At 43.3% G+C, this 72089-nt stretch overlaps 3 protein-coding genes across 5 annotated transcripts; 1 reads left to right on the top strand and 2 right to left on the bottom strand.

The window, feature by feature from the left end:
* Positions 1-11416: 11416 nt before the first annotated feature.
* LOC310873694 (broad substrate specificity ATP-binding cassette transporter ABCG2-like) lies at positions 11417-13318 on the bottom strand (the record flags this gene model as incomplete). The annotated part of the gene is made up of 1 exon (XM_083786243.1): positions 11417-13318. One exon carries the CDS (start codon positions 13316-13318, stop codon positions 11417-11419), a length of 1902 nt encoding a protein of 633 aa, XP_083642369.1.
* Positions 13319-35481: 22163 nt separating this feature from the next.
* On the bottom strand, positions 35482-48422 carry wdr45 (WD repeat domain 45). Of its 2 annotated transcripts, none has more exons than XM_083785715.1 (11): positions 48262-48422; positions 47575-47729; positions 46910-46984; positions 46032-46136; positions 44254-44359; positions 42233-42327; positions 41435-41514; positions 40184-40392; positions 38528-38629; positions 37699-37844; positions 35482-35957 (listed from the first exon to the last, which is right to left on the bottom strand). In XM_083785715.1, the coding sequence occupies exons 2-11, from the start codon at positions 47621-47623 to the stop codon at positions 35848-35850; spliced, it is 1077 nt and encodes a 358-aa protein (XP_083641841.1). In that variant the 5' UTR covers positions 47624-47729; positions 48262-48422; the 3' UTR covers positions 35482-35847. The 2 variants fall into 2 exon arrangements, with proteins under 2 accessions (XP_083641841.1, XP_083641842.1); XM_083785716.1 differs by having other exon boundaries at positions 48368-48422.
* Positions 48423-49570: 1148 nt separating this feature from the next.
* Positions 49571-59087, top strand: zcchc9 (zinc finger, CCHC domain containing 9). Of its 2 annotated transcripts, none has more exons than XM_083785477.1 (9): positions 49571-49602; positions 50212-50316; positions 52065-52193; positions 52815-52967; positions 53851-53966; positions 54767-54917; positions 55993-56085; positions 57211-57279; positions 58648-59082. In XM_083785477.1, exons 2-9 carry the CDS (start codon positions 50232-50234, stop codon positions 58758-58760), a joined length of 909 nt encoding a protein of 302 aa, XP_083641603.1. In that variant the 5' UTR covers positions 49571-49602; positions 50212-50231; the 3' UTR covers positions 58761-59082. The 2 variants fall into 2 exon arrangements, with proteins under 2 accessions (XP_083641603.1, XP_083641604.1); XM_083785478.1 differs by having other exon boundaries at positions 49589-49602; positions 52068-52193; positions 58648-59087.
* Positions 59088-72089: the final 13002 nt, after the last annotated feature.

The following is a 72089-nucleotide window of genomic DNA, read 5'->3' as shown; positions in this document are numbered from 1 at the left end:
CCCCCTGGATTTCGACTACCCTTTTTTACTGATGAAAACTAAATTTCATTTCGGTCGACTAAAAGTATGTCTAAAACTTAATGGAAGTGTCAAAATCGACACTGACCCAGAAAGTAACCGCTCTACCTCCTGAGTCACCACCACCACCACCCTGTTTGTTTACCCAGGAGGAACGCTGCCCTGCTGTTCCTGGGATCTACTGTTGTCCGTGAAGCTCAGTGGGCAGATAGCTCATATATAAATAATTAACATCACTATTCTAATATAAAATCCTTTACATAAGCCATTTCTCTTGCTCAGAGACAGAGAGTGATAATCCACATCGTATTGTTTGTGCTTGCTTATCATGTGGAGATGCCCCATACTAGCCGGTGCCAAGTATTGGTTGATTGAATGATGTTTCTATTGACAAAAATGGCATAATGCTGTACATGAACATATTTTACATTACATACAGTACATTACGGTATCTGTCAAAAACAACACAACAACGCTCAAGGGCATAATGTCCATTGAGTGTGACTTGCACTGATGTGTTTTCTGTGTGAGGAAATCGATGCATATGTATGCGTACTGCATGTGTGCACAAGTGCACATTTGCTGTATTGCGCGTAATCACAATCACATGCGTAAACTGCGCATGAGATTTTTCATGTGTAGCCTAATAATTAATGTTTTCATGAATTCATTTTCCTCGTCGTTTGTTCCCGGCCGGAATGTGTTAGACATAAACAGATGACTCATAAAACATGCTAAACTGAGAGGTGGTGTAGTAGAATAGTATAGGCTATACTGTATAGCGTATTCATTATTCATTATATTTAAATAATATCCAGATCCTATCATCGTAATATCACCCTGTGGCTAGAAGAACATTATTGTCGCAGTTTAATCGCGACGCGCATTGCCCTCCTGTGTAGGCTACACGATGATTAATGTCCTGCTGATGACATGGAGGAGTGTGTGTGTGTGTGTGTGTGTGTGTGTGTGTGTGTGTGTGTGTGTGTGTGTGTGTGTGTGTGTGTGTGTGTGTGTGTCCTTGATTGATTGATTGAAATCTTTATTAACAGTTTGTAGAATTTACAGTACATTTTAAGCACAAACTCAATACAAAGACTGTCAACTGTGAGTGGACGACCCAATTAAGCATTACACTTGTTTACAACAGGGTCCACATTGTTCAATTCATCAAAACATTTAAAGACATACAAACATTTAGAGACATACAAATAGACATTTCTCTGTAGGTAAAGAACAGAACAGGAATTCATCATATGGGAAGCAAAAAAAAGGGAAAAGATACAATATACAGTGAGGGAAAATGGGGGGGGGATTCAGATTTTACAGAGGCCAGTTTCGAAATGCAGCCATCCGTAGGTGCCCTTTGAGAGCGGTTTTGAAGGAGTCAAGGGATTCACATGTCTTAATGACTGTTGGTAGGGCGTTCCACATTTTGGTGGCATAGGAGCGAAAATAATTTAGTCCCTTGTTTGTGCCGAATCTGGGTTGTACATGGTTTGTTGCACTCCCTCTGGTGTTGTGGGTGTGGACTTCGTTTACATTAAGGAAGTATTTAGACAGGTACATGGGTATCTTGGTGGTGTATCGAATCTTGTGGACCAGACCCATTGCAAGATGCTGTACTCTGTCGTCGACCCTAAGCCATCCCAGCCTGTCAAAGTGGGCAGGGGTGAGGTGGGTTCGGGGGGTGAGGCCAAGTAGGAGCCTGACCAGTTTGTTTTGAGAGGTCTGGAGCCTTGTTTTAAGGGCCTTTGAGGTGCTGTGGTACCAAGAGGTGGATGCATAGTCAAAGAAACCTTGTACGAGGGCTCCTGTTAAGGTCTTCAAGGTGTTTTTGCTGACCAGTGAGGAGATCCTGTAAAGGAATCTTGTTCTTTGATTGACTTTTTTGATTACGTTGGTGGCCATTTTATCACCGGAAAGATTGGCCTCCAGGATGGAACCTAGGTAGGTAATTTGATCTTTTCGTGTGATAATATTGTCACCCACTCTAACCAAGAAGCCATCTGCCTTGCTGAGTTTACTAATTGATCCGAAGAGGATGGATTCAGTTTTTCCCAGGTGTAAGGATAGTTTGTTATCAGCGAGCCAGGTGCAGATTCTACCGAGTTCAGAGCTATCATCGTCCCTCTAAACACAGTCCTTTCTAGGACCCTTCATCAGTTTAACTTTTACCATTAGCACCTCCTATCCCACCTGGCGAAGTGTCACCTTTATACCCAGTCCTATAACCATGTGTTTCCCAAACAGTGGTTCAGGGGGTCCACAGAAAAATGAGGAACAGTTTAACCAAGTTATCCCTATTTTATAATTATAGGGCTATTTGAAAATAGCGAAAACATATGCGGTATCGTATTCATTCATTCACTTTTTTTTATTTAGTTGGAACGCGTGTGTCGAATTTGAAGTCGACGGCCGAACGGTTCTCGAGTTACGTGGATTACAGTTAGATAAGAACCACGTGTTAATAATGTTTTTTAGAAAAGATCTGAAGTTCTGAAGTGGGACAAAGAAGTGTCATTATTTTTTGGTATTGTCAGTAAGGGGCAACACTTGTGTGTATCACTCGAGAGAGCCTGTCCGTGTGTGTTGTTATTAATACTTATTATTAAATAATAATAATATAATAATAATAATAATAATAATACTTGTTATGAAATAATCCGTGCAGCACCGTGGGCAGTCAGGCGGGACTCTATACTCTCTGCTGGCATGAAGGGCTGGGATTTGCAGTTATCAGCAGGACAGATCTAACCTGACGCTGCCAGATCCAAGAAGCTTGCTACACAAGTTTGTTTCACAGCTTATTGGGATCTGGGATCTCGGGAGCCAATTCGATGACGGGGCTGTTCCTTTATTTCAAGATACTTGGTAGATGATTGGATGTCTGTCTATCACTGTGTGGGCGTGCAAACACAACCAATCATATTGACGTGTCCAGGGTTGGGAGGGTTACTTTTAAAAAGGAATCCCCTACAGTTACAAGTTACTTGCTAAAAAATGTAGTCAGTAACGTAATCCCGATTACTCCATTTAAAAAGTAACTACAAGTTACTTTCAGTTACTTTTGGATTACTTTGAAGTAAAGTTCAATTTAATTAGATAATACAAGTTTTACCAGGCATTGATAGACAAGAATGTTGAGCCTATTAAATTAAGATAAGGACAACTGAAATATGGTTAAGGTTAGGGATGCACCGAAAATTAGGCCACCGAAAATATTCGTCCGAAAATGGCTAAAAATGTATTTTCGGCCTATTCGGTTTCGGCTCAAATAAGCCGAAAAATATCACCGAATAGTAGTAGTGGTCCTAAAGTTGTGAATCGAACTAAACTGTGGGAAAAACACAGATGTACAAGCCCAACGCGCTGTGCATTGCGACGGGTAGATAGCTTGTAGATCTGCTACTTTCAGCGCAGGAAGGGCGCATGCTTATGACGCTCTTGCATCAGCTCAGCAGGCAGCAGTCACAACACAACACAACACACGAGCAGCAGTCACGGAATGCTTCAATGCACAGGCAGATCCGACACAACTTTATTGCATACATCTGTGCTTTCATCCAAGCTTCCATAGCCTTTTAAATCTTATTTCCCATCCACGGGCACAAGCAACGTGCTATCAGCAGCTCTTCCACCCGATCTGTGGACGGGTGGTGTTCTGTTGACGAGGGAAGCTATAGCTAGCAATAGCATGGGAGCTAACGTTAGTTTTAACAGTACTTTCCATCCGTTCCCCAACACCTCACACAATGATACTGTATCGTTGCGTCTGCCCATGTTTAATGGTCATGAAGGGTTTCACTGTCCACAGCAGGCAGACCTGTCAAAACGATGCACTTCCCAAAACTCAGAGACATGCCACCACCTATAAATTCAAATCCACCTCTGGAATATTGCTATCTCATTCCACTTTAATTTATTTTATTCCATAGTCTTAGTTTTTCTCTAATAAAGTTGTTTTTATTTGTTTTCTCATGTTCTCCTTGAAAAGTGTCTAAGTACTCAGAGAAACTTTATATAAATAATATTATTATCACTATTATTATTACTACTTGTTTTATTGCCTATGCTTATGTAGAAAAAAAAGCTCACTGCTCAGGTCAAATAGGCCTATTGATATGCGATTAAAATGTGATTAATTGAGATTAATTAATCACAAAGCCTCAAATTAATTAATGTTTTTTAATGGACCCATAAGTGTTTATTATTTAAGTTAGGTTTTGCCATAATCATGTCTTTTGCCATAATCAGGTAGCTTTACAACAAATATGTATTCGGCTATTCGGTATTCGGTTTTCGGCCAACTGTCTCCTATATTCGGTATTCGGTTTCGGCCAAGAATTTCCCTTTCGGTGCATCCCTAGTTAAGGTCATTTAATTGTTAAGAATCTGACCTCTCTGAACACTTACATTACTGTAGAGTCATTGTGTCAACTTATAACAGATCATAAGAAAAATCCATCTTGACCTACAGAACCATTTTGATTGTTTGATTGACAACAACCAACAACTTTGACAACCAACAACTTTGACAACCAACAACTCCATCCATGTGTGGTCAAAGTGGCAAATAAAAACTATTTTTGACATTCCTGGCTGACACTCATTTAGATGGACATGGCATGAGTTTAAAACATTGAGTAGACAGTAGACTAATTTATATAGTCTAAATAACTCAGCCCTATACAATTATATTTATACCCCGTAGGCTACTCTTTAAATAAAAAGCCTCATTGTATTTGACCTAAAAGAGAAGACTGCGCTACCCATTATTTATCCCCAATCCAATATATCATATATGCTCTCCTATAGTATCTCTGCAGTGTTGCCTGGTCTGATTATTATAAGCCACATTGGGCTTATTTTTCTGAAGTTGCTTTAAATAATGGTAGAACGGTTGTGAGCTTGTAGATCGTCTATTTTCAAATAGCCAACATATATAAATATGCACATTGTTTAATGGACGATATATATAGCTTTGAAGTGCTCGTGTGGCCTTTTATAGTCACTTCTTTTGGGCTTGTTTTCATAGACCTGGTTGCTTATTTCTCTCGCAAATTGCCAACACCGCCCTGACGCAGCAGCAGCCTCCACTGTGAGGATTTTACACAGAGTCAGAGAGGTGCGCGCTGCGCTCAACTCCAATCCATTCCGTTTGGTGTTATAATAATTTATAACTTGTTCGTAAAATTAATGAGGGGAAGGGGAGAATGTAATCCTCATGTAACCCCCGTTACAACACCCCCGTTACTGTAATCCAGATTACACATTTTAAAATGTACTCTAAGACGTTACAGTTACGTTTTTTTTTAACTCTGATTACAGTAACGGATTACATGTAATCCGTGGATAATAACCGTGGACCCTGGATGTGTCTATATAGCGTCACATTCTAGCCCAGTAGTAGCGGAGTAGCCTGGCCGGCCTGTCTGGGCTGGTTCTTATTTATTTCTGTTGGCTGACCTTCGATCCAGTCAACAGAGCGGAGAGAGGGTTGGCCCGCTGTTCTGCCTGTCTCTCATGCTCAACAACGACCATAAACATTTGATTTGTTGCTCTAGTAAAATGTAGCCTGTTTCATAATGAACTGCCTATCAAAATATATCCACACGCTACGTCCAACCAGGGAAACTCCCCCCCTGTCAGGTGTAAAGGAGCAACTTGGACACTCAGGCATGAAGGAAGCATGAGTTAAGTCCGTTGCTCTCCCCTTGTCCCCCATATATGGGGACTAGGTTGGTGGAGGGTGTGTAGAGCCCAGGATCACATTAGATGATTGACACAGGGGTGAAAATGGGTTACAAAATTGTGGGATAAAAAATATATTAAAAAAGAACTGCCTATCAAATCTGCTTGTATCTGACAGGCACGCTGGGGGCGGGGCGACAGCCTTGGCACACGCACAATGATGCATTAGACCAGGGGTCTTCAACAAGGGGTCCAGGACTCCTAGGGGGTCCTCAGAGTTAGTACAGAGGGCCTGCCAAATCTTTGTGTGATGGGGAACATTAGCCGGGAATACCATAGCCGATCTACAAGCTCACAACAATGCCCCACGCTGCAAGGTGTTGTGAGCTGCGAGAGTTGGTGTACTGTAGAGGGAAAAGGAGCCAAAGGTTCTTCCAGCTTTTGGGGTTTTTTAAAGGTTAAATTCTAATTAATATGAATGCAACATATTAATACAAAAATTATATAATGTCAACCACGTCTATGAAGCTATAAGATCTATGAAAAAGGTCACACAGTCTGTTCACCCTATTAGTGAATGAAATGATGCTGAAATGGAATTCTGAACTGAAATGTGATGAGCACAAGGGAGGATAATAACTTTAGATAATTGAGATCCTTTTAGGCATCAAAAGCCAGGGCTGAACCGAAACATAACAGTTAACAGCATGTACAGCAAACGATATTATATTTAAATTGCCTCAATCTAAATTGCTATCTCTGTAGCTGGTATGGATATATTAAGTATAGGTTTTGTACTTTATTTGATGTTAAACCAACAAGAATGTATTTTTCTTAGTCTTTGTTGATTACTATGAAAACCTGCAAAACCTGTCTTGTCGTTCCGGCAGTCATGCCACCATATATGGCCGTCAGTCCTTCACGCCTCGTGACGTGTCATCTCGTGCCGGCCAGCAACTCTACATCTGACCTCAAACCCTTAGATCTCAGCTGACCTGTTCTGACGTTCCATATGTTGATCCTTCCCCGCCCGTCCTTCCCTCCCTTTTGACTGATACGTCCAATCAAACTCTAGACGGGCCCGCCCCAAAGATTATTAGCCGCGCCCGGCAGCCGGCGAAAACTAGAGTTCTCAACAGGCCAGAAAATTAAGGCCCGGCCCTACCTGGGCCCTCATCAAACCCTGTACACTCAAGACACTTAGATCTCCATATATGGAGCTGACGTGTTCTGACATTCCATATTATGTTGATCTGACCTCATCAAACCCTGTACACTCTAGACACGCTCCATATATGGCCAGTGCAGAATTCATTCCATATGTTGATCTGACCCCCCAAGCCAAAGCGCCAGTGCTCGCAGTCTGCCGTCACCCATGGCGGATGCGTGCATGTGTCCTCGCCCTCAGGGCGTCTTACTGGTACAGTGTATAGAGCGTCGCAGTCCCTCCCCCTTTCAGAACAACGAGTGGCCCAGGAAATGGTTCTCCATTCATTTTCACCATAGGCGATTCCTAAATTATTTATTTAAAGACGGTTACGCCGCGGACAAAGCCAACTCGGATCACCTGTAGTGTATCGCTACGCTCAGACCATTCAGACCAATGTGTATTACAATGCACGTTCAATGGTTCGTAGTGGAAAAACACTGTGAGAGGTGGACTTTCAGCCCGAACCCCAGAATGTGTATTATTCATTGCATTGCATGCACTGACACTATCACTGGTCCCGACCGCAGATCAGAGAAAGGCTTGCTGGCTGCTCTGCTGTCTGCAGATAGACTGTTGTGCTCTGAGGAAAGCTTGAAATGCCAAAGAACTATCTCATCATTGACATGCAGAAAAAGTAGGCTACTGTTTTCTTAGCTTTGTGACTGACTCTGAGGGGGGCAGAGAGGTAGGGAGGGGTTGAGGGGTAGAAAGGGGGAATTACCGACATCTACTGGCTAAAAGAAGGTGTTTTTCCATGCGTTCTCAGGCTGCATATTACAGAGACACAAAAACTCCTGGCAAGAAATACTGGAGTGGAGTTTTTCTGTTCAAACTTTTTAGACACGTTTGAAGGACCATGGCCAAGACTTTTAATGTTGTTAAAATTATGTTATAAATAATTTCATAATACCTTTAATGGGTTAAAGACGTAATAGCATGCACTCACGTTTAGTATTAGCACCTCTGAGGGCCCCTGGGCACTGAACCCCGAAGGGCTCCCCTGCACATGCATGTGTGAACCTGTGCAAACATTGGCCGTTTGAGGCATTTTGGGGTGGTTTAATGCCGTTATATTAGCCTTTTCCCAGCTGCCTACCCCACCCCAGAGTGACAGTCAGGCAGTAACATTATTTTTATTTGACCACATACTGTAGTAAGCATATGGGTGAGAGAACGAGTCAGTGCCACAGTGTATTTCAGTGTTTTTACCTTTTTTTGTCGAGCCACCTGACGCGCTATGCGTGCGGAATGTAAACAAAGCAATGCTGGTTGTCTTTTATTCTACTGGAATCAGAACAACAGCCAATCTAGCACTTTGTTACTGCTTTACACACAATTGCACTTTTCAGCTGCATTCTCACCAACAATAAAACACAATTATTTTAGACACCATTTATTTCATTCGGATTAGTGGGGGAAATTTGTGTCGAGCTAAACATTTTTTCCTTCATTTTTTAGGGTTTTGTATTTGTTACAGAACCCACTGTCTATAGGCGTAAAAGGCAATGCGAGTATTTATTCACAAATAATGTAATAATAAAGATAATCAAGAATATGTACAATAAATGGCTCCTAATTAAAAAGAAAAGACAATAAACAAATATCAGAACTGAACTTAATTATTCCTTTCCGAAGGGCAGTGTTGTTTTTGGCAGCAAATTTCTATTTTAGTCATAGTCTCTTGAATAGTTTTCACTTAGTTTTAGTCACATTTTAGTCACCTGGAACGTTCTAGTGTTTAGTCTAGTTTTAGTCGACTAAATGTCATACGATTTTAGTCGACTAAATCTACAGTTGATTTAGTCGACTAAAATGTGTTTTGACAGGCCTTGATGTCGTTGTAATGACATATTTTACACTTTGGTTGCATGCTGAAAATAGCAGATATACAATCTCACAACACGTCGCGCTGCGACGCGTTGTGAGATTGTATATCTGCTATTTTCAGCATGCAACACAGCATAAAACTGGATCTCTTGTCCACTAGTCCCTTACTAACATTTTAGTCTAGTTTTTATTTGTTGACGAAATTGTCAGTATATTTAGTCTTAGTTTTAGTCATCATAGATTCGTTTTTATTTAGTTTTTATTTAGTTTTAGTCAGTGAAAAAAGGTAGTCGACGAACATTTTTCGTCTTAGTTTTAGTCGACGAAAACAACACTGCCGAAGGGAATAGTCACGCTTATTAACAAATGTCCCAACTTCACAAAATAAGGCAAAACAGTCAGTAGTACGACGTATGGGGGCAAGACCTTGGAAGATGTTTCCCCAGCCACTGTCTGGGGGAGAATAAACTAAGTACGGTCATTAGCTCTCTCACGTGACCGTCAGATAATCCCATATACATACTATATACTATACCTATATATATATATATAACACATATATAACAGAATAACACTCATAACATAATAATACTAATAATTAATCCCGATTGGGAATTATACTGTGATTTGTAAAAACGTTACATCATGCATCTAAGAATATAAGTTCATCTAAGTTCATCCATCGTTAATCGTTATTTTGGGTATTGATTATAAAGAGTTAATTAATATTCAAAACATCACACCCGTGTGAAGTGAGGGGTGCTCTTATCATCATACATCATCATGACGTAACATGTCGCTCAGACGCTTATGACGTAAATTCTCCATTCATTGTCAATGGCATTTAAAGATGGAGTGCCACAATTTTTGCCACAATTTTTTTTATTTTTCCAGTTTTTCATGTGTCTATGAGGTGACAGTACTTCATTAGACACCCTGGAGGAGTTTTTATGTGCAATGGTGTATTAACTTTGTATTTAGGGTTTCTTCTTGGAGGCTGAACCCTTAACAGTCAAACGGGCCAATGAAATAAACAGTAATATAGTGACATCACATTATCAGCCCCTCCCCTAACCCCTCCCACTTTATCATACAACTACAGCTGTGGGTGCGGCTTCAGTTCAGGTGGATCATCACCCATCACCACCCACCAGGCAAACCAGGCATAGCCTACTTAATGAACTGGTGGGCGTGTCCACATAAAAGCATGATTTTAACAAATACTGTACACTTTTTTTATATTATAATAATACCTGATGATCATGTTTTAGGGTGGAAAAAAATCGTGGCACTCCATCTTTAATATTTGTGTTAGGACAAAGCTCTACACTATAGCTGAACATAGGAGGGGCTAAAAAACAACACCTTGGATCTAGGAAGTCTAGGAAATTGACCTGTTGAACAGAGAGCCTACCGGGACGGACGGAATCTCCGATTTAAAACCCACTCGAGAATACATGCACATAGTAAACGACTGAACTAAGGTTGCAATAAAACAAATTAAATGCAATCACATTATCCACAAAAATGCACAAGGGTGTACATTATTAACTTCACTGGCAGTTGTCGAGCAGTTAACCTAACAGATAACTGACTCTGTGTTTCTGCTCTTGTTCTCTCTTTTGTCTGCTTATAATAATATAATAATAATATCTCAAACTTATATAGCGCTTTTCTGAGTACCCAAAGACGCTTTACATGGGGGGGGCTTTACAGAGGTAACAACAAATAAAAACAACTTTAATAGAAAAAGGAAAAAAAACACTAAAAGCTAAAGAACATTAAAAGACAGTGAAAAGGGTTAGCTAGGGAAGGCAATTTTGAAGAGGTGGGTTTTGAGGGTGGATTTGAAGGTTTGAAGGGTAGGGGCATCTCTGAGTGCCTTAGGGAGGGCATTCCACAGGGTTGGGGCAGCAAAGGCAAAAGCTCTATCCCCCCACGTACGGCGTTTGGTTTTGGGGACGTCGAGGAGGTTTGCATCACCAGACCTGAGGGAGCGAGAGGGGGCATGGCGTTTGAGGAGGTCACAGAGGTATGGGGGAGCCAGGTTATTTAGTGCTTTGTAGGTGGTCAGGAGTGTTTTGAAGTGGATTCTTTGTTTAACCGGTAGCCAGTGAAGGTCACGGAGGACAGGTGTAATATGGTCTCTGGAACGGGTACTGGTGAGCAGGCGGGCAGCTGAATTCTGGACATATTGCAGTTTATTGAGGACTTTGGAGGTGGTGCCGTAGAGGATACTGTTGCAATAGTCAAGGCGGGATGAGATGAAGGCGTGGATGAGTGTTTCGGCTGCGGAAAATGACAGAGAGGGTCGGAGACGGGCAATGTTCTTGAGGTGAAAGAAGGCGGTTTTGGTGACTTGGTTAACATGGGGGAGGAATGAAAGGGTGGGGTCGAAAATGATGCCAAGGTTGCGGATGCGGGTGGAGGGTCAATGTTCAGTGAAAAACCTTGGGTGGAATTAGTGAGGGAGTTGGGACCGATAATGATGATTTCCGATTTATTGCAATTTAGTTTGAGAAAGTTCTTTTGCATCCATGTTTTAATATCTGTGAGGCAGGCAGTGAGAGTGGAGTGTGTGGTTGGGGTGATTGACCTTGACCCTCTCGCTCTCCTTCTCTGGCTATCTCAGTGAAGAGGAAAATAATCTGTACCAGAGACATGCTCTTAAGTAAACTTCTTGATGAAGCGCCATAGTTGCAGGTAGGCGATGGTGAGGAGGGAGACATTCATTACAATCAGAGCCACGTGATTCTTCCACAGACCCCATTCTATTCCTTGAAACTCCAGGTACTGTTCCCCTGTGCACAGTATGCCCGCTAGGCTCATATTGTAGACATCGGACATGGTGGTATTGGGCATGACAAGGTCATCGCAGAACTTCAAACCCACAAACTCGTTGTTTGCGAGGGCCTCCAGACCATAGCGAGTAATGCTGAAGTACTTGACCCAGGCCAGCCAGGCCTGGATTGTCTTCTGGTTCACCAGCAGACCAGAGACGAGCATCATGATGGCGAACACGATGGTCATGTATTGGTTTGCCTCAGTGACCGTGTTCTGCTTCGCTGATATGGCCAGGGTCATGGCTGTAGAGGTGTACGCCACTAGAGCCACTGTCAGCGTGAAGGTGGTGAAGGCGGCAGCCGTGCATTTCAACCCAATCATGAAGTAGACGATGACACTGAAGACGATGACGCCGATGGTGCGCAACATGATCATGTCGACGAGGATCTTAGTCAGGAAGTAAACGGACAATCTGTAGTAGCCGCTGATGTATTCGTGCATGAATAACTTTCGCTCCGTGATGAAGAGCTCCACTGCGGCCACGGCGCTGAAACACAGGAAGGTAACGATGAAGAAGAGGACTCCGAACCTGTTCTGGATCCCGCTCTGGTTGAGATCCATGTCGAAGTAAAAAGCGGACACGGCCAAAGCCAGGATAATGTTCACTATCACCAGGCTCCGTATGGGCCCATAATTCAGCATTTGATCCTTTACGGTTCTCATGAACACAAAGCGGAACTGGTGAAAGAAGGAGGTGTTGTAGGTGATGACGTGGGACCTTGGCTGGGTGTTTAACTCTTTACCGTTGGTGATGCGCTCCAGTTCGGCCTGCGTGTCCCTATAGTTGCTACTATTCCTGTACTCCTCCGCCAGGCACTCTTCGATGCTCTTTACGGGGCTGCTCGACTCCTCGATGACCAGTTCTTCGGAGCCCGGAATCTTGGTGATATCTCCATTGATGATATCCATAAAGAAATCTGCTGGGTTGTTGTGCGGTTCACAGGCATAGCCAAGGTTGCTGAAGTAGTCCAGAGCATTCGGTGCAGGCCCGTGGTACACCATTCGGCCACCAGCCAGCAAGGTCAGGGTGTCAAAAAGACTGTAGATGGAGTACCGCGGTTGGTGGATGGTCATGACGATGACGCGTCCCTGACTAGCTATCTTTTTCAGCAGCAGCAGCACAGAGTTGGCCGTGCTGGCGTCCAGGCCCGTGGTGGGTTCGTCCAGGAATAGAACGGAGGGGTCCGTGATGAGCTCCATGCCAATGCATGTCCTCTTCCTCTCCCCACCCGAGATCCCCCGTTTCATCGGTGAGCCCACCTTTGAGTCGGCCACCTTGGTGAGTCCCAGCTCTTCGATCAGGTGGTTCACGCGAGCGTTTTTCTCGCCCTGAGGCACCGAGCTGGGTAGGCGCAGCGCCGCAGAGAAGTGGAGGTTCTCACGCACTGTCATCGTGCCCATCACCACATCGTCCTGTACGACGTAGCCCGAGGAACACTTGAAGTTGTGAGGCTGCGGCGCTCCGTCTACGAGGACCTCCCCGGAGAGACCTGCCGGGTCCTTCCTCGCGGCGAGGATATCGAGGAAAGATGACTTTCCGCTTCCCGTCGGCCCGAGGATAGCGTTCAGACCAGGGCTCATGATTCCATTGACGTCCGTCAGTATTTGCCTGTATGTGGTCTTCCTCATGGAGAGGACGCCGGACTTAAGGACCACTTTGTACTGGATTTTATGAAAGCTCAAAGTGGAGACAGATGGCTGCCTGGGAACCTCGACAACTGTCATGACGATGTTATGAAAGCTCAAAAGGGAGACAGATGGCTGCCTGGGAACCTCGACAACTATCATGACCTTTGTCAGCTGAGCACCAATATAAATACTTGAAGTAAGCCACAGTCAACTAATACTACTCAAACTAGGGCTGGTTGCCTGGGTTAGGATCAGAACTTAGCCGGGATGTCGAACTTCTAACACAACGACATCTGGGTTGTAAGGCCAAATATTCGTCTCGTGCCGAGCGCCTTAAATTTAAAGTATCTCGCGACAAGAGTGGGAGTTACTGCTAGCTAGTAAAAAACCTCTTCTGATTCTTGGATAAGATTGTACAGGATGCGTGTCAGGATGACAAGCATGCCAGCCAAGTAGCCAATTTATGTTGTGCAGTGTTCACTTTGTAGTGTTCAAGTTATGTGCTTTGTGCTCAGTTCTGTCCTACCACATGGATAGAACACACAGACTTGTTGCAGAGTGAATCGATCTCCAAGGAAAATCAAAGATGGTCTTCGCATGCAATCCTGGGTTAGTCACTCTGGCCTCATCCAAAAAACCTGACCTGTAAGGCATGCATACAGGATAGAATGAAGAACTATAATTAACAGTAATTATTTACAGTGTTTCCGTTCAGTGTGTTTCAATTAATTAAAATAAAACAACAAACTTATTTTAGTATGAAAATAAAATACATTCTCAGTGATGTAAATAGGGTGCGTTTTGCGTCCCAAAACTACACGAACAACCTCAGCGTCCATTGGATGCAGTGATGTAAATAGGTTTTCAATGTAATGGGTCCCGGGATGCACAGATGGTCATTCAAATGAGTCCCAAAAAAAAAAAAAATCACACCTGTGTGAAGTGAGTGGTGCAACTCAGTGTGGGGGTTCGCGGGGCGGGGGGAGGGGGATGTTCCAGACCCCCAGGAATGCAGGGGACCAGGCCGGTTCCGGCGTGCCGCGTCTGAAACGGTTGAGAAATGACAGAGTTACCGTGTGGCGGCCCCTCTACTGTACTGTAATGTACTGGCACCCCCGAAAGCATACAGTTAATACGTGCGTGTGTGTGTTTGTGTGTGCATTAGGTTGCGCACAGATGGTGAAAAACAACCATGCTGTTTTCTTGCTCATACCCAGACACCCAGACACCCACTCACATACATAGCTCCGTATATAGTACAGCAGATAATAGGAACGATCTTTCACTTGGTGATACAAGCGTGAAATTTGGCATGAACATGCCTCTGGGTCACCTCTTTAACTTTTTTAACCGAGCCTCGAGACCGGGCACTGCACTCCCTGTGGGTGTGTGGAACGTGTGTGTCGAATTTGAAGTCGGTGGGGCGAACGGTTCTCGAGTTACGTGCATTACAGATGTACACACGCACACAAAATCCGTGCAATATAGCAGATCATTGGAACGGTTGTTCGCTTGGTGATACAAGCGTGACATTAACCTTCCTTTGGGTCAACTCTTTAACTTTTTTAACCGAGCCATCCAAGAATCCAATATGGTGGTGCTATTTCAAGATGGCCGCCACATCTAATTGTTAGCCTATGTCTACATTTCTTACAAATCTTAGGAAAAAATTCACCATTATAGATAGATAGATATATATATAATTATATATATATATATATTTTTTGTTATTATTTTTAGTTTTCATACTGAAAATGGTAGCATGCTAATGCTAACTTAATGCTAACATGGTAGCATGCTAATGCTAACATAATAATGCTAACATGGTAATATGCTAGCATGCTAACATAGCATGCTAACATGATAATGCTAACATGCTAATTAGCATTAGAAAATGGTAGCATTAGCATGCTACCATTTTCAGTATGAAAACTAAAAATAATGACAAAGAAATAAAAAATAAATATAAAGAATAAAAAAAAAATATATATAAAAAATCTTTATCTATCTATAATGGTGAATTTTTTCCTAAAATGTGTAAGAAATGTAGACATAGGCTAACATTTAGATGTGGCGGCCATCTTGAAATAGCACCGCCATATTGGATTCTTGGATGGCTCGGTTAAAAAAGTTAAAGAGGTGACCCAGAGGCATGTTCATGCCAAATTTCACGCTTGTATCACCAAGCGAACAACCGTTCCAATGATCTGCTATATTGCACGAATTGCGTGTGCGTGTGTACATCTGTAATCCACGTAACCCGAGAACCGTTCGCCCCACCAACTTCAAATTCGACACACACGTTCCACACACCCACAGGGAGTGCAGTGCCCGGTCTCAAGTCGGCCGCACCCATGGTTGTCCAGAACCGCCACAAAAGGCCTTTTTTATTTGGCGGCCATCTTGAAAAATGACCGCCATATTGGATTTTTCGCTGGCTCAGTTAAAAAAGTTAAAGAGGTGACCCAGAGGCATGTTCATGCCATATTTCACGCTTGTATCACCAAGTGAAAGGTTCTCTCACAATATGGCTGTTAGCCGCTGTACTAATACGGGAGCTTTATAAAATATATAAAAATATCAAATAGGCCTATACAGTATATTTTTAATGTAGGCTAGTAGTATTAGCAAGCACAACTCGGTAAGAAATACTAATAGTGGGCAACAGTGGATTTAACATAGCTTAATATACCAACCAAAAGTTGTTTGCAGTTGCAATTATTGTACTATAATATAGTTGATTGAATTGATTAAATATAAAAATTTATATTTTACCCCCTTTTTTATCCAATTTAATTTTCATTCCTTGTACTTGTAATGTTACTGTAATCTGAAATGTTGACCGTGCATAGCTGACTGTCTTTCTTTCCATTTCTATCTCTGGGACCCCAATTTATTATTTTTACATTTTCTATTGTAAAATCTATTTTGAGAGCCCATTTGGTTCCATTTTTGCACTCTGTCCCTAACTATCTATAATGTAGCTGGAACTCCCACTATGAGAACCACTGTCCTACACAGTCTGTGTGGACATGCACGCACGCATTAAGGCTGTCCCCAAACATTCAAGGTTCGAATGTTAAAAAAAAGTAAGTTTCTCGTGCATTCCTGTCAGAAGTTATGTCTAATTTGTTCTGCTGTCCCTCTCCAAAATCCCCTGTGCACATTCATTTGGTGATGGGCCTGCAGCCAATCAGCAACACACACACACACACACACACACACACACACACACACACACACACACACACACACACACACACAGCAGTACGGTTAGATCTCTCTCTCTCTCTGCGCTGTGTTGCGCTGCCCTCGACAGAACCGAAAGTGCTATACTTCTCCAGTACAGCAGTGCAGAACCGAGAGAGTGACACATTAGTCCTACAACTACGAGTGCAGTACTTTCATCCGACGGAGCAGTGTTGAGTGCAGTACTTTCATCCGACGGAGCATTGGTCCAAACGACAACCTACCTCCTCCCTCACCCTAACCCTAACCTCCCCCGGGGCAGACACCTAAACCTAACCGCAACCCTCTCCCGACCCGCAGCGCACCTCGGAGCAGAGAGCAGAGAGCATTGCTCCTTCAGAGCAATGCTCTGTCGGATGATAGTATGCCTCCCACAACTACAACCTATCTCAAACCCTCACCCTAAACCTAACCTCCCACGGGGCAGCACACCTAAACCTAACCTTAACCCATGTCTAACCAATGACTAGAGATAGGCAGTATTTGAAATACATGTATTTGAAATACGTATTTGAAATACTTTTTTGTATTTTGTAATTTGTATTTCGCTGGGATGGAAGAAATGAGATGTATTTTGTATCTAAATACTTTCAGATTGAGTATTTTCTGTATTTCAAATACATAAAATACTTTTTTTGTTTTAATGTAATTTTATTCTCAAATGGACACAATGTTAAACATTTACACTGCCTCAGGTTTAAACTGTAGGGGTAAAACACACGCACCCATACACACAACACAACACAATGAGTGATGTCACTTCTATTCCGCCTTCTGATTGGCTTACACACTCAAATTGAACCACAAATGAGAGGCAGAGTAGGGCGGGCCTTCAGTTGAAATGGAGACTTACCTCACAAGGCTCACATGTCTTCAAGTTGCAAACTGAACCAAATGATTACTTGGTTCCCCCGGAGATAAAAGGTATGTATTAATCTAAACATGATTGTTGGATATTGCAAGCTAAGGCATGCAAGCTTACAACAATACATATTTAAATATTAGTAAAGTAGTGGAAGGTAGAGGGAGGCTTTAGAGCTGCAGGGCATGTCTGACCCTGGACAGGCAGAACATGTGTGGACACATGGAAGTGAACAAAACAGGGCACATCTGGGCACATCAAACAACAAACATATGTTAAATAAATATGTTTGTTCTACTGAGCCTAAATGTGCAGGTGCAGTACTATTTCAACACAGGGTGGGTGTATAATTCTATTTTTGGTGTTATGTTTGGCTGGATCAGTCACAAAAAACACACCTGACTGCAATTCATCTCATTACAAAGTAACAGTTGCCACCTAGTGGCACAACTGCTGTTTGTTTTAAACAGCAGTTCAATATAAAACCTGTCCATGCCCTCTTTGAACTGATGAACTCTCATTTTTAGCCTTAATAATAATGAAGTGCCTTTTTGTTGTGATATCATGCTGTTCAGGTTAAATTAATTAATGGCAATTAATTGATAATCTATTCATCTTAGTCATTAGTATCTTGTTTACTTGTTTTTTACTGTTGGTTTAAATTTACAATTGGTGGTAGGCCTAATCAATCAATGAATCTCTTTCTACATTTTTCTTGAGGTAGAAGTCAAAGATGAGTGACAGTGAGGAATCAGATGGCCCAGGGCCATCTGCCTCACCGCCATGGCCAGAAGTTGAACTAGAAGAGGCCACAGCTGCAGCAGACACAGACACACAACTGTCAAACGGCAACTGTGCAATACTGGATGGGAAATTCTTTAAAATTGTTCAGAAAGATAGTGATAGTGGAAAGATACTGGCAGAGTGTCAGATGTGCACACCTAAAAGGACAATAATCAGTGGCACACTCCAGGCAACATCAAATTTTAAATTGCACATGAGAAGGAAACATGAAGAGAAACTTCCAGAATTTGAAGCACATAAAATGCAAGTATCCACTGGGAAGAAAAGAAAGGCTGCCACTTCCGAAGGCCCAAGCAAAAGCAGGCAACGTACATTATTTGACCGTGCGCCAGTGACACAAAACAAAATTGACACTTTAGTCACAGCATTTGTTGTAAAAGGCATGCACCCATTATCCACTGTGGAGCAAGCAGAATTTGTGGATTTGGTGCAAGGACTTTCCTCAGATGGTACAGTCATGTCAAGGAGGACACTTGGGAGGAGGATAAATACCCAATATAACAGTCAAATTGCCATCTTGAAGGAAGTACTGCAGAGCGTAAAACAGGTTTGCACCACTGCCGATATATGGTCAACAAAGAAAACCAGTTTTTTGGGAGTCACTGTTCACTGGATAGTTCCTGAGACCCTAGAGCGTAGTTCATCTGCACTGGCTTGTAGGCATTTCCCCAGTCCACATACATACAACAGAATTGCTGAACTACTGGAGGAAATCCACTCTGAGTATGGGCTCACTGTTACTGATAATGCAAGCAACTTTGCCAAAGCCTTTAGAGAATTCAACATCACACTATGTTCAAACCAGCAGGATGATGAGACAAATGATCTGGAAGAGGAGCTAACATTTGTGGAGATTGATCCAGAGGGAGAAGGAGTGACAGAAGGTTCCATCATTCTACCATCTCACATCAGGTGTGCAACGCACACACTCAGCCTAGTATCAACCACTGATGATGAATGCTATAAAAGGAAATACAACTCTGAACTCTCTCAAGATTGAATCATGCAGCCATGGGAAAGTGTTCAGCTCTGTGGAATGCTTCTGGAAGACCAAAGAGTGCTGAAACAATCCAGGGCATTATCAAGCAGGAATTAAAGACACCCTGCTTTTGTAGGTGGACTCAGGCCAATGTGTCTGCACATTGACAAATGAGTCCATGGCAAGAGATGGCCATGTCTGTGAATCTTTTCATTTTTTATTTTATATTTTTTGAAAAGAGGAAAGAGGGGTATGAAAAATGTTCATAAAATAACACGAACTTGCTTTTGTTGTAATGTGAGATGAAAGCACTGATGATCATAAGATGCAGTTATTGAAATGCCATGTTTGTGACTTCTCTTGGGGTGGGGTTAATTTTTTTTTTTAAATAAAACATTTTGTTTTTGTTATGTGATGACATTCATTTCTGGATTTGTTTGTCACTGGCATATTGACTAATATGTTCCCCACAAGCCAGCATAGTGGAGTCAGTTTCAGTTCTTGACTTCACTTTATGTGAATTGATTAGTGAATAAAGTTCAAGTTGTGGCATCTGTGTGGCCTCATTTATTCACCATGTCCATGGAAACAACACAAACAGCCATAAAGTCTGTTTTTCTTATGCATTATTAAAGATAGTTTACCTTTGTGATAACTACTGTCTGCATAACACAATTGGTCAGACAAGCCTAATATTATTTAATTGTGTTGCTATTTATATACTACAGTATGCAGCCAGTTCAAAGATATTGCCACATTTTCTTTCAATCTAACACTGTCTGACACTAACAGGTCCAAACTGTTTTTCACCACTAGATGGGAGTGTTTGGTAATTTTTGAGTTAACATTCATTTGTGGGTCCTGTTTTATTTATTTATTTATAGGCCTTGTACGAGGGCTCCTGTTAAGGTCTTCAAGGTGATTTTGTTGACCAGTGAGGAGATCCTGTAAAGGAATCTTGTTCTTTGATTGACTTTTTTGATTACGTTGGTGGCCATTTTATCACTATGCATGCACCTCTTGGTACCACAGCACCTCAAAGGCCCTTAAAACAAGGCTCCAGACCTCCCAAAACAAACTGGTCAGGCTCCTACTTGGCCTCACCCCCCGAACCCACCTCACCCCTGCCCACTTTGACAGGCTGGGATTAGGATCGACGACAGAGTACAGCATCTTGCAATGGGTCTGGTCCACAAGATTCGATACACCACCAAGATACTCATGTACCTGTCTAAATACTTCCTTAATGTAAACGAAGTCCACACCCACAACACCAGAGGGAGTGCAACAAACCATGTACAACCCAGATTCGGCACAAACAAGGGACTAAATTATTTTCGCTCCTATGCCACCAAAATGTGGAACGCCCTACCAACAGTCATTAAGACATATGAATCCCTTGACTCCTTCAGAACCGCTCTCAAAGGGCACCTACGGATGGCTGCAATTCGAAACTGGCCTCTGTAAAATCTGAATCCCCCCGCCGACCACCCCCCTTTTTTTCCCCTCACTGTATATGTTTCTTTTCCCTTTTTGCTTCCTTTATGATGAATTCCTGTTCTGTTCTTTAACTACATAGAAGTGTCTATTTGTACGTCTCTAAATGTTTAGATGAATTGAACATGGTGGACCCTGTTGTAAACAAGTGTAATGCTTAAATTGGGTTGTCCACTCACAGTTAACAGTCTTTGTATTGATTTTTTGCTTGAAATGTACTGTAATTCTTCAAACTGTTAATACATATTTCAATCAATCAATCAATCAAAGCTTACACACTCAAATTGAACCACAAATGAGAGGCAGAGCCTTCAGTTGTTGGAGACTAACCTCACAAGGCTCATATCTTCAAGTTCTTCTTAATAATCTTCAATGTATTAGACATTCTGACAGGTCATTAATTTAATAAAATGCATTGTAACAAAAGTGCTTTTCTCACCAATAATCACCGGAATGTTGATACTGCAGCTCCCCCCAGCACACAATCACGCATCTACGAAATGAAAGGTGTAGAAAGTATCCTTTACTTAGCAGCCTATTTTATCAAAGGCTAAAACGTAACAATGTATAAAACTGAAATAAAAGCAATCTACATTGATTGATGGCTGTACAAACTGTATATCAACATAATGAGCCAGGTAGGTTAGCTTGGAACAATGCTATAGGCAGCCACTGACTAGCCAAACATTTGCGCTAAGCATTGGAACGGCATGGTGGCTCTAGCCAATTAGCTACTAACTCTTGGCTAACCCTCATGGCTACAAGCTTAGCTAAGTTTGTAGCAACTCACCAATGATTAGCAGAACAAACTCTCAGCCCTCAGGTATCTATCTATGACCGAAATATCTGAAAATAGAAAATAAAATGTATTCAAAAGACAAGTACATATTATATACATAAATTAAATCAATATAAAGTAATCTAATCAATCATTTCAATCATCAAATCAACCACTATTATGAGTATTATAAATCAGGCCTTTTAATAGTAAAACATTACTTCCTCACCCATGTCCAGACAGCATGAGACTGAATGAAAATGCCATTTCTCAGAGCTGGCTCCTCCCACAACATAGGACCAAATGAAAAAGGGGTCAACATGATTTCAATTCATTCAAGCTTGTAGATATTTTCTTTCTCAAGATTTTTCTAAGGTCCTCTTTTCAGAGTACAGTGTCCCTCTGTGACAAATAATGGTTTGGCCCAATGCTAATGCTAATCAAGCGGCGATTAACGTAGATTAAACAAAGTTTGTCTTCACGGCTCTGGCACCGCGGACAAAGTAAGGACAAGCTCGTCTTAATGCCCCTGGCACTTAAACTATTTTAAAGGTATATTCAGTGATTTCACTTAATTCAAATATCACTTCTTATTTTTTTGTGATAATCCTCAATACTATAGAGTGTGCTGACCATATAAGGAGTTGATCCCAGTTAACTGGGATAGGGGGGGGGGTCAAAAAACATTACGTTTTGTTTTTGGCTAGGTGGCCCAGCCTGCATCCAGTCAGGATAGAGAGGGGCCTTCCACCAATCATGATTGAGCGGGGGCGGGCCTTGGCGTGTGTGCTGTTGGCCTGTTGCGTGTCCCCCCTATTGTAGTGCGTGCACATCTTGTTACCGGGGGCGGACCGGGGCGGTTTTCCAAATCACCCAAATCAATGCCAGCGGCCTGCAAGTGCACTCTGTAAAGGCCTATTCATAGTCTGGATTTTCGGTGGTAAGGTGACCACCAGAGCTGAAATAACGTTGAGCGGTGGTGAGTAAAAACAGAGAGAAGGGCTGGAGCGGTGGCGGTGGTTTGCTCTTCACCGCGGCTCGTGACGTCATGTTGTAGTTCGGTGGTCACCCCACCACCGTAAAACCAGACTATGTATGAGCCTTCAGTGTACTCCAGTGTACCCCCCCTGGGGACTCCCCGGGGACCCCCACATGGTAACTCTCTCATGTCACTACCATTTCGGACGTGGGGCGGCTCGCCGGAAACGGGTCGGCACCCTGACCGTGGTTCTGTGGGTCTGGAATTTCTGGGGACCACAACAAGGAGTTGCACCACTCACTTCACACAGGTGTGATTTTTTACATGAAATCTTCTCTTCTGGAGGTCCCTGGCTGGCACGCATAAAAACTTTCAGATGGGGGTCCGCGGCCAAATACGTATCAATTTGGGGATCTTTGGACACTGGCTTCATTGAGCTTGATGAGTTTTTAATTGGGTTAACCCTATTCAGCTATACAAAAAAATAGCTGATCTACAAGGTCACAGCGTGTTGTGAGCCCTCCCTGGCCCAAACTCCTTTCAGATGGTAGATCAGTTTGGGGGCACGCCAGGTTAGAAGTGCTTAAATGGTATTATGCCATAGAGAGATGTCCCTTTGGTGAGTGTGCACTGTGCAGTAATTACACAGGACCAGAAAGCAACAGAGAAGCAGTCTATAAAACAATCAATAAAAGAGAGATACATGACTTCTAAAACAATTATGTGAAAGACTTCAATGTAGAGTTTTCTCTCACGAGGTTATTTTGGTCTATATTTAGAAACAGAATGCATCAGGATTCACTTATTTTTTGTCTTGATGAAAGTTGCAAAGCCATCGGAAATGCACGCTGTGATTTATACGGCTGTTACATAACCAAACTGATAAGGGATGTTGTCGTTTCATTTTCAATTACGTAAGCCGTAAGGGCTCTCGTGTTCTGGGTCCTGGTGCTTAAAATAAAAGTGTGTCGGTTTTGGCACCATTATTTTGTCAGCCCAGAGCAGTGGTTCTCAAACGTTTTCATCTTAACCCTAGAACACTAAACATGGGTGATTTTCACCCGGACGATTATATTTTCATAATGCTGCTGATGTCTGAGGTGGGTGGGTCTTTCAGTACCTTCATGATGCTCAGTGACATCATAGAAGGTAGGGTGAATTTCACCCGTGTTTAGAGAAAAATCCAATACACCCACAATGGACTTTTTAATTTATTTATTTTTCTTCACTGGACCATTCTCACATGTCTTAGGAATGGGTGGACCAAAGGAGAAGTTCCCAACTTTATTCATCTTTTTTTAGGAATATTTTAAATGTTTTCACCGATTTTGCCCTCCCCCCCCCCCCCATGATAGTGCCGCCCCATGAAATCTTTTTTTTGTGAAAAGTCATGACAGAAGAGTAGGCTACCTCAAGTTGCCATCTATTGCTGTACTGCAATATATTTTGATGAGAAATATTTTTTATGGAATATTTTACATTGTGTAAAATATACCCGTGTTTAGTGATGGTGTAACAAAAAATATGTTTAGTGTTCTAGGGTTAAGGACCGCCAAATTGACTCATACTAGCCTGCGGACACCCATTTGAAAAGATATGCCAGTGACTCCCAGATTCTAACACCCCAGTTTGACATGGGGGTCCGTAGCATTAGGCTATCAGTGCATATTTTAGTTGGTTGACGAGCAGAAAGCTGTCCGAACGAGCTGGTGCTTTTTTTTGTTGGCTTAAAGGTGGCAAAATATGTCCGCCAAAGGTTAAAAGAGCATGATATTATATACATATTATAATATTACATTGTTGCTGTCCCGCAAACCTCTAATCTCAATATTCAAAATGTTGCGTTCTTTTTTTGTAAATGAATATGCCCTACTTGATCATACGGCACACACCAGCGTCAAAAGTAGAAGATCCACAAGTGACATGATTTGAGCTTGTGGATCTGCTACCTTTGCATTTGAACCCTGAAAAGTGTTACAGTTTTTGGACATACTGTACTGCATGAGGTTTCCACCCGACAGAGGCGACATGCAAAAATGCAAATTAATTGCGATCAGCTCAAATAATTGCGATTCCGGGATTATGTAATGATTGTGACATCAACTGACATTCCAATAGTGATAAGCCACACATGATGAATCCTGTAAAACAGCTACAGTAGCCTATATATTGAAGTTACTGAGTTACGGAGAGTCACAGAGAGTCAGCATAGATTATCAGAATGACTGGAGAAACATTAAGGATGTAAGCCAGGGCCATTATGTGTGACCACTAGCAGTTATGTCATTGTCGCACCGCAGAGTTTGCCTTCATCAAAGTACATTTACTCAAGCACTTGGTATTTTTGAGGGGCCCAGCTTTTGGTGTCTGTATAAACACAGACATTGAAGCTTGTACATCTTTTGTAAGTTTTAGAAAAATCGTGTGAGAACTACTGATTTAGAAGGTCTTTGTAGAATCGGCCTCAGGTCTCAATGGATGGTACTCGAGTAAATGTACTTTTTTGCTTAGGTACTTTCCACCACTGTATTGAATGTCAGACCTGTCCTCTCCTGTCCTCTGTTTTTTGGACCACAGCCTGCCACGCACGATCATGTGAAGTTCTGGTAAAATGTCTGATTGATTACGTTACGGGTCAATTCAACCTGTGAAAGGAGCTATTTTTATCCACACACATGGAAAGACTGCATGACCCGAGGTCACTTGAACAAATTGGAAGATTCTCATGAATTGACGAGAGGAATTAGGGATTTAAATCGTGTGACGAGATTATATGTAATAATAAGATAAAACAGTCCTGAACTGAGAGGATTTTGTTTTACCGGCCGGGCACTTTGCAGTCTCCTCTAGTGGTTGCCCTAGTGCTGATTCCTCTATCGGGCTTCCTTTCAATGAATTCCCTCAGAGGGGGGCGCCCGGGGCGGGCATAGTCCCTGTAAGGCCTATATAACATTAGCCTGTTTAAAGACTTTAAAAATGATAAAACAAAACAAAAATTACTTCTTCAGAATGTGACAGCGGTGATACGAATGAGGTTTCTTGTCACTTTAAGCGCACTCTTGTATATCTGTTCGATGGGTTCGAGAACCGTCACAATCGAATTTGGTTGTGAATGTAACCTCAGTGTGTGTGTGTATGTGTGCCTATAGGAGAAGACCGTGTCAGGGAGACTGTGGTGGCTCCCTCAGATGGACAGACGGCCTCCAGCGGAACAGCGCTGGACTCCACCAGCACCAACCATCGCAGCAGGTGACATGCCCGTTGCTGCCTCAGAGTGAGCCCTGCAGGTGTGTAGGCCTGGCACAATTATTACATAGGATCCCGAGGGGAGTTTTCAACGTGGTGTGTGTGCGCGTGTGCGTGTGTGTGTGTGTGTGTGTGTGTGTGTGTGTGTGTGTGTGTGGCAGCACAGAGGCGAAGCACCGTTGAATGCCAATGTTGTTTTTGTAAATAACTTAAACAACCGCACCCGTCGTAACTGCCGCTGTTAATGTAGTCCGTTTCTGAGATGTTCTGCAAACTTGTTTTGATCATGTGTGCCGTGTCGGCCATAAGATTAGCCTACAAACAGGCACTGAAGAGTGGCAGGATCTACCAACAAACATGGGCTGTCCATGACCCCACCCTGGACGCTATGGATAGACAAACTCCCGACACAGATTTCTCAACATTCGCTGGGCCTATAAAGGAATATCAGTGGAATGATTTCCAAACGGCGGAGAGGGCGTTTAGAGAGACGTTGGATACAAAGAAATTGCAACAAAAACAGCATTTATTTTCGTCTGCAGACCCGGGAAAGTGGATGGGACTAATGTCCCTTCTCAACAGAGTATTCTACAAAAATGGCATATTCAGTGGACAATCATATGGATTGTCTTTTTTGAAATACGCAGCACGTATCCTGAAGAAGCTTCCAGTGAGCCAATCTCTCCCGGAGGATCTAACATCACAGGCTAGTGGTCAGAGGCTTGAGGATTATAGGGTTGTCCAAGTGTAAGGCAAAGCAGCTTGCAACATACTGTTCAATCTCCTCCATTATAGGCAGTCGGTCTATTTGGAGGAGAAGGTGCTTTTTGTACCCATGATTTACTTTCGGTGTTGGTAATATGACAGACTGAAGTGACCAATGTTTGCTGTGAATAAGTTCGCTACGCCTGCAAGAACCCCGAGAGGCAGACGCCCAGGCAGAGGTTCAGGTGAGAGGACACACAGCCGTACTGCTGTACTGTCACACAAAAAGCACCGAAAGTATAGCAGATCCACAAGCTCAAAACTGCTGCGTTTGCTATTTGCGTGGTATCCGTAATTCCGGGTAAAACAAATCCAATCCTGAAAAGTAACATAATGAGGTTTCCACCTGGCAGAGGTCGTGTAGAACACAAGAGACAAGAGAGCATCACCACATTTCTGGTAATCTTTCTGCATGAATATCATTTTGGGGCATAAGCATCACTCGCAAGTGAAAAGTGTTTTATGGTGTTTAGAGAAGTTGGGAAAAAAACAACAACAACACACATTTATGTGGAATTATTTATTTAATTAAATTCAAAGGCCCATTTATCAGGATGTATAGCGGGGAGTCTCAAGTTGGTAACAAAGTACTGTGACCGCGGTCTGGAAGTGTAGTAGAGACCACAGCAGGATCTGAGCCCTCTGACAGGGATCTTATCTTTTCTCTGCTACTGTATAGCACCTTCTGCATTCCTGTAGCACAAGTAAAAAATCTTACTTGATAAACTGAACATTTGGACCTTCAAACTCTTTGTGTCATATGAAGCAATTGCAAACCATCAGTTAATTTTGACTTGGTGTATAAAAGGGTAATAATAATAATGATAATAGAATTTGGCCACCAAAAAGACTAACAGAGACAGAAATAAATTGCATTACTGTTAGAGTTACAGCTGGCCTTGGCTCTAGTGTGTCGGGGACTGCTCGTCTGCGAGGCTGTAGCCTCGGTACCCAGGCTTTTATTTCCGTTCGCTATGGCTCAAAAGATGAAAGCCTGGGGGAACGTGAGACATTTCTTGGTCTAGGAGTGGAAGTGAACTACAGTCCGGGCCACTTTTAGGGTAGTGCGAATGGTGCCGCCGCACAGGGCCTCTCGCATGCGAGGCCTCGCACTAGGCAGCGTTTTTTTTTTTTTTTTAGAAACACTTTCCATCTCAGAGTCAGAGCTAAAATAGGCAGGGGCGGTTATTAGCGCTACGCACGGCGGCGCTAGAGGCCCTGAGAGTTCTCCCTGAAAAATATCGCATTGCAGATCGCAGCCCGTTCCGTTGCAGTTGATTTTTCACCTATTTAAGCTGCGGTCGGTTTGGGGCTCCCCCAGGGGGGCCTCCGACAGCCGCGCGTCGCCTCCTCCTTCCAACCGCCGTCACTTCTTCATCCTACCGTTAAGCGACACCCTGCTGTCCGGTCGTGGGCCCCCCTGTTGTCCCCCTCTGCGCTGCGCTGTGCCGTGCTGGCTTGCGCTGCAGAATTAGAGCAGATCTACAAGCTCACAATGCGTTGCAGCGCGACGCGTTGTGAGCTTGTAGATCGGCCGCGCCACCGCGCAACGCATGCAGTCGAATTATACACACAATGGAAACGAAACAAAAACAACTGAACACATGTAGGCTAATTGAGTGCACAACGGCTCCGCTCACAAACAAAACGACTCGTCACTCGAGTGAAGTGAAAAGGTATGCTGTCATGTCATGTAGGACTGTGTGTGGACAAAAAAAGGTTTTATTTCAAATAATTCTCACTCTCTCTTTCAGTCTCTCTGTCAGTCCAGTGTCATGATTTCACAATTTTCTAATTGAATTTTGATCGATCACAAACTGTCTGCAGGCAATCAAGCAAATGTGATACTTAATATTTATAACAAATAACAGCAACACAAGCAGCTGTTAATTTTACTTTTATAACCAGTAATTTGAGCTGCACTGCAGGGCAGACTGGTTGGGTGGTGGTTTTATATCAGTTATGATCAGGGCAACAGGTTTGTGTTCCATCTTAACGAAAACAAAGATGCGGGACCATATCACCCCAGTTTTGGCCTCCTTTTTGGCTCCCGGTTGTTTTTAGAATAGATGTAAAAATTATTTTACTTGTTTACAAAGCATTAAATGGCCTCGCCCCCACCTATCTTCAGGACTGCTTGCCCAGGTATGTCCCAAATCGCCTCCTTATGTAGTTCCGCCACTGCTGGCCTGCTTGAAAAGCCACAAAAAATGGCTTTGAAAAAGCATTTATTTTATTTTATTTTAGCATTTGGCTGAATCCTTTGATTTTAATCTCACTGTTTTTACCTATTTCTTTTGTCTTTTTATGCATTTTGTTATGTCGTTTGGTGTTTTTTGCATTTTTTGTACTGATTATGCCTTGATTGTTATGTTGTTTGATATTTTTTATACTTTGTTGTCTTGTAAAGCACTTTGCGCTGCACTCGTGTCATGAAAGGTGCTCTATAAATAAAGTTTATTATTATTATTTATGACTCATGTCATGTTAACTATAGCTTCCTTACAACAAATAAAATAACATAATGTGGAGGACCACAATCTCTGCATTCACACTGTTAAGCTGCTAAATTGGGCAGTGCATGTCAATTTCTTACTCATTGGAGATGAGAACCTGGCATAATATTTGTAGGAAAGGGAAGGGAGAATTGAAAATTGAAAATTGCTGCTGCATTGTGAGCTTGTAGATTGGCTATTTTCAAATGTCTGAAATCAAAGTAACTAGTAACTAAAGGTTTCTAATAAATGCAGTGGGGTAAAAGTACAATATTTGGATCCGAGATGTAGTGGAGTAGAAGTTAAAGTATTGGAAATTGGAAATACTCAAATAAAGTAACAAATTCCATTATTGTACTTGCATAATTGCATAGTGGTATAGTCAGAGTTGGCTCATGCCTCGCTCTGAGACTCCCCTTCTCCCTTCTCTGTCTGCAGGATGTGCACGTGCTCGGAATCCCCAGCACACAATCTGCTTTCATTCAACTCACCATCTAGTATGAGAAAAACAAGTAGATATGTGTTTCATGCAGGACAGTACATGGTTTTAAATCCAGTATAAAGGTGGGCTCACACTACAAGATAATCTGGGATATTTGAAGTCGGGCAGGGCTGTTGCAGAAAGCACTGAGGGGGCAGGGACCCAAACCCAAGAAAAGGGCACGTGTGTGGTCTTTTTGTAGGGTCGTCCCTTGTGCCATTTCAGGTAGGCCTACATTGGATGTCCTATGCTAATAGAGCAAGATGTCATTGGACATTAAAATAAGCAATACATTAAACATTAAAATATATGATATATTTTTTTTTAAACCTGCTATTCTTTTTGGGGGGAATGGGCCCGTTGAGGCAAAAGGTCAGGGGCCAAAGCCCCCACAAGCCCATAATGTTGGAGAATCATGCAGTGTGTCATGCCCCATCATTTTAAAGTCTTGTAATGTATGTATGTTAGAATCTTGTTATATAAGTGTGGTGTATGATCCTGTAGTCTGAGCGCATCTTAAAGTGCAAATAACATGCATTTTAAAACTGCTTTTAATATTTAATATCATATTGTCTATGTCCCTCAAAGTTATTTCTAATGGTTTGAGCCTCAATCACCACTCTGATATAACCAGTCCTTGTCATTTCTTTCTGGACTTTGAAATCAGTTTTAGCTGCAGTACCACAATGTCCTGAGGTGGTGGGGGTGCTGATATGCAGATTATTTAATATTTGAGTCATTGCGAACGCAGTGAGCCACTTACTATGAGACCCTGCTGCTCATGTCTGTGTGTGTGTGTGTCTGTGTGTCTGTCCCGCTGTGACACCACCCGCCCGCCACCAGAGGGCGCAGCTGTAGCACACACACACACACACACACAGGGCGCAGCTGTAGCACACACACACACACACACACACACACACACACACACACACACACACACACACACACACACACACACACACACACACACACACACACACACACACACACACACACACATTGCGAACGCAATGAGCCACTTACTACACACACACACACACACACACACATTGCGAACGCAATGAGCCACTTACTATGAGACCCTGCTGCTCATGTCTGTGTGTGTGTGTGTGTGTGTGTGTGTGTCTGTGTGTCTGTCCCGCTGTGACACCACCCACCCGCCACCAGAGGGCGCAGCTGTAGCACACACACACACACACACACACACACAGGGCGCAGCTGTAGCACACACACACACACACAACCACACACACACGAGCTGCGTTCGCTTCCCGCGTTTTCGCGTCTTACTTGTTATAATACTGATGCTAGATAAAACCAGGCTTGTTTCCATTCCATGCTAGCTTGGAAAATCAACAATGGTGGACATTGTAAACGAAGTGGAAATGCAAATTTGGAACCACCGAGGGCTGTTGTTTAGTCTTGCCTGCAATACAAAGCAAAGTGCTGGTTTAGATTTTTCTTCCCGCAAATAACTTTTGCTTCACCTTTTTGTTTTCTGTTCAGCATTGATCATTTTCCGGTACAGACTGGTGTTGGGGTGTCAAGCATCTTCTTGTGCTCCAATCTCTCTCTTGTCTCTGTTGCCTGGGTTCTTACCGTCGACAAGTGAATGATGGGTTTGGGGGAAAGACAATGGTGAATAACACAACTTTCTAAAAGGAAAGGGTCTGGGTGCAAGTAAAGATAAACAAAGGTGCTCTTTGGTGGGGGTCTGTAAACTTGCAACTAAGAAAAAAGAAACCATGGCACTCTTCTGGTGGATTTAAGCTAGTGGCTAGTTCATAATAGAAAAAAGAAAACTGGGATAACCCACACGACCAGCGGTCACCGGTCAGTAACTTTGTACTGCAAGTTATTTGACATTAAAATAAACATACATTGTTGTCTCTCTCTGACATTGAACAGCAACCAAGAGTTTGTGTTGTTGGTGTTATTTTGCGAGTAGACCGTAGCCATGAAACTGGTACTGTAGCGCCGCCTACACACACACACACACACACACACACACACACACACACACACACACACACACACACACACACACACACACACACACACACACACACACACACACACACACACACACACACACACACACACACACACACACACACATACACACACACACACACACACACACACACACACACACACACACACACACACACACACACACACACACACACACAAAGCCTCACTATTTCACTTTTAAAAATGAATACAATGCAATTTTGTCCAATTTGAATGGAGTATGTTAATACAATATAACTTTTAGAATTGTGGTGGTTGTATTTTTGTGTCCCTGCTCTTCTATTGAGACACGTGTCAAAGGTCATGTCTCGAATCTTTACCCAATTTTCAAGTTTCAATTTATCCCCAGAGCAAGCAGTTATTAGCTCAATCAATGGTGGTAAAAAAGAAAAACAGCTTCTTTCAGCGCCATTGCCGTACATCTAGGTCAATTGAAGCCTATTTTTTGACACATTTCATACCTAAGGAATGTGCCACTTAAGTTAACTTGTCCCTACGCATTTGCGCCCTGTGGCTGCGTTTCCTTGTGTTGTGGTATGATATCTGTGTCGTTGTGTAAATTGTATGTACAGTCTCTCTTTGCCTACAAATCATGATGTTTATAAGGTTCTATAGTGGCAGCCAGTGTTCATCTGTGGTTGGTTCCCAGTTTTGATTGATTGATTGAACATTTTATTTCACTGAATGTAGAATGAGGAGGAATGTACAAGTCAATACAAAAACTGCTACCTTTTTGTGTTTTATAATTAAAGCCCTTCTTGATCATACTACAACGTCACACAAAAGCATCAACAGTAGCAGATCCTTCCCGACATGTTTTGAGCTTGTCAATCTGCTACTTTTTGCTATTTTATTTATTTGAATCCTGAAAACTTAAAGTAACAGTTTTGGTCATATGAGTTTTCCACCCGACAGACCTGGCCTGGTGGGGGGTAATATCCACAATATCCAGGCATTGGTTTCCCCTGCTTCTCCTTTCTTGCTCTTCACCTGCAACTTCAAGCCTTAGCACACTGCTCTGCTTCTGCAGCAAGCTACACACTGCCCTCTAGTGTTCCTATAGGTCAATAACAGTTTATTTATTTTTTTGATAGTATTTTTACCTTTGGCAAAAATAAACAGTGTTGTGGGAATTGTATAGACTCATGAGTGCATGCAGGTTACTCTGGGCCTACTCTGTCATAAGACTTCAAATATCGATTATTCATTTTCTGTTTAAAGTATTTATTTGAGTACAAAAAAAAACGTACTCGTTAATGTATAACTAATCAATGCATAAAATCCAAGTACCGGTATATTTTAAAATGAAAGCTATTAAAGTTTAAGTTAAAGTCCTGCATTTTGTATGATTTTCCCTGCCACTCTCGCCTTCAAGCATGAAGGCATTAACTATAGCAAGGCAGAAGAGGCCCGAGCTCTCATACACAGCTGGGAGGAAGTCGAGGAATCATCGTCTATACAGGTCTGTGGTCTCATGATGAAAATCTAAATCATTGAAATATAACGTGCATGAAACCAACAGCGACTGCTATTATTTGGGGGTGGGAAATGAGACTGTTGAGAGCTGCTGTTATGGTATGTTTTGGGGGATTTTCTTGGGGTTTTCAAGATTATACGAGTTAATTTTGCTTCTATATGTTACAAATAAATAACGTTATGTCAATATCTCAAGGTAACAATAATGCTAATAAAATAAAATAATTTCAAATAATGTAAAGGGACTCAACCATGTGATTAAACGCAACATTTTGTACTGTACTGTTATAACTGATTAATTGTTTTGGACTAATGCAAAAATAAATAATGATCCATTATTTTTAGAAATGCACCGAAAGGGAAATTCTTGGCCGAAACCGAATATAGGAAACAGTTGACCGAATATCTGAATATGATTAATATTATATATATATTTTCCTACCATTGCTGTCATGGCCGTACCTTAAAGCTACCTGATTTATGGCACTAATTATTTTATCCTTTTTTGTCTCCACCAGGCTGAAGGCTGAAAGTATGTTTTGCACTCCGTCCGTGTGTGTGTGTCCGTCCGTCCGTCCGTGTGTTCATCCGTCTGTGTACAGCTAATCTCCGGCACCGTTAACCCGGTCGATGTCAATTTTTCCACACTCCCTGGATGCCAACATGAACCTCTGCACGGCCTGTTATAGCGCCACCAGGAGGCAGACTTTTGAAAAACATTTATTTTTATATTACTCCTCCAGATTCTGTACAAAAATCCTGCAAATTGTTACACACTATCTCTATAGTCATGTGTTCAAGCCGGATCTGTCCGATATTTCATATTACATCCTAATTGGCTAAAATTTAATCTTTCACAGACTTCCCTACTAGGCTGAGGAATGTTTCCCACCCTTTTCACATTGGTCTGTTAACGCCAGGTGGATTTTTTCTAAACACATTTTTGGAACAAAATGCCTCAAATCATCCAATTGCCATCCAAGGCGTAAGAAGAAATGGCACCCTTTTCACATTTGCCTATTATAGCTCTACCAGGAGGCCACAACCTGACCTGCCCTGGTGGAGACCTGTGCCCCGAGGGGCACTTTATCTAGTTTATTTTGTTTTGATTTGTTTTCAATTGCAGCTTAGTTTCAATTAGCATAGTAATATTTTTTAATATTACAAGATTTAGTTTCATTTTTTTTGTTATTGTAATGTATATTTATTTGGGGATGGTACCATGTATGTCAACTACTCACTCTGTCTCATTGGTGAGCTGTCAGGAAAACAATAGGGTAGGACCAATAGGGGGACTGGGAGGTGCTGACCACGGGAGATCATCTGTAGAAAAAGTAAGAAGGAGCCACAGATCGTAGCCATGGTGCAATAGACTGTATGTTAATGTATCATTTCCACAAATAAAATGCCTTCTCCAGAAGACAAAAAAAAAAAACTAGAAATGTGAAATGACTGTCCTAAGTCCTCCTCTGAGACACACAGTGAGTAGACATAAATGGTTCCATCTTATAATGAGCGTTAGTGAGGACCAATTATATGAAGATATGGTTGAAAATGGGTGAAGGTCAGTGAAGTGTCTTCAGAAACACTGCTGACCAGAGGTGAAGTGTCTTCATTACCACAATCCCAATCCTGGTCAGGATTAATTCAAGAATGATTACTAGTATATGCCAGGATTTCCCCCCGCTCAACCCTTATTTTGAAGATCCAAAACACTGCGACCGGATGTTGTGTCAACTTAATGGTGTGTGTGTTGTCTCGACCGGTTGATGATCTCTGGCTGGACAATGAGAAGTACAGGCCGGCGCGGGGTGCATACTTAGTTTAGACTAGTCATTGGTTAGACATGGGTTAAGGTTAGGTTTAGGTGTGCTGCCCCGTGGGAGGTTAGGTTTAGGGTGAGGGTTTGAGATAGGTTGTAGTTGTAGGACTAATGACTGGTCTAACCCAATGACTAGTCTAAACCAAAAACTTTCTAAACCAAGTACTGCACCCGCCGGCGCTATTACAGCGACCGCCAGGCTCCGTGCAATAAGCGCTGTTTTGACCAGAAATGCCGCCTGGGACGGTGATTTGGAGATAAAAGCAACTGAAAGAGTGTGTGCGCACATATGTGCACGCGCAATCAAGATGGCGCAGTCCAGTATTATGGCCAACAACAGATAGCCATCTGAAGCTAATTAACGCAACTTGGCTTTTATTGGGGCTTGCCGAGAGTAAACAATGAACGTAGGCTACGTTTTTTGGCAGGGAAGTGTTAACACACCTGACGTCAGTGAAGTGAAGTGTCTTCAGAAGCACACCTGACACGGAGTCGCTAGACATGAAAAATCACAGAGGTGCTTGTCCGCCATAGTGCCACGAATGGTGCAATGGCCAAATCAATTATGGCCGCCATCGGCTATGATGGAATGCAATACCTGCAATGTGTCCATTTTTGACTAATTGTGCAGATGCCCTGTATACACCTATACTGTATGTAGGTTTGTCTACTGTTGTTGAGTGACGAAACAATGTTGTTCCACATTAAGCTAATCATAATCCCCTCCCCCCCCAAAAAAAATTAATAAATAAAAAGAAATAATAAATAATAATTTGGGACAAACTGTAGTTTAGTAAAAAAAACTGTATTTATATCCACAGATACATTTGATTACACACAACATAAGCTTCTGTATATTTTTATACATTTCTGATTCTATTATCTTTTAATAAAACATCTTCCCTGTGTGCTTCAAGGAAGGGTTTTGGAAGGGCAATAATAATTACAAACTCCATCATCATCGTCATATTTTCTAATTTGTTTCTCTCTCCTGCATTCCGTGCATTTGCCAGAAAGCCGCTAGGACGGAGTCTTCAACATTGACAGCACTGTCAATGTGTAGTAGGGTTGGTTGTAATGTTCATGAACATGCTTGTCCCGTCCGTCGAAATAAACAAATAAAGTCAAGTAAAGATGTCCGACGGTAAACGGTCTTCAGAAGTCGTCGTCATCACAGATGTCCAGGTAAACATCGAAGGCTTCTCGGTTGCAGTTCCCGTCCGGAGTGAACACGTACTTGTGGAACGTCCCGTCAACACAGATAGCTGAGGACAGCAGAGGAAAGGAATATGTTAACACTTTGACCCCTAATTACAGTTACCCGACCTAATTGATAAAGACCTCTTTCCCTCCCGACAACTTTTCTTATACATTTTATCCCACATTTTTGTAACCCATATTTTCACCCAGTCTCAATTATTTAATGTAATCCTGGGCTCTACACTCACTCTGCCAATCTGGGGAGAGCAACGGACTGACCTCATGCTTCCTTCAATGCATGAGGAGTCCAAGCTGCTTCTTTTCACCTGACAGAGGGGAGTTTCCCCGGTTCGACAGCGCGTGGAAGGAACACGTTATACTTATTCCAACCAGTTCCTTTCCCCTCCATCAGTCGCCCAGGCTGGCCAGGGGGAGGTAGTTTAGAGACCAGGATTACTAAATGTTTTTGTGAGGGTACCTACCGGTAACAAGAAGACTCGCCCCGTTTCTGTTTTCCTCCCAGAATTTTCCCCAATGTGAGGGGTGGGAGAGGCTGGACAGCAGACGGCTGGACTTTGAATTTCTCTAACTATAAACTTTCATGACAGCAGACAGCCTAAGTACAAATATAATTTATGAAAAGCTACTACAGTGAAGTCTGTTCACAGAAGTTGTTGTAGGATATGTGGGGATTATCTGACGAGGTACCATTTGAGTGTGCAAAACCATACATATAGTAAATAATACTAAATTGTTTATAGGGTCAATATAAGTAAAATAATATAGCCTTTCCACAGGAGTATCTTTTTATATTTTTCCAAAAAGAATACAAACAACCAATAGCATATTACAAAGTTATCCCCCTCACTGGTGACAATTCCGGGAGGAAAAACGGGCAAGCACCGGGTCGAGTCTTCCGGTATTCTACCTACCTACCCTAGGGGACACGGGGAGAACATGCAAACTCCACACAGAAAGGCCCTTTCGCTTTGCCAACCATGCCTCGGGTATGGGTAGTGGGTACTGATGACGCAGAGGAGAGAACACGCACGCCCCCAGCACCCACAGCGTCCCCAGCGGGAATCGAACCCAGGACCTTCTAGCTGTGAGGCAACAGCACTGACTGATGATCTAGGGACCTCCTGGGGACCCCCAAACGGTAACTGTAATTTCTTGACCGCTTCGGACGTGGGGCAGCTTGCCGGAACCGTGCCGGCACCCTGGCCGCGTTCCTGTGGGTCTGGAACTTGCACCACTCACTTCACACGGGTGTGATTTTTCACGGTCACTGTGGGATACGTCACATGTTTGGATCCTGAGGGGTGCTCTGTTCTCACGTGTTGTTGTTGATCGCGACCGGAATATTTTTCGACCCTATGACAAGCGATGGCACTATTTTAAGGCAGACTTTGGTGAAATAGGACATTACTATTGCCTTACTGATGACACAGTTAACATGTGTTTAAAAAGGAACTAGGACATTACTATTGCCTTACTGATGACACAGTTGACATGTGTTTAAAAAGGAACTAGGACATTACTATTGCCTTACTGATGACAGAGTTAACATGTGTTTTACTATTGCCTTACTGATGACAGAGTTGACGTGTTTAAAAAGGAACTAGGACATTACTATTGCCTTACTGATGACAGAGTTGACGTGTTTAAAAAGGAACTAGGACATTACTATTGCCTTACTGATGACAGAGTTGACGTGTTTAAAAAGGAACTAGGACATTACTATTGCCTTACTGATGACAGAGTTGACGTGTTTAAAAAGGAACTAGGACATTACTATTGCCTTACCGATGACAGAGTTGACATTCTTGGACGTGTTCTTCCCAAACGCACAGATGCAGGCGCACTCAGCCGGCACGGTGAAGCTCGCCAATGACCACTGGCTGTCCACGTACTGACCAATCACAGGGCCCACCTTCCCGACGCGAGCCAATCTGGTGAGAGGAATTAAGGAACAGAGAGGGAGAAGTTCACACGAATCCAATCCCGTCTGTTAAAGCCCAATTTTACGACTGTGTCGCTCATATAAAAAATAGCCAATCTACAAGCTCACCACGCGTCACTGCGATGCTTATAGTTGTCGTGCATTATCATTTGCACACTGATGCATATTGAACCCTGCTTGTCTTGTTTCCAACATGCAGATTCTTTATGATTAGGGCAGGAACCCCTTTTGGTGTTGTAAGAATTATGTGGGGGCGGGAGTTATTTTTTGCTGGTGAAAACCGATTAAATAATCTGGATTATTTTGAGACTGTTCTGATACCGATTATGCTACCGATTATATCGTGCATCACTATCTGAGGGTTAATCTTACACCCGGCCCAAAGCAGGCCCACGGCTCATTGGTCCTGACTGACGCACTTACATTGGACTGAATGAACACACATGTCCTTTAAGAGGCTTTACAGACAGGTCAGATAGAAGTACGTCTTTAATTGTTATGAATTGAAAATGGTGGACCCTGATGTAAACAAGGCTTTTCATGGTTTCGTCCACAAAGTAGCAGTTTCTGTATTGACTTTCTGTATTAGAATGTACCCATTCTAAATACTGTGAGAAAAAAAAAGTCAATCAATCAGTCAGTCAGTCAGTCAGTCCAGCAGGGCACCCTTACGCAGAGCGTCGGTTGAGCTTGGTGTCCTTCAGTGCAAAGATGTGAACTGTTCCTTTATCGCTGGAGGCGCACAGGAACGAAGAGTCGTGGCTGAAGTTGATGCTGCAAAGGAAACACAACAGCAGCTCGTCACAAAAAACACTGTCAAGCAAGGACCCCCACAATGACACTAATTAGCCCGCAGACCCCCATTTGAAAATATATTCCATGGACCCCCATAAGAGAAGATCTTTAATGCTCTAGCAGTGATCCTCAACCCGTTTAATTTCAAGGACCCCCAGTTTGACATGCATTAGGCTACGGACCCCCATTAAATGGCATTTCTATCTCTGTAAAATCAATGTAAATGTACCTCTCAGAGTGTACAAATGGAACCAAATGGACCTGTTAGCGGTTCCTAACTATCATTTAGCTGGGGACCTCCTGGATTCCATCAAGGACCCCTGGGGGTCTCAGGACCCCACTTTGGGAACCACTGACCTCAATCACCTTCGTATAATACAGTGTTGCTTTTTAGAAATAAAATAAACAAATTAAGAAGGTTGATCACAAAGTGTGGTATAGGCTACTTTGATGCAGGGAATGCGACGCGATGAAGAACACCCGCTGCCTGGGTGCTGTGAACAGTGAAGAATTCTAGTGTCTTACTTCGTGGCTCGTGCTGTTCGTTTGAAGAAAGAAGTTCCAATAATTTTAATCCAAGGTTTGTTTGTCTGGAGATCATATTATTAAAGTAAGCTTTAAAAAAAGCTTTAATAAGAGCTGGTCATTGTGCTGCAAAGCGAGAAGCTGCTCCGCTCTGCTAATTGATCGGACCTATATATTTGCGCAACTGACTGGCATGAGGTAGCCTAGTAATTACTTATTTGGCAGCACCTGCAATTCCAATAGTAACCTATACACATTTCAAAAGGCTTTCATATACTATTAATATTTTTTCTAATAAGGTTTGTCCTTAGATAGAAATGTTTTTGATATTAATTCATTCATTATTAAAGCACAGGGCCTCACATTTCTCCCAGGCGGCTCTGATTGCACTTATACCGGTAGTCTATTGCGTTTCATTCCTCAAAAAGCGGTCCGTGAGCCTGCTGCCATAAAGCCTCGATGAGATGACACTTTATTTCAGTTAATTTTACGGCAAGAGAAGCAAAGTGGTTCATTTTACACTTGACAGCATGTGCTGTTTTGATTGGCAAACTTACTTATATGCCTATACCATTATTTAGCCTAGTTTTTTTTTTCTTTTTTTCCTTAGAACTATAGAGCCTAGAGGGATGCCTGTGTCAGGCTTGATTGGTTGATTTAAGAGTTCATTGCGCGTTTGCGCTTAATAAGAGTTCATGTTATGGTCGGGTGTTGTTTTTTCCACAAAGCCTCTGAGTTTATTTCAGTTATAAATGTTACACAAGAGAAGCAAAATGCCGTTTGTAGTGTGCTGTGCTGATTTGGTTTATATATTTTTATTTGATGGAGAGGTAATGCCTGAGTCAGGCGCTGTTTAAGAACTGCTGATTTGTTACTGTCGGATGTTTCACATTTTTATTATAGGCTGCTTAGTTCATTGTGCGTCACTGCTTTCATAAAGCCGGCTGCTATAACACCCCAACACATCGTGATGGAAGGTCAGCCCTAGTATGTAGTACCATAGCGTACCAGTAGAGGGTAGCGGGGTCGGTGCCTCTCCGCAGCTCCACCAGCTTGTCTCGGGTGGAGGTGTCGAACAGGCGGATGAGCGTCCCCTTGCGGGAGGCGGAGGCCGCCACGCTGCCCGGCTGGTTGAGAGCCACGCACGCCACCTCGCTCTGGTGGGCGTTGATGGTGAACGGAGCGGAGGAGGTGCCAGGCTTGGTGTTGGACAGGTCCTTAAAGGAGAGACCATGGAACAGAGTTAGTGATGGACAGGTCCTTAAAGGAGAGACCATGGAACAGAGTTAGTGATGGACAGGTCCTTAATGGAGAGACCATGGAACAGAGTTAGTGATGGACAGGTCCTTAAAGGGATAGTTCACATTTAACTTAAGCTGTATATGAAATACTTGCCATTAAAACACATTCAGACCGTACGACGTGTGGGAACGTCATAACTAATCCAACCGACTGATTGCGATGACGTGTGTACACTTCCTAGCGCTTTTTCATTGATATCAAACGGAGAAAATATATATTCAGATTTGCTTTTTTTGGGGGTTTTTCTGCAATGTACTTTTGGCGCATGCGCGCTGCTATTCACATGGTGGAAGTTCTGCTCTTGTTTTGGTGAATATTAAGTAGGTCCGGTCATTTTGTGGGGGGCACTGAGGAACAACGCATTAAAAGTAAATTCATCTACAAAACTAGCGTCATTTGTATCGTTTCTAAAATATTAGCACAACTTTCTCTATAGAACTTTTATCCCACGGTTTTTTCACCTAGTGTCAATTATCTAATGTAATCCTGGGCACTACACAATTATCTATTCTAACCAAGATAACATGGAGAACATGCAAACTCCACACACAGAAAGGCCCTTTCGCCAACCCCGCCTCGGGTATTGGCACTGATGACGCGGAGGAGGGAACACGCCCACAGCATCCCCAGTGGGAATCGAACCAGGACCTTCTAGCTGATAAGATATTAGCACAACTTTCATTCAACTTTGACCCCTCCATCAAATGGAATATTTCTTTGGGTGTAGTGATATGGACACAAAAAACATAGTTCCGTGTGATAGAGGGGTCAAAAATTAACAAAAGTTACAGTGCGCCACTCGATGGCGCGCTACGAGCTTCCGCTCAAGGAATCTCGGGAAAATCGTGCCTTCAATTTTGACACGCGCCCCAGAGCCGGAAGAGGCATCTACCTTTATATGTCTATGTTCACACTGCCAGGGAACGTTGTGAATGTTTGTGTATAACTTTAACTTACAACCAGTTGCAGACTACCACATTTATGGCCAGGGAACACCAGCAGCTGTTTCTCCAGACTGGGACACAAATCACACAACCCTGAAATATAGAATGAAAAAAGAAAGAAAACAGACATTTAGCATGATCACTGAATAGTGATCTTTATTCTTTAAGTTTAAGAATGATGAGAACAAGGCATATCTGGACAGTTTCTCTACCTTTGGGGTTGTCTGTGGTGTGGAACTCAAACAGTTGGTCAGGATTTAAGAACTTAAAACTCTTTCTATGCCCATGACACCTTTTTTTTTTAAGTGTCAATCTGTACCGTTGGCGACTTTGACGACTTCTTTGATACCCCACGGCTAGCATATTAGCGCTTCTAGCAGCACCGAAGGAGCTCCAAACGGACTCAAAGATGGCGGATCAGGATTCTGTGCGGGCGCCTCGCGTTTCCATGGTGTTTCGAGTGCAGAGGGGACTGGGCACGGAACGCAACTATGTTGTGCGCATGCACCACACGGACAGTTACCGGTAATCAAAATAATGGCGCTAGAGTGCCAGCAGATTTTACTCTGAAAGGTCCCCCCCCCCCCCTTCCATTCCCCACCAAAACCGGGACGCATAATCTTCCATTCCTATATCACGCTGGTGACGCTAAAGTCTCTAGAAGCGTTAATATTCCAAACAAGAGGCATGCTGAAGTCAGAAATGAAGGCAGAACATTACCCATCTGGTCAAAACCATGGAGAGTTCCCTAGATTAGGAGATATGAGCCATTCATACACGTCCACGGTCAAACTTGTGTTAGTTTCTCTACCTTTGGGGTTGTCTCTCGTATCAAACTCAAACAGTTTGGCAGGGTTGTCAGGGAAACTGTACACGTAGATCCTGTTTTTCAAAACGATGACGATCCTGGAAAATATGTGGAGGAAATAATATATATGTTGCAGAAAATGTTACCTTTCTATGACTGTATCCTCTGTATAAAGTCACACACAAACACACACCACACTTCAGGTAGGGCCGTCACCATTGCAATATTTAAGTTGACGATTAATTCAATTGTGCCAGATGTTTGTGTGATATTTATTTTACATGAACCACCCTCGCATCCCTATTCTGTAGGAAACATTAGCCGAAAATATCAGACCCCCGAGGCAGACCAAGGATCAGGACAACATCTCCAAACTGGCCTTGGATCGCCTCGGGATCCCCCAGGATGAAGTTACTAATGTTACTTTAGAGAGGGACGTCTGGGACTCTCTGGTGGAGCTGTCAACTGAAGTGATATTGACGAATTCCAAATATTATCAAAGTATTCTCACTAAAAATAGCAGATCTACAAGCTCACAGCACATCTGGCAAGGAGGTTTGGTGGTCCATACTTACTAAGCATAGAGGGTGAGGTTTGGTGGTCCGTACTTACAGTACTAAGCATAGAGGGTGAGGTTTGGTGGTCCGTACTTACTAAGCATAGAGGGTGAGGTTTGGTGGTCCATACTTTACTAAGCATAGAGGGTGAGGTTTGGTGGTCCATACTTTACTAAGCATAGAGGGTGATGTTTGGTGGTCCATACTTACTAAGCATAGAGGGTGAGGTTTGGTGGTCCGTACTTACAGTACTAAGCATAGAGGGTGAGGTTTGGTGGTCCATACTTTACTAAGCATAGAGGGTGAGGTTTGGTGGTCCATACTTTACTAAGCATAGAGGGTGAGGTTTGGTGGTCCATACTTTACTAAGCATAGAGGGTGAGGTTTGGTGGTCCATACTTTACTAAGCATAGAGGGTGAGGTTTGGTGGTCCATACTTACTAAGCATAGAGGGTGAGGTTTGGTGGTCCATACTTTACTAAGCATAGAGGGTGAGGTTTGGTGGTCCATACTTTACTAAGCATAGAGGGTGAGGTTTGGTGGTCCATACTTTACTAAGCATAGAGGGTGAGGTTTGGTGGTCCATACTTACTAAGCATAGAGGGTGAGGTTTGGTGGTCCGTACTTACTAAGCATAGAGGGTGAGGTTTGGTGGTCCATACTTTACTAAGCATAGAGGGTGAGGTTTGGTGGTCCATACTTTACTAAGCATAGAGGGTGAGGTTTGGTGGTCCATACTTACTAAGCATAGAGGGTGAGGTTTGGTGGTCCATACTTTACTAAGCATAGAGGGTGAGGTTTGGTGGTCCATACTTACTAAGCATAGAGGCTCTAAGTCAGGGCTCTAAGTCAGGGGTGTCCAAACTCAAAGGGGGCCATATTAGAACATATTAAAACACGCAAGGTCCAACTACATAATGTACCTAAACTATTCTATTTAACTATAATCATCAATATTTACGATTCTATTTAACTATTCATAACTTTAATATAAAAATGTCCCATACTGGTGGGTGGGCCGTTCATAATACAATTCAGGTATGGCGCTGTGGGCCGTATAGAATTCGCCCAGGGCCGCACTTTGGACACAGCTGGTGGTTAAAGTGGTTAAAGTAATATGTCAACATTTTTATGACTTTTTTGGTATTCAGACAGCCATCAATGAGTAAAATGCTCCAAAGAAAATTGTCTGTGACACATCCTCTTTGTCATTGGTCGGGGAAAAAAAAGAACCCGGTCAAAATGACTAACCAATCAGGAAGTAGACATGCAAATCGACCAATGACGAGCGTTTTTTGGGAGCGTTTTACCCATTGCTGGTGGTCTGAATACCAAAGAAATTAAAAAAGATCATTCAAATTTTGACATATTATTGCTTATAGCAGCTTTAAACTGAGGTGCTATTGATGAATTCCAAATAAAGTATTCTGCCTCATGAAGCCCTGCCGTAGTGTTGAGATCACTTACTTGTCGTGCCTCATGCGGACGGCCAGGACAGACTTGGTGAAGGTAAACTCCAGCACCAGCTTGTCCTTGGGGTCCCGCTCCTCTCGGGCGTCGTCCCAGATCAGCACTGAAAGGAAACAACGCATGCAGCCAATGAGAGGCAGAGACTGAAGCACTGCAGCCAATGAGAGGCACAGAGACTGAAGCACTGCAGCCAATGAGAGGCACAGAGACTGAAAGCACTGTTGATTTAGAAGACCGCACCATTTGGATGAAGGCCCAATCCCAATTGCCTCAAGCCCTGAGCCCTCATTGACTTTAGTCAGCTGTAAGTGCTTGAGGGCGAGAGGCTGCAAGGGCTCCAAATTGTTGTGAAAGAAATGGGACAGCAGTCACAGCACTTTGCATCTGTCCTCATTCACAGCCAGTGCCTACATGCTTGGCCTATTTATACATGTCTATCATGTCTAATTTAGTATTTAAGCTGATCGTTTTATTATTAGTTTCAAAAATACACTTTCCTGTGTGATAGGGGTTGTAATATTCATATATAATAATATTCATTATAAATTGCATGTCCATATTCTTTTACTTTGCTCATTAGAAATTTCTCATCATGTTTCCTTTATTATTATTATTGTTATTAAATATATAGCCTATCCTTCCATTCCGTCTCCCTGTGGACTCTCGGCGATAGAGCCTTCTACGTGGCAGCCCCTGCCCTCTGAAACTCTCTCCCCTTGGAGATCCGCCAGACTCCCACATTGAACTCTTTCAAGTCCGCATTGAAGAGACATTTGTTCACTTTGGCTTTTGGCAACTAGTTTTTTTTTTTGTTTTTTTTTTGTCTTGTTAAGCGTCCTTGGGTTTCTTGAAAGGCGCTATATAAATCCAAGTTATTATTATTATTATTATTATTATGAAGAAAGAAAAACACAAAAAAACTAGAAAAAGTGCCCTTCTGGGCACAGGTCTCCACCAGGATTTCTTCCTCAGCCTAGTGGGAATATGCGTGCACAGTTTCATCGCAATCGGACGCTGTGTTGAGGAGTTGTGGCGATTTGTACAAAGCGGGCTACTCCTGAAAATGTGTTTTACATATGTCGGCCTCCTGGTGGCGCTATAAAGAGCAGATGTGAAAAATTCCAGGCAAAGGTTTTTCCTTGGCCTCTAGGGAGTTGGCATACAAGTTGAAATTGTTCATGTGGCATTTCGTCCTGGGCCTAGTGGGAATGTGCGTGCACAATTTCAGGGAAATCACGCGATGTGTTCATGATTTGCAGCATTTTGTTTGAAACTGAGCACTCCTGTGAACTTTGGAAGCCAATCTTAACCAATCAGGATGGAGTCTGAGAAATCTGAAAGACCGGTTTCGGTGAATGGCTCTAGAGAGACTGTGTACCAATTTGCGTGATGTTTGGACAAAATCTGTAGGTGTACTGTGCAAAAACTTGTTTTGCACAAAGCGGCCTCCTGGTGGCGCTATAACAGGCCGTTCTGGAAAGTTTGGGGCAGAGGTTCATCGTTGGCATCCAGGGAGTGTGTGCGCAAAATTTGGCATCGACCGGGTTAACGGTGGCCAAGATTAGCTGCTCACGGACACACGGACGGACGGACACACGGACGGACACACACACGGACGGACACATGGACGGACGGAGTGCAAAACATACTCTCCCCACATGCCTTCGGCCTGGTGGAGACAATAAATTGTGAAGATATGCAAATGTTAAAAGTGTAAAACAAAAGAAAGAGAAAAGTTCAGGAAATAAAAGAAATAAAAAGATCATGTGACTCACTGGAGATGTCAGAGAATTTGGGGTTGACTCCGCCCCCGACCAGCGCCAGGAGGTTGGACCGCTGTAGCATGGAGCACAGAGCTACGCTGCCGACCTGCTCATGATCTGCACACACACACACACACACACACACACGCACACACACACAAAATAAAATAGATCAGTGATGTCACCCAAACCAGTGAAAATAGCAGATCTACAAGCCCACAAGACCTTGGCCTTGACCTTTGATGTAAATTTTATGCAATTAGTTGTTGTTTTTATGTTATAGTTATAAAAAAGGTCTTAAAAGTCATTACATTGTCACTTTATAAATGTGTAGACCCTGGTGGCTTGCTGACAAATTTGCATGCACAGGGGTGATAGTGATGGGCTGCCAATGTCACCTCAGAGGTGTTGTTTTTCTTGGGTTTTTTCGCCCCCATCTTTCACAAGCTAGACTGGGCAAGATCTCAATTGACTGGGCCTGTGTCCGAGTGGCCCAATGGATGCTACGCCAGTGTTGCATTTGTGCTGGTTAAAACTGATAGGTTAGGGGACTTACTTGCCCTGTTAAGACTGATATGAGGTTAGGGGACTTACGTGGCCGGTTAAGACTGAGGTTAAGGCCAAGGGTTAGGGTTAGTTAGATTTCGTGTTAGGGTTAGTAATGTCGGACAACGTGCGTAATCGCTGTCAAAACAGTAACTGAATGCAGCCTACTGAATTTCTCCGAAACGCCACGATATAACGTTTAGCGCTGGAGATGGTTGCGGTAGGTCAGACGCGTCTACTGCAGCATTGAATGCTCTGAATAAACGTGATTGTCCCTTTTAATGCATTGATGGCATTCAAATCCACTATAGAAATGGAGTAAAGGTTGACCAACTTTAACTCACCCAGGTGTCCTTTCTCCATCAGAGGTTCTACGTTGTATATTCTGACCCCGGTCTCCATCGCACAGCAGAAACAACCTGTAAGGTAGAGACAACGAGAAAGACATGTCTCCTTTATCTAATGCAGTGGTTTTCAACCCTTTTTGTATCAAGGTCCATTATTTATTCTGCATTTGAGCCACGATGTTGGTGCCATTAGGAGAGATAACAGAGAATTTTGTTTCATTTTACGCTCTAAAGAGTTAAAGCTCTATAAAAGGGTCCATTTGGTTACCAACTCTACATCATTTAGCTGGGGACCACTGGTGGTCCCCGGACCACTGGTTGAAAACCACTGATATAATGTCTTCATCACACAACATAAACAGCAGGTACGTTAAGAGAATGTTAGAGACAGGGGCTGCAATTCCGTAGAAGGGCACTTTTGGATAAAACTAAAAGAGAAAATAGTGGATCTACAAGCTCACGTGTCTCACTCTCTCCCCCAGCCAGGTACTCCCCTCCCCCTCCCCCTCTCCCTAGCTGCAGTAAGTGTGGGGGAGGATCTACAAGATCTGCTATTTTCATTTCGTTTTTGCCAAAAGTGCCCTTCTGGACTGGATTGTTTCTTTCTGGCTTCACATCGATTTAATAGAAGTTAAACTTAAACATGCTAATGCATGTCTTACTTTGGTCCTGGTTGAACTGCAGACTGTTGACTCCTCTCTGCTGAGCCATGTTTGGGAGTTTATTTATTTACTGCGGCAGTTGTTGTTGACGTTTGGGAGTTTATCTCCCGCTGTTATCAGCTTTCTATCTATGGTAGTTGGACCCTCACAGGCACCTGTGGAAGAGAAAGACATGTTGTTGTTTTACACCAAAACGACACTTTTCTTTGTTTTGACTTCAGTCAGTCGGCGATGCTTAAACCCCTCGGTGTTCATATCCGGCCAACTGTATCCGGTCATTTCCACACACACATTAGCACTGTTGCCTCCGCGATTTCCAAATGCTTCATCATACATTACTACAGTACTAATATCTATATAGCATTCGGAGATTGTGGAATAGTTGTCTGGCTACGCGAGACTACGCACACACACATGCTGCACCGTGAATATCCGCTCTACGCCGGATGTGCAACATGCAGGCCAAATAGAACCACACCTAGCCTTTAGCTAATGTTACATGATGCAAATGCTTTAAAAGCCCTGAAACATGTACATGAAACATGACGCTATTTATTTTAGCTTGTTTTGAGAAAAGAAGAAAAATGTTTAAAAACGATAAAATGGTAAAATTACATCTACGAGAGCGTAAATCTTAGGCTAGAAATAATAAAGCCCTTATTATAAATAAATGTCTAGAAGACTTACCATGCATGTAAAGATATATGTAGATTTATAAACTTTCAAAGAGTATAACAACAGACAGACTTGACAGTATAATCCAAACATCAACAAAGCATTGCCTGTACTTTACTGTAATGTACTGTACTGGTGAGGACGGAGACGGACGGGGGAACAACTTGTTTATGTTGTTGTTAAAAAAAAAGACGACGTCACTGCCAGTGTTGCCAGGTTTTGCGACAGAAACAAGCGCTAAAGAACATAACAAGCCCCAAAGAAGTAGTTTGTAGAATTGGAACAGTTCAACGAAGGGATAAAACCAGAAAAAAGCACTGAGGCTTGTTTACATTTGAGCCTTTACTGTTCCTAATATATGCAAATGACATGACACCAGCTTGTGACTAGAACTTGTTCCTGTTCGCAGATGACTCGATCAGCACTGCTGGTATGGTATCAGACAGGAACAAACTGCAGGTTGAAAAGGCCCTCAGCTCTGAACTCGGTAGAATCTGCACTTGGCTCGCTGATAACAAACTATCTTTACACCTGGGAAAAACTGCATGCATTCTCTTTGGATCAAATAGTAATCTCAACAATTAGGTGGCTTCTTGGTTAGAGTGGGTGAGCTGACCACCAGAGCTGAAATAACGTTGAGCAGTGGTGAGTAAAAACAGAGAGAAGGGCTGGAGCGGTGGCGGTGGTTTGCTCTTCACCGCGGCTCGAGGAATTCATGTTGTAGTATTATGTATTATTTGTACGTCTCTAAATGTTATGATGAATTGGACAAGGTGGACCCTCTTGTAAACAAGTGTAATTGGGTCGTCCACTCACAGTTGACAGTTTGTTGTTGTGCTTGAAATGTACTGTAATTCTGCAAACTGTTAATACATACTTCAATCAAGCCTCACAACCAGTCTATGCTCACAACAAGCAACTTTGGAGGAACATTTTAAGCCCAAGTTCGCTTATAACAAGCGGACATGGCAACACGGATCACTGCCCATGTGTTTCCGGGAGCCTTAAATTGTGTAATAATAATAATAATAATAATAATAGAAGAAGAAATAAAACTGCTGTGAAATGGAAAATACATCTAAAAACATTCATTTTAAAACACATGAAACAAATCCATAAATTAAAAAAATGTTGCGAGCTTGTATCTTACGTATCTGCTATTTATTTTCACAAGTTTTATTGGCAAAAGTCTTCTACCCTCCGTGACCATCCAGATCCAGACCAGTAGGGGGCAGCGTAGTGGCTGTGGTTCTACGCAACGCGCATGCTCCAGACCAGGTCAGAGAGGACAGGAGTTGCACTTCCGAGGTAAACACAAGGAGGCCGAGTCTAGAAACACGTCGAGTTGATCCAGTGAGTTTTAATACATTTTTTGTATTTTCCTACTAACACGATCACTCTGAATTGTTTAATGCAGTGGTTTTTAACCCTTTTCATGTCAAGGTTCATTATTTATTCTGCATTTGACCCACGGACGGACCGCCATTTGTCACATTTAGCCTCTCAGTCCCAAGAAGACTAAAGAATATTTTGTTGTCTTTGGATACGATATTATCCACAACTCCATGCTGTATTGATGTTGGCACCATTAGGAGAGATATAACAGCCACAGACACGTTGATCAAAAATAACAATTCCTCAACATTCTACAGTCTACACATCAATTGTGTAGACTTCTTGTAAATTAAGTAATGCAGATGTTTAACAACAACATTGTAACTCTCGAGAGCGTAAAATTAAACCAAGTGTACACGAGGGTCCATTTCTTTTCATTTTACGCTCTCAAGACTTGAAGAGTACTCTAAGGTCTGGTCTGGCTATATAAGGGTCCATTTGGTTCCGTAACCCTGTCCCATCCCATCCCACTTGTCCCACACAAGCGATTCTTCTGTCCCTCAAATGGACAGTTTGGATCTGGTTAGTCTGGTCACCCTAAATGTGACCTGGTTGTTTTTTTTTCAGCAGGTCCAGTCAGTGAAGTCATGACAAGGTGGGCCAGAGCCAACAACGTCCACAAGCACAAAGCAGCAGACGCCACTCCATGGAGCAAGCTGAAAGCAGCAGGAGGTACAGCACAGATTTGATTGATTGATTGATTGATTGATTGATTCAATACTTTATTAACAACTGTTTGCAGAAAAACACACAGGACTGTAGAAATCACTATGGCTTGTTGTTTCCATTGGGGTCCTTCATACTCAAGTCATCAAAGAGAGAGAGAGAGAGTCAGTCACTACATGATCGCCTGATAGCATTTTATTCCCATAACCTTCAGAATAGTTGCCTTGGATGTGTATGAATTAATCTGTCCATTTTTTTTAAACAAATGCCATAAATTGGCAAACTTTAAAAACAAACTGGCAATAGCAGATCTACAAGCGCACAGCGTGTCAGCTCACAGCGTGTCGCGATGTGTTGTGAGCTTGTAGATCGGATATTTCCAGTATTTAATTTTCTTTCATATACACATATATTCTTTGAGGGGCGCTTGCCCCTCCTATATACAGGTTTAATGTTTGTTTTTAATTCAATGTTTGTTTTAAAAACGCCATTGACAATGAAGGGAAAATTTACGTCATCTTGTCCCTAACACAAACATTAAATGCCATTAACAATATATATATATATATATTGAAATTTTATTTCCTTTAGAGGATAGCCCCTTGAGATGTATCATCTCGTTTCAGAGGGGGTTTTAGAGAATTTAAGGTTTGTTTTGTCACCGTTTGTTTTACATCACCATTACATCACCTAATCATAGCAACATGAGTTAGAATTCCCTCCTCGATGTTGTAAGATGATAAGAGCACCCCTCACTTGTCACTTCACACGGGAGTGATTTTTTAAAGTTTTAAAAGCCTTGATGCAGCGGCTTAGTGTGAGTCACGCTTTTATTGGGAAGGCATTATTCTTCCGGTTTGAGGGACAGGAAGTTCTGGGTTAGAGGGTTCCATGACTACAACATGACGTAACGATATAAACTGCTCCTGACCGGATCATAAACCCGAAAAAGAATGCTGTCCAGGCTAAGAGTAGCCTGGTTAATAAACCAGACCGAATCAGCCGTTGGCAAAAATAAATTGCCTGCCGGCGGATTTCGGTCTGGAGAGGCTCAATTGTACGCCCATTTCCTACACCAGAGAAATGGGGCGGCCAATCGGGACACGGTATGCAATATGGGCGGGCTTTGGTACAGTGACTTTCAATGCTTGAGACCTTTGACTGACAGTAGCTCTGACCAATTGCGTCAAAGAGAAAATGTTTCAACCCGCCCCCCTGGAAATGAAATCCAAGCTGAGCCTCCCCAAACTAATATCCCGCGGTCCGTGCGATATTAGTCTGGTTTATTAACCAGGCTAGGCTAAGAGCAGATTCTATTTCTATGTCCAACACATGTTAGAGACTGCTGGCCACCAACACAATGTTCCAAAAGGCATGTTAGAGACTGCTGGCCACCAACACAATGTTCCAAAAGGCATGTTAGAGACTGCTGGCCAACAACACAATGGGGCGACTGTGGCTCAAGAGGTAGAGCAGGTCGTCCAATGATCCATGGGTTGGCGGTTTGAATCCCGGCTCCTCCTGTCGACATGTCGAAGTGTCCTCGGGCAAGACACTGAACCCCCAATTGCTCCCGATGTGCTTGTTGGTACCTTGCATGGCTTCTGCCGCAATCAGTGTATGAATGTGTGTGTGAATGGGTGAATGTAATGCACAATCTATGTAAAGCGCCTTGGATAAAGGCGCTATATAAATGCACCATTTACCACACAATGACGTCATTGATTTTCCAATGTTTCCATGACAACCCTCAGCAGCAGCAGGAAAAGGAGGAGCCAGTAGTAGTGGACCTGGAGCTAGACAACCACAGTCCAGTCCACCTGGAAGAGCAGCCGGTGCCGGTTCTTACCGAGGACCACAGGCCCAAAGGAGAGACGGTGGAGGTAATGATAGAGATCACAATCGACTAATAACAATTATTTGTGCGATAATCGCAACTACTTTGCATATTCGTAAGATTTTTCAAATATAGACCATAGCAGAAATTCCAGAACTGCAAGCTTACATGCACCGCTTGTACATCTCCTATGTCTGCTGTCTTTGATAGCAGACATCAAGTAGATTCACTTGAAAGTATAAAATAATTAAATATGTCTGTCATTTCTTTGTATACTTAAGATATTAGTCGTATCTGCTCTATGCAGTAAGTTCGATTTTTCATGCGTTTCAATAATGTCCAATGCCCCAAAAAACACCATTTAATTGTTAATCCTCAACGTTTTGCATATTCGTCACAATTTTCATAAACACTATACTAACATAGCAGGAATATCTTATCTACAAGCTTACAACATGCATCATAAGCTTGTAGATCTGCTATAAATAAAGTATAAATTAAATTAAAAGTATATATTTTAAATGTCTGTAATTTATTTGTATACTTGCCCTGTGCAACATTAGATTACGAGGACTCAAAAGTGGATCTCATCTTTGATGTGTGTGTAATGTTGATACCAGCCCTAGGTGGAGGAGACCCTTTGATGTATGTGTAATGTTGACACCAGCCCTAGGTGGAGGAGACCCTTTGAGACAAACCCAGACCAGGTCGGGGAGTCTGTTCAGGAAGAAGAAGGAGTACCATGACAACAGCGACGTCAACGGATTCCTGGAGTACCTGCAGGAGACCGGACAGTCTCTGCCCCGGGGGAGTGGAGGAGGTATGGGACAGTCTCTTCCCGGGGGAGTGGAGGAGGAGGAGGTATGGGACAGTCTCTGCCCCGGGGGAGTGGAGGAGGAGGAGGTATGGGACAGTCTCTGCCCCGGGGGAGTGGAGGAGGAGGAGGTATGGGACAGTCTCTGCCCCGGGGGAGTGGAGGAGGAGGAGGTATGGGACAGTCTCTGCCCTGGGGGAGTGGAAGAGGAGGAGGTATGGGACAGTCTCTGCCCTGGGGGGGTGGAGGAGGAGGAGGTATGGGACAGTCTCTGCCCTGGGGGGGTGGAGGAGGTATGGGACAGTCTCTGCCCTGGGGGAGTGGAGGAGGAGGAGGTATGGGACAGTCTCTGCCCTGGGGGGGTGGAGGAGGTATGGGACAGTCTCTGCCCTGGGGGGGTGGAGGAGGTATGGGGCAGTCTCTGCCCTGGGGGGGTGGAGGAGGTATGGGGCAGTCTCTGACCTGGGGGAGTGGAGGAGGAGGAGGTATGGGACAGTCTCTGCCCTGGGGGGGTGGAGGAGGTATGGGACAGTCTCTGCCCTGGGGGGGTGGAGGAGGTATGGGGCAGTCTCTGACCTGGGGCAAAGTGAGTTTAACGTCGTTCATCATATTGGACTTTTTTGTTTGGATGTATGGGCTGTCAAGGCCAGAAAGTAGTTTTTTGGCACTCAGTAGGCGTTCCCGCATAACTTCCTGGTTTGGTGATGATGTCACAGGTTATACACTCTATTCCAACCAGTCCCTGGTAGGAAGTACTGTAGCACGTGGAAGGAAGTTAAGGAACACATTATTCCAACCAGTTCCTTTCCCTATCCAATCGTTACGATTTATTGTGACTTGTGTGAGCGTTGTTTTAATCACGATATACAATAATACGTTCCATCCCTAGGTGGAGGGGGACAGGAGGACAAAGGACTGCGGGAGGAGGTGGAGACGGCCTTGTGGAAGGACAGACGGAGAGAGGACAGGAGGATCAGGAGACAGGACAACAAGAAGAGCAGCATGGTGAGTGTTGATGGAGCAGTGGCTCCCAGTAGCACATAATTGTGATTATGTAATAAAGGAATAGGCTGCTGAAAAAAAACATCTGCTACTCCGACAAAAATAGTTTTACCAATAAGCTACAAAAGCTTCCGACACAACTCGTGCATATCAATGGTCCATGTGTGACCTGTTAAGTACTGTAGTCTGTAGGCAGGCACATAGGCTACTATCAGATGGCCTGGTGTCCTGCTTTAACTGCAAGAGAAGCGGGTCATGGCGTGTCGGACTGACCCTGTCCTGTCTGTCTGGCCCCTTAGCTGTGTTATAACTGCAGTAGAGACTGACCCTGTCCTCTGTCCCCTAGTAATGTTTTAACTGCAAGAGAGACTGACCCTGTCCTGTCTGCCTGTCCCATAGCTGCGTTATAACTGCAGTAGAGACTGACCCTGTCCTGTCTGTATGTCCCCTAGTAATGTTTTAACTGCAAGAGAGACTGACCCTGTCCTGTCTGCCTGTCCCATAGCTGCGTTATAACTGCAGTAGAGACTGACCCTGTCCTGTCTGCCTGTCCCATAGCTGTCTAAACTTGCCCTGATGAAGACTCCTCTGTGAGTCGAAACATGTTGGCTTTATTACATTTCTAAATAAAGTTCCTTGATTTCTATGCACCCTCTCCTCATTTTTAAACATTTGTGAGTGCTCGGATCGCCGCCTTTTCTCTATAGTATTCCAGTCCCACTGATCTTTGAAGCATTTACTTTTACTTTACTTTGAAACTTTTATTGCACCTCCACCTGGTTGATTCTCTCTTTGTCCCCTAGCAATGTTTTAACTGCAGGAGACCGGGCCATGGTGTGTCGGACTGCCCCGAGGCCCGCCGGGACCAGGAGATGGGGACGGGTATCTGCTACCGCTGTGGCTCCACCGAACACGACATGCAGAATTGCAGAGCTAAGGTGGACCCCGCTCTTGGTGAGGATTAGAGACCGGCAAGACCGACGGGGCCCGGCCCGGCCCACCAAAACGGGCCGGGCCCGGGCCGACTTTGTCACTGCCCAACGGGCCCAGGGCCGGGCGGGCTCACGCGCCGTTATATTAATTTTCCGATGTGAATTTCACCCAGACTGGACTTGCTTCAGCAGCGCGGCAGCATGCTGCTGTCTACTCCATAGTGACGTGACAATAACCCCTCCGCAGTGTCCGCACACACACAAGCCAAGCACACTAAAATCTGGTCAAAACTATAAAGACTGAAAAGACTGAAACAACGTGTTTTACATTCTATCTCTCTCGCTCCGCGCCTATAAACTCTAGGTCCTCTCTCTCCTAATTATTGTGCAGCGCTGCTGTACACACACACACACCGAGTAGCCTACTAAGTAGGTAAGTAGCCTATAGGCTACGGCTCTAAAAACATTAAATACTGCGGGAGCATTATTACCACACTAAACAAAGTTGGATTTGTACATTGCAGAAACTGCAGATACATAACGTAAGTGTTCTTATTATTGTCCGTCTACTCTGGGTTTTATAATGCAGCGTGAGTCCGCGATAGCCGATCTGCAAGCTCACAACGCGTTGTGCTGATTGACAGTGCACGTGCAGCAGCTACTGTATAAAATTATATTTAAGTAGGCTACTTTTTAGTGTGTCTGTTATTGACTTCTTGTTCCTTAATGTGGGTTTATCAGAGCGATATAGTGCAGCTGTGAGTCAGTAGCTGCTGCTGCTGCTGCTGCTGCTGCTGCTGCTGCTGCTGCTGCGTCCGTGCACCAATAGAGCGACCGCGGCGGCGGCACGCATGCTTGAAATATTAAATAAAAATATGTCGGGCTTCCGGGCCCGGGCCGTTTCTGGACTGTACCAACGGGTTTAGGGCCGGACGGGCCTTAACTCCACGGGCCCCGGGCCGGGCACAGGCCTATATTTTAGGCCCGTGCAGGGCTCTAGTGAGGATACACAAGCCCTGATACGTTGTTGTTACAAACTGCTAGTTAAGACTGCCTCTATGTATTGTAACATGTATGTTATTGGTCATGTGTTCCAGGAGACTGTCCGTACGCAAAGTGTTTCATCTGTGGTCAGAATGGTCACCTGTCCTCCTCCTGTCCAGATAACCCCAAAGGCCTCTACGCAGCAGGTATGAAAACCAACTCTTCTTAAAGGCCTCTGGTATTACAACCACCACAACTCTTCTTAAAGGCCTCTGGTATTACAACCACCACAACTCTTCTTAAAGGCCTCTGGTATTACAACCATGCCACAGCATGTAAACTGTGCCTAAAGGCTGGTGTGTGTTTAGTGTTAAATGATAACATTAGGACACCCCCGTCATTTATTTGATTAGAAATTGAGAAATGAAAAGAAACATAAAATGAAGGTGTGGTTATCTGTTGTTGTGCGGGTGAGAGGGTGGAGTAGAGTCAGTGTGCATATCATTACATTCAGAATCAACGCCACAGAAAGCTGACCGCCTAGAAAATGCGAATTCTGAAAACAAAAATTGCTGTTCCAGGTGTAAAAATTATACAGATTCCGCAACTTGATGCCATATAAATGTACCCCTAAAAAGTAATTTACAAAACAAGCCGTCAGAGATTAGTATCTAAAGGGGCTAATTTTCTGCTGCCCGTACTATGAGCTCTTTTGCTGGTTAAGTCTTGATCCGCTGGGATACACACACACGGCGCTGGGAGCTGTGTGTGTGTCCCAGGAATCTGGAGTGTACACACACAAACACGCTCACATTGCTTTTGGCGGACAAATGTCTGTTTTGAGACGAAGAGAAGAGAACCCGTAAATACGGAAGCGGGCGCCGGTCTGCTCAGTGAATCCTGTATTCTCTACTCGCCAGTAATGAAGGAACAGGGAAACCACACACCCCTGTAATCGAACACCCAATGAGAAGAGTATGTAATGAGTGGTGCCGAACCGTTCTTTTCTACTCAGAAACCTGGAAATTCACAGAAATAGCAGAAATCTCTGAAACCAGAAACCACAAGTAAATTATACTATATCATTGCTCCCTATCACAAAGGCCACAATTAACGTTGTTAAAATCTAAGAAAAAGTGATTTTGGGTGACCCTTTCATTAATTGCAGATTGTTGCTGCCGTGTGTTTTAGTGTTTAATTAACATTATTAATTATTTGCAGGAGGTTGTTTAATGTTAAATGATAAACGTGTTTAACGTCTTTATTAATTGCCGGGAGATTGTTTAATATTAAATGATAACATGTTTAATTAACATATGAATTAATTGCAGGAGGTTGCTGTCGTGTGTGTGGTTCAGTTGAACACTTCCAGAAGGACTGCCCAGAGCACCAAGCTACAGGTGAGTCACTCCTCCATAGTGGAAAGCAGTGGTTCCAAAACCCTTTCATGTCAAGGACCCCCAAAATTATACTCATTAGCCCGCGGACCCCCATAAGAGAAGATTGTTCCGTCTCTAGGGCCCCCGGTTTGACCGGCCCTGCACTATTTAATATTATTTCTATCTCTGGGACCCCAATACATATTGTAAAATGAATGTAACTCTGAGAGTGTACAAGGTTGGTTCCATTTGTACATTCTCTGAGTTACAGACCCGTAAGGGTCCATTTGGTTCCTAATTGTCATTTTTCCATGACAATCTTTTTGTGTCCTATCCTGAAATCAATGTGTATTATTGTGCTTAAATATTGCATATTGTGTACACATTCTGTACCTGTTGTATTTTTGTATTTGTGTATATTTAAACCTGTCATGTTTATTATTATTATTGTGACATTGGAAACTGGCTAATTGGTTTGGGCTTAGGTGGCATGAGTCACCACCCATCGTTAGAGCCAATCAGTTGTACCCTTTCCTGTATATAGGTACACACCCATTCCCTGTCACACTATTCCTGAAGAAGATCCTAAAGGATCGAAACGTTGAATCAAATAAACCAGTGGAGCTGAGTTTTTCATACCAGTGTTGCAGACTCTATTTTTTCTATTGTACTGCCTTTTGTCTAGCACCTGGGCTAGAGTGGAGGTGCATGCTCTATTTCCTTTGTCATTTAGCTGGGGACCCTGGAACTCTCTCAAGGACCCTTAGGGGGTCCCCGAACCCCACTTTGGGAACCACTGGTGTAAAGACAATTCATAGTCCTGTTTTCGGTGAAGAGGTGACCACCAAAAACTTCAACATGACGTCACGCAGTGGTGGTCACCACTCACACGACGCATGTCTCTGTTTTTTACTAACCACCGTTTCGGTGGTCACCTCTTCACTGAAAACTGGACTATGAATAGTCCTTGACCCAGACCCTGAACCTAATCCTCCTTCATAGTGTAAGCCTAACTCTAACCCAGAGCACCAAGCTTCAGGTGAATGGTTTCATACTTGCGTTAAATATTGATATGTTCGTAGATAACTTGTTTATGTTTTATATTTATATTTTAGCTACCTCTGTGATGGTGGGGTGGCTTCATATTTATGTTTTAGCTACCTCTGTGACGGTGGGATGGCTTCATATTTATGTTTTAGCTACCTCTGTGACGGTGGGATGGCTTCATATTTATGTTTTAGCTACCTCTGTGACGGTGGGATGGCTTCATATTTATGTTTTAGCTACCTCTGTGACGGTGGGATGGCTTCATATTTGTTTTATATTTATGTTTTAGCTACCTCTGTGACGGTGGGATGGCTTCATATTTGTTTTATATTTATGTTTTAGCTAACTCTGTGACGGTGGGATGGCTGTCCAACAACATGAGCGCTGACCACGAGGACGTCGACCAACCAGAGAAGAAAGAAAAACCAAAACAAGCCAAGGTGGTGAAGTTCTGACCTCTGACCGGACACATCGCCGCTTCTCAACGTCTTTGTCCGTTTTGCGGGTCCGTTTGGTTCTATTTGTACACTCTCAGAGTTGACCCATAAAGACCTGAGGCCGATTCTACAAGTGCCTTCTAAATCATTTGTTCTAACCCCCGCCCCCCAATCTGAAAACGTTTCTTGCCATGGACCCCCCATGATTTGTTCAAAATTATAACATTTTTGAGCTTCTGCCATTTTTGAGAGCCACTATTCTAAACCACATAATAAAAATAATCGCTATATATATATATATATATATATATATATATATACACACACACACACACACACACACACACACACACACACACACACGTCAGTGGTTTTCCTTTCCATATCGAGGTCAATTATTTATTCAACATATGATGAGATTTAGCCTCTCAGACCGAAAAAAATAAAATAAACAAAAAGGAGACATTTTCTTTTCTTTTTTTATACAATTTCATGCTGTATTGATGTAGGTACCATAAGAATGATAACAGGTCTTCTACATTCTGTAATTGCGTAATTCTTGTAAATTTAGTAATGCAGATGTTTAACAAATAATTTAACTCTTTGAGTTACACCAAGTGGACCCAAAGAGTTAAAGATCTATAAGGGTCCATTTGGTTACCAACTCTTCCATCATTTAGCTTGGGACCACCTGGAACCCCCTCAAGGACCACTGGTGGTCCCCAGACCAAAGAAGACCCCAGCAACAAAGACAGTTAATAATGGAAAACGATATTGAGCACTGGGAGTGGGACACATTTTATTTAATTTGTAATATGTCCATACTGATTACACGTATGCTACTGTATTCATTATTCACATCTCACTTTATCAGTTTTTAGAACATCTTATGGGGACCGAGCCCTCTGTGATTAATTGATGGATTGAAAATTGAACAGATTGTAGAGTAAACACAGTTTGAGGAAAGCACATTTCAATACAAGGTCTTCTTAACAACCAATAAGGAAAAAACAATCTAAATTGCATCATGCATTTAAGTAGCATGTGTCAAAGTAGGGGGTTTTCATGATGCTGAAACCCTTCCAACAGTGACGTAGAGACTCTGGGGGCGGTGGGGCTCCAGCCCCCATGAGGAATTAGACCTGAATATATACATATATATAGCTTATTCGCCTCGGTACGTCCCGATACCGCGCCAGGTCTCACCCCATGACGATTATCAAAACATTTTGTTTCTGCCTTCAAAGCATTCGTTTTGCACAAAAACACTCCTTGAGATAAAAACGGCCATAGGTGTCATCACAAAAGTGGCTATAGCTGTTTTTTGCCCAATGAGTGGGTTTTTTTGTTGCAAAACTGGCGCGCTGCTGCACTTTGTCCAGCACTCTAGTTATAACCTTAAGGTCCACACACACATCCCTCTGAGAGTTTGTCTGAAGGACCTCATCCTGTACGCGTACAGGAGTGGGTTGAGGGCTGAGTTGGCATGGGACAGTAAAATAGCCGTCAGAATGAGTGGCATGGGCACGGGGCAGTGCGGGCAGAGGAACAAGACGCAGTAGATGATATGTATTGGCATCCAGCACAGCATGAAGAGAAACAGGACCAGGAACAGAGACGTGGCCTTGCGGAACTCCTGGCGGGTACGCATGGCGGGTTTGTCCTCAATAGCTGGCCTCGGGCAGGTATCGATCACAAAGACAGCGGTAGAACCAGAGCTACTAGAACCAGCGGACCCCATTGTCGATCCTGGTTTTGACCCCAAAGCGGCATTTCTCGCCCGATCAATTAACAGCCTAACGTTAGCCCGAGCCCTGTTCGAACTCTCTAAAGCAAGTCCAGTTCCATCATGTGAACGACCATGTTCGGTCTCTATTCTGGTCCCTGACCCCACCTCAGGTCTTACCCCAGCTCTGTTTAAAACTCTTTCTCTGACCTCGAACCCAGTAGCATCTCCACCCGTCCCCTCTGCAGTAGGCCTAACCATCCCATCTGCATCTCCACCCGTCCCCTCTGCAGTAGGCCTGCCCATCCCATCTGCATCTCCACCCGTCCCCTCTGCAGTAGGCCTAACCATCCCATCTCCAAATCTAGCTTCAGTTTTGTTCCTGGTCATGTGTCTTATTCCAGTCCCATCTTCCACATCTACTCTAGGTCGTGCTCCTCCTTCCACACCTGCTCCGGCTTCCCCTCCAGTCCGTGCATTATCAGACCTCGCTTCGCCTCCAGAAGCATCAACGTCGCCCCTAACCGTATAAGTGGTCCCAGGCTCAAACCTGTATTCGGGTCCAGATCTCTCCCCTGTTTCTGCGCCGCTTTCATTCACTGTCCCCGCTGCATGAATTGCAACTTCTATGCTCCACCGGGTGAGTTCCTCGGTCCGGTTCCCTGTCCCCGCTTTGCCGACAGCTCCGGCATCCCTCCGCCCAATTTCCACCGCAGGTCCTCTGGCCACGCCGATTCGCCTCAGCTGGCGTCGGATCGTGATGAAGATGTGGCCGTACATGAGGACCATGACGACAAGGGGAACGAGAAGGCAACCGAAGTAGTTGAAGTAGACCAAGTATTCCATGTCCACCACGCACGTGAAGATGCAGTAACTGTGACGACAGGATATATATACAGTAGAGTTATTCATGTTAATGGAATAATTTGGCAAACATATAGGTGAACACTTTTATTGTGCCCTTGTATACATGCTAATGTATAGAATAATATAGGGTTTAATTAACACTTGGTTGCATGCTGAAAATAGCAAAAGTGTAAAAGCAGCCATTGCGATGGCATCAAGGCCCGCCAAAATACATTTTAGTCGACTAAATCAACTGTAGATTTAATCGACTAAAACCAGACTAACGCTAAAGACATTCCAGGTGACTAAAATGTGACTAAAACTACAATTCAAGAGACTATGACTAAAACTATAAAATCTGAATTTGTTGTCAAAATCAACACTGTGGTGAATAATGAATCATCACTCTGCGCCTGGGGTCTGTTCGTGCCAGTCCATGAGAGGCACAGAGCCACAGACGACGGCCAGGCTCCAGGTGAGGAGAAGGGCCAGCCGGGCGTTCCTGGGGCTCATGATGCGCTGGTACTGGAACGGCAGCAGGATGGCCACGTAGCGCTCTGCTGCTACCGCTAACAGGCTCAGCATGGAGCTCTGGGAGAAAGGACAAAATAATTAAGAAATAAACATTTATTGTTTGTTTCTGCCTTTATTGATAGATCCAAGTGAAGAATGAGAGGAAAGAGGGAGAGAGAGACAGGGGAGACATGGAGCAAAGGTCGTCATGAACGGGACTCGAACACACGATCAGGCCAGAGCCTATTATTATGTGGCATGCGCCTGGACCACTTGGCCAGCGGGGGCACCCCGAAATATACAGTTTTATTGTAAATTGTACAGCTCTTCTATAGTTCCAGGGGCGGCGGTGGCTCAGGATGGGAGTGGCCGGATGGGAACCGCAAAGTTGCCAGTTCGAAACCCGGGGCTCCCCGACCCAGTTAGTGTCGGAAGTGTCCAGGGAGCAATTACCGGTAAGTGTCCAGAGCAAGACACACAACGCCTAATTGCTCCCGATGAGCAGGTTGGTGCCATGCATGGTTTCCTCTGCCATCATCGGTGTATGAATGTGTGTGTGAATGGGTGAATGTAATGCACAATCTATGTAAAGCGCCATGGATAAAGGCGCTATATAAATGCACCATTTACCATTTATTCCAGCACACTTATCAGCTGACATCGGATGTCTGTCCCTCCCTTTCGCATGACGTTTCATGGCCAATGTTCCATGTGTCCTTGATCAATACACTCATGAACAAAAACTTTACTATTTAACTTTACTATTTATGATAAAAGACTTGTCAAATCTAAACAAACTCAAACACCCTGGCCTGTGATACATTGTTGCGGGCATGGTAATAATAATAATGACTTGTAGTTGTGTCAATTTAGTGACGCAACAAAATGGAAGCACGATTGCCCTAATGCCAAACAAAATCACATCCATGTTGCCGTTTTTGTGAGTAAAATAAATAGCTGGTTCAAAACTTCACTTCAACTAACTTCACTTCAACTAAATAAAAACTAAGGTATGGTGACTAAAACTAAGACTAAATATACCAACAATTTTGTCAACAAATACAAACTAGACTAAAATGTCTGACAGAGACTATAGTGGACAATTGAGATCAAGTAGAACTAAAAGACAAGTCATTGTATGCTTGGTTGCATGCTGGAAATGGCAGACCTACAAGCTCACAACGCGTCGCAGACTCGCAGTGCGACATGGCGTGAGCTTGCATAGATCAGCTATTTTCAGCATGCAACCAAGTGTAAAATCAGGCATTACGACGCCATCAAGGCCTGCTAAAATGCATCCCCCCCCCCTGTCAGGTGTAAAGGAGCAACTTGGACACTCAGGCATGAAGGAAGCATGAGTTCAAGTCCGTTGCTCTCCCCATGTCCCCCATATGGTAGCCCCTTTCGGGACCCTACGTAAAACTTTTCTGATATTTTGTTGAGTTTTACGTTGGGTCCCTGCTCACTACTGTATTTTCGTATGGAAATTCCTATATGCGGAAGTGGAGATTCTCTCTAAAATAGGACCCGCGGCATGTGACGCCATTATTTTCCTTGAGTTATTCTGAATTCGGTAACTTTAAGTAGCTATACATCCAGCTGCGAATATCTCCTGTGGCGCGGAAGCCGTTAAGTATTTTTAATCTTTGTTTGACCGATTTGGTCGCTTTATTTCTTCTTGTTTGTTTACCGTTTATTGTACCGCCTCCCGGTGTGCGGTTGGCTTGTGAGGCTACGTCCCTGCCTCTGATCTGCTGTGTCATAGCTATAGCGCCACTAGCTAGCCAGATAGGCGGTACAATGAGGTGTCAATAAACAAGGAAGGAAAAGAAGAATCCAAGCTTCCAAATCGGGCAAACATATATTAAAAATACTTAACGGCTTCCGCGCCACAGGAGATATTCGCAGCGGCATGTATGGGTACTTATACTTTACATATTCAGAAAGCCTCATACTGAAGAATATCGTCAAAGAGCGCGGGGAGGCGGTAAACATGTAAACATGAGCCAGTAAATGTTTTTATCAGGTGGCATGGACGACGTGGAACAGGACCCAATGCACTGGGTCGAACAAATGTCAGAAACTTCAGTAGCATTTGGGTTCTGCTTGGAGGGCTACCCATATGGTAGCCTCGGAAACCCAGACGTTTTTATTTCCAGGGAGGAAAAAAAAGAGTCAACTCGGCATAGAGTAGCGCAAACGTCGATCACTCTCTGCTGATTTCGGATTGTCTGCATCTTTGTTAAATTGACGCACACACGCACACATGTACACACACACACACACACTCCTCTCTCTCTCTGTCGCTCTAATTCATCAGTCTCATGTCGCGCAGCAGTGTCTAGATTCTCCCGGCGGATCCGGCCGGGCGCTGCCTATGCCATAGAAAGCATAGGTGGACCCCAGGCTACCCATATGGGGACTAGGTTGGCGGAGGGTGTGTAGAGCCCAGGATCACATTAGATAATTGACACAGGGGTGAAAAATGGGTTAAAAAATCGTGGGATAAAAATGATAAAAGTTAAAAAGAAAAAGACAAAAACTGTATAGATTTAGTCGACTAAAGCCAGACTAACACTAAAACATTTCAGATGACTAAAATATGACTAAAAGTAAATGAAGTTTCATTCTAAAGACTGACTAAAACTAAAATCAAAATGTGTTCTGTCAAAATCAACAGTGCTTCCTCTACCTGTGTCAACACCATCATAATGCTGAGCAGTAGAAGACACAAGGGCATGTCGTGACGGGGAAAGCCAAGGTCAGTCATCACGGCACAGGGGATAGCCAGCAGGCCCACCAGGATATCTGCGACAGACAGCGATACCTTGGACAGCACGTACACGCGCAGTCGCGCATATGTACGCATGCATGCACACACAAAAAGAAAAATACCAATGGCATTAAAAAATAACATAGGCCTAGGCAAGAATTTGTAACATGCAATATAATATGTACACAGCTCTGAACATTGTGATAAAAATAAATCCTGTAAAAAAATATATTTTGTTTTGAAAAAGTTACTAGGCTGAAATGGCACCGAATAGTATAGGAAGGTTATGTCAAATCACACCCGTGTGAAGTGAGAGGGGCACTCTTATCATCATGCATCATCATACATCATTTCATTCCAGCCAATCACAATTAGGACAATGTTTGCGTTTACACAAACACTCAAAACTGGCCATTCATTATCAATGGCATTGAATGATATAATTAGAGCAGACCGCACTAATTAGAGTTCAACCACACATTGGTGAATCTTACAGGACCTCAACCAACAGAAAGGCAAAGTGTGACCATATTTTGCTCTCAATCATTGTTTAGTTGTGTTAGTGAGCCAATTAAGGACAGGGTGGAGGAGACCAACAACCTGTACAAGTTGGAAGGAAGAATAGATAATTTGACCAATCGTGTTTTCGTTTCTTACCAGGAAATAATTGGTGACTGTGCGAAGCTTGTGGTTCCGGCTCACGGCCAGACAAACGAGGAAGTTACCTACAATAGCCAGCAGGGCTATGATGACCTCAGCTGCGATATATGGCCCTTTGAAGTTTGGTTCGGATTTGTAACCCCTCGGCATGGTCGACGAACAGCTGGGAGTAGCATTCATAATGAGCTGGAGGCAGGAAGGACCTGGAAACGTCATTGAGTCATGTAGATCAGTGGTTCCCAAAGTGGGGTCCGGGGGAACCCTGGGGGTCCTTGAGGGAGTTCCAGGGGGTCCCCAGCTAAATGATAGTTTTGGAACCAAATGGACCCTTACGGGTCTGTAACTCTGATAGTGTACGAATGGAACCAAACGGACCCTACTATCAGAGTTAAATTAACATTGATTTTACAATATAAATTGGGGGTCCCAGAGATAGAAATGCCATTAAATGGGGGTCTGTAGTACAGGAAGGAAGTGAGACTAAATATATCTAAAATATCTCAAATACAACGCAGGAAAGTGTTCCTTTTGTCCCGAAACATCATTAAAATAAGATCTGGTTGCAAAAGGGGTGAAGTGGCCCTTTAAGTAAAACATGCGAGTAGGCCTTATACTTCCATCACTGGTTGCCTTTAGCTCTTTTACTCATTAGATAGGTTTGACAATTATTGATGATCAAACATGCATTTCCCCTAATGTAGTGGTTCCCAAACTTCTTCATGGAGCCCCTAAATTGACACTAATTAGCCCCCATTTGAAAAGATATGCCAGAAACCCCCATAAGAGAAGATTTGTACAGCTCTAGCAGTGATTCTCAACCCGTTTCATTTCAAGGACCCCCTCAGTTTGACATGCATATTAGTTTACGGACCGCCATTTAACCCATTCTGACCTGAGATCAGATTCATACGAGGTTTTCCACTGGACACACACTGGTCTGATTAAACCCATTCTGACCTGAGATCAGATTCTAAAAATGTCAGTCGTTCTTCGATTTTTCAAAAAATAGCAGACCTACAAGCAATCTACAAGCTACAATCTACAATCTACAAGCTCATATCGCGCCACCGAGTGGCGCGATATGAGCTTGTAGATCTGCTATTTTTCTATAGCTAAAGCATAACATGATGCTGACACCAAAATGGGTGCCCGTACAGAATGGTTTAACCCATTCTGAACGGGCACCCATTTTGGTGTCAGCATCATGTTATGCTTTAGCTATTTAAAAATAGCAGATCTACAAGCTCATATCGCGCCACCGAGTGGCGCGATACGAGCTTGTAGGTCTGCTATTTTTTTTTTAAATCGAAGAACGACTGACATTTCTAGAATCTGATCTCAGGTCAGAATGGGTTAATCAGACCAGTGTGTGTCCAGCGGAAACCTCGTATGAATCTGATCTCAGGTCAGAATGGGTTAATAGCATTTCTATCTCTGGGACCCTAATTTGTAAAATCAATGTTAATTTAACTCTGAGAGTGTACAAAATGGTTCCATTTGTACACTCTCAGAGTTGCAGACCCATAAGGGTCCATTTGGTTTCTAACTATCATTTAGCTGCGGGGACCCCCTGGAACTCCCTCAAGGACCCCTGGTAATGTACTGAACTGAGAGCGCAAGTGGATTCAATTACATTCGACAATCGTGCCAATAAAAGCACATTGAACCCACTTGAACTGATAGAGATATGGATGAGATGAATTGGGCCAGTGGTCATAATGAAGCCGCTGACGTAGCCTTTGTGCACGCCAACTGATCAGTGAAATTGTCCCCAGTGATAAGGCACAAAAACAACATCACACACACACACACACACACACACACACACACACACCCGTGGACAAAAACAGACACACACACACACACCCGTGGACAAAAACAGACACACACACACACACACACACAGTCACACACACACACACACACCCGTGGACAAAAACAGAAGTGTGCAAGGGTGTTGCAGAACACTGTTTACCCGCACTGATAGGGATGCAAACGTGTGACTGGTTGCTGCGCACAAAATTAATAAACTATGCTACACACGATGTGAAGCAAAAAGACACAAATGACTCACAACAAGATCGCTGGTATGAGCATATACTGTAGGCCTACATTTGATATCCAACTAAATCAGATGCATTGGTATTTCCGAAAAGATCCTCAACTATCATCAGAGAACCAAAACAGAATTATTCATAAGCATATCAAATGCACGTATACTTGGCAACATCACCTGTAACTTGTATCCTACTGGATACTCACCTGACCTCTGCTTTTATTGTCCAGACTTCAAGTAAACAGAGTGGTGCATCTTCTCAATGAGGAAAGATTGGTGAAAATATTGCAGAGCCACTATATAGAGCACACAGATCTATCATGGAGACTGAGACGGAATGAGCACAGTTCTCCTCCCCAACGCCACCCTGCCCCTCTTTCTATTTTTCCCCTGACCAGTCTACCTTCTTTTTTTGTATCCATCATTATCTCCCTCCGTTTCCAGTTTCCCCTCCCCTTTGTATATTTGTTTCCTAAATTGGACTTGGCACATTTTGATTTCCTCTTCATCTCAGTTCTCTCCCTATGATCAACCACATGTGGCCCATGTTTGTGATGCTGTTTTATGCCGTTTCCTTTGGTTTTACACACCGAAAACACACACGCCTTATAAATGTACTTTAGCATTGATTTTAATTTCCTTGTTATGTTGTGTCTGTCCCACTCTTTTGTAAGTCTGCTTTTTGGTTGTGTATATATCTTCTTAGAATGTTATTGTGCTCATTAGCTTACTTGATACTACTTGAGATGAGATAATTGGGAATAACCCCCTTATGATAAAGTGTTGGTTTTAAAATATTTTGAACGACACTGAACGTATAGCTCAAACAGTAAAAGCTGTGGTTGGTTACTGTACCATAATGTTCTGTATTCTGGTGACGTTGTTTGTTGATTGATATTAGATGCTATAATTTCAAATGCACAAGTTTGTAGTATACTTAGTGTGTGCTGGTAAAATGGATACCGTGGCTCTGAATCCTTTACTATACTTTACTTTCAAAATGTTGCTTTTAATACTGTATATATCACGAACAAGGAATTTAAGAATATTCTATGGCTGTGTTATAGGCTTACGGAATGTATAGTAGAAAGTGAAACAGGTTGGTGTGTGAATGTAATGCTCGAGTCGAGTATGGTGGTATATGGAAGAGTCCAATTCTGGAATGTGGAACAGCCTCTTTGGCGGTGGTTACCCTGGTTACCCTTTATGACTGCAGCAGTCCGGTGAAGATTGTGTTCATGGACTGTTCCTCCATTGGGCTTTGTTTTGAGCAAGGTCTTCCCAGCTTGCGCTGTTAATGAAAATGTTTGAGGTTGATCATGATGTTGTCCTTCAACCTCCTGGAGCTCTTTGACCAAGTAGTTAGCTCTGAGTAGAGCACATGCTTTGGAAGGCGTGTCGCACAACATGACCTGTCCATGCATCACACGCAAGCGTGTTCACACTCTCACACGCACACACACACACACACACACACACACACACCCTTTTTCTATAGGTGCTAGAGCCACGCACACAAAAAAACCTATGGCATAAATGAATGTAGGATTTGTACACAACACTATGATGTTGTATATAAAAATAAAAATCACACCCGTGTGAAGTGAGGGGCGCTCTCATCATCTTACAACATCTTGTTTGTCCTCAAAACAAACATTCGATTTCTCTGCATTGTCTATGGCATTTTCTTAAACAAACATCGTTTGAGGGCTAGCACCCCTCGAAAATTCTGGTCTCTGGTCTCTAGCCTCGAGAATCCTTTGTTTGTTTTTTTACATGTGCAGGCTGCGGGTGAGATCCTGGTAGGTTCTTCCTTCATATTGACATTTCTTTCCAGAGGTTCTCTGGATAGTAAACACTGCTCGTTTCCCCAACTCTTGCTTAATCTGCTGCCTTAGTGGGGGAAGGTGAGCAGGAATTCTTTGACTTTGGAGGCAGGAACAAAGATATACAAAGTAAAATGGAAGGAATCAGTGGCCTCTTTGTGGTCAAGGTTTATTTTTGGATCTTCTCATCAACAGCTGATCTGTGGACCAATCTGTCAGGATTGAGGCAAATGCTGGTCCCTTGACCACACCATCTGTATCTTACGTGGGCACCACACAAATTCTCCTCGAGAGTTATAGTTTTGATAGGCAAATTTGATCAGACTCCTGCGTCTTCTCTTGTCAAGCACAGCAAACACGAAGTAATTAAGCACACTTTCCTTGACAGATGAAAGCTCTCCATTGACAAGAGTCTCCTGCAGGAAAAAGTGCACCAGGGGGGCTTGGTAGTGGCTGAACCCCAGGGTTCCCAGGCACTTCAGGATGCGGGTGATGCGCTGGTTGTTGTGAGAGTTCCTGTTAAGGTTAGCAAATCTTCTGTCCCAGTTGGACGATCTACGGAGCTCTCCTGTCTCCGCATTGGCCAGCTCAATACCATAGAAGTCCAACATGAGCTCATAGGACTTCAACAGGTTGGCCTTTGCAACCTCCTCTTCAAGGAAAGCCTCAATTTCTTTTTTCGTCAGTTCCTTGGCTTCGTGATTGAGTCCTGGCTCTTGGAGTGGGAACAGCCACTGAATAAATGTATGCACATGCTCCAATTTGTAATAGTTCTGAAACCACTCGCTGTGATATTCATCTATGTAGATGCCATCGGGAGAAGAAGGCTTCTTTCCAAGGTAGAAATCCAAATTATGCATGTGGTCCACCAAGCCTGGTTTGCGTTGCTTGTACCTTGTTTTTTCAGTGTAATCATGTCGGTAGTTCTGCATGTCTCTTGCTGCATTCCTAAATCTACCAAATTTGGAATTAAATGGCCTCGAATTACCACTCCACTGGGAATGGCTTCTTGACGACTCCCAGGTCGAGTCATACTCGCAGTAGAACTCATCAGTGTCTTCAACGAGATATTCGCTGCTTCCAAAATCTTCATCGGGTCCTGGCTGCTTCATGGATCCCTTATCTTGACGGGAATCTTCTGCTCTTTTACCCGTGGCGGTGTCATCACGAGTGATTACACTGGCGGTGTCATCACGAGTGATTACACTGGCGGTGTCATCACGGGCGATTACACTGGCCATTGCCTCAGTAACACTGCTTATTACCTCAGTCATCAGGTCAGATGCGTCTGTAACACTGCTTATTACCTCGGTCGTCAGGTCAGATGCGACCGTAACACTGCTTATAACCTCAGTCATCAGGTCAGATGCGACCGTAACACTGCCTATTACCTCAGTCGTCAGGTCAGATGCGGCTGTAACACTGCTTATTACCTCAGTCATCAGGTCAGATGCGACTGTAACACTGCTTATAACCTCAGTCATCAGGTCAGATGCAACCGTAACACTGCTTATTACCTCAGTCGTCAGGTCAGATGCGGCTGTAACACTGCTTATTACCTCAGTCGTCAGGTCAGATGCGGCCGTAACACTGCTTATTACCTCAGTCGTCAGGTCAGATGCGGCCGTAATACTGCTTATTACCTCAGTCGTCAGGTCAGATGCGACCGTAACACTGCTCATTACCTCAGTCGTCAGGTCAGATGCGACCGTAACAAAGTCATCGTGATCGTCGTTTTGTCCTTCGTGTTCCTCCGTTGTTCCTGGGGTGGCATCACAATGAATCTTACTGGTTTCTTCCTCTGTCATTTCGGATGAGACTTTGACAATGTTGTCTTTGTTGTTTTCTCCTGACGGCACCTGCGGGATGAACGCAAACCACGCAAAAAGGTTGGATACAAGTGCTACGAATATAGCTCTGAGATAATGGAGAAAACTAAACAATGTGGACATCTTACCGAACATCAAAATGGCAGTATCGATTGAAACCGGAAGAGAGCCATTGTCACTTATCTGCCGACATGAACCTTATTATATAATCTTAATGTTGTGGTGGTGACATCAAGATGAAGTCACGATGACGTCTTGGGTAACAACTGTCTACTCAAAACGTTCATGAGGTGCTTGCACTTGTATTAGAACAGCTATTTCGCATCGATGACACGACTGATGTGACCATATGGGTGCATAAACAACACATCTAACACGTCCCTTTTATTCCCATATATAGATATCTGTATCCTTCAGTCCTTTTGGTTTTTATGCCCATATATGGAGCTCCTTGACGTCGTCAGTGCCCATAAATGAACACATCCAAACACAAGTCCTTTCCGATGCATGCGCCATGTTTGACGTTGGTCGGTCCCATAACTGAACGAATCCAGTTGGGGATTTGCTCCCATCACATTAAAGCTTAGAAGTTTCATGTCACGACCATATTATACAAGATTTAACATCATTGGCATCCGTCAGTCGCAATAGACTATGGAGTCGCACTCTGGATAGGGGTTCTTCTGCTTTCGGTGCAGCATTGGTTGTGTCTGAATAGACGTATGCGGGATTTGCATTCCCTTACGCACTTCACACAGGGGAAGACTGACGCTGGTCTGTATATTGACATATATACGTTTTATATCGCTTTAATTATATGGATCTGAAACGGCACCGCTAAAAAGCAACTTGCCCTGAGCCGGTTGTTAGGCAACGCCTTGCTCTCCAGTGCACTCACAGAACGTGTGTTCTGTAAACTATTGTTTGCCGTTTACTGTTAGGATCTTCTATGGCTCTTTACTCGAAAACTGCAGCCACTGTCCATTGTGCCGATCAGACATCCGAGGTTCGGATCTGATTTCAGATTTTTCATCGCATTCCAATCGAAATATAAATGTTTCTCGAGAAAGATAGCTAGCGTGAGCTAATGCTAACATTAGCCTTTTCTTACAATGGAG

Source organism: Protomyctophum parallelum (assembly GCF_964188405.1).
Source record: "Protomyctophum parallelum genome assembly, chromosome: 16".
Taxonomy (NCBI): domain Eukaryota; kingdom Metazoa; phylum Chordata; class Actinopteri; order Myctophiformes; family Myctophidae; genus Protomyctophum; species Protomyctophum parallelum.
Note: the sequence above shows the minus strand (reverse complement) of the source record. Positions and strands in the feature narration are given on the sequence as shown.

What these genes read in the sequence shown, in the direction of transcription:
- wdr45 (XM_083785715.1), bottom strand. Translation starts at nt 47,623, where the DNA reads ATGGCTCAGCAGAGAGGAGTCAACAGTCTGCAGTTCAACCAGGACCAA. An exon ending in GTCCGCATGAGGCACGACAA is followed by an intron (nt 42,328 to 44,253) that starts GTAAGTGATCTC and finishes CATATTTTCCAG; the next exon opens with GATCGTCATCGTTTTGAAAA. An exon ending in AAGCTCAACCGACGCTCTGC is followed by an intron (nt 37,845 to 38,527) that starts GTAAGGGTGCCC and finishes TCCTCTCACCAG; the next exon opens with ATTGGCTCGCGTCGGGAAGG.
- zcchc9 (XM_083785477.1), top strand. Translation starts at nt 50,232, where the DNA reads ATGACAAGGTGGGCCAGAGCCAACAACGTCCACAAGCACAAAGCAGCA. An exon ending in GCCCCGGGGGAGTGGAGGAG is followed by an intron (nt 52,968 to 53,850) that starts GTATGGGACAGT and finishes TTCCATCCCTAG; the next exon opens with GTGGAGGGGGACAGGAGGAC. An exon ending in ACAACAAGAAGAGCAGCATG is followed by an intron (nt 53,967 to 54,766) that starts GTGAGTGTTGAT and finishes TTTGTCCCCTAG; the next exon opens with CAATGTTTTAACTGCAGGAG.